Below are 72,089 nucleotides of genomic sequence, written 5' to 3'. Positions count from 1 at the left end.
TTGCCGCTTATAAGAAGAGAGGTTACGACATAAAACAGCCCGGTGAAGACCATGGCGAAGATGGAGACGACGACAATGTGAAGCACGGAGAAGGCGACAATGGAGAAGAAGGTGGTGATGAGAAAAACAGCGATGACAATGGAGAAAATGACGATGAAGGAGACGACAATGTTGCAACAACAGTATTTCCGTAAGTTTAAATATTTTTGATTTTGTATCTGAGAGGAAAACATGGTAGCTACTATAGTTTTTGTATCCAACAGTCGGGAATCGCTGTGATTCTTGGTTTGCTCTACATAAAAGTTTTGTTTAACTTTTTGATATGTTGTTTGTATTCACGTCCGCAGTGAAATTATGCGGCCACCTCCCTCACCTTTCACTTTCAGTTAAGCATCACAAATCCATTGGTTCTTCGATTTTCCTGAACACAATTGAATACAAAACAGAAGCGTACAAATAAAAGCATACGAAAATCAAATGTAGCATTAAACATATTAACATGACATGGAATAATCTGTTTGTTTGTTAAATAAGTGGAAATATGGAGTTTTCTAACCAATATATGAGATGGGCAATCTGTTTATAAGATAAAATGTAGTTAGAAAAGCATCTACCCAAAATTTGAGAGAAACATTTGCATGAAAGAGAAGTGTTAAACCTGTTTGGACAATATGTCTATGCTTACGCTCTGCTAAACCGTTATGTTCTGGTGTATGTGGACAGGAAATTTGTTGTTTGATGCCACACCTGGCAAGATGACTTGTGAAGATATTCGAAGTAAACTCATCACCTCCGTTGCTTTGGAAAATCTTGATTTTTCCGTCAAAAGTATTCTCTACAAATGCTTGAAACATTAAAAAGCAATCATAAAAATCTGATTTCTTCTTGAGAGGAAATAGCCATGTATATCTAGTAAAATCATCAATAAAATTACATAGTACTGGAATTTTTGAGAAGATAAAATTGGGGCAGGACCCCATAAAGCGCCGTGAATTTTTTCAATAGAAAATTTAGAGATAAAATTTGATTTATTGAAAGGAATTTTACTTCTCTTTCCAAGTTGGCAACTAACACATAACACGTCCTTAGATAACCAAGTTGAAATACTGATAACTTTATTTTTATCTAAAGTTTTTAAAAATTGGAGTTTTGGATGCCCCAATCGAGCATGCCAGATTTGTGAGGAAGATATTTGAGATTTAACAGTAGTAAGTGCTTCTAGTTGTCCTTCATCATGGGTGTAGAATTTTTCCTGTTTATGTCCTTTGGCCATGATCTATTGGTTGTGATCCTTAATAACAAAACCAAAAGAATCAAATTCAAAGATACATGATTTATCATCAATAAGTTGACCAACAGATAATAAATTTCTTTTGAGTTTGGGACTATGAGGACATTTTTTAAACCAAGTTTACCTTGTGAGATATTGAGCAACGCATTACCTATGTGTGTGATAGGTAAAGCTTGCCCATTACCTACATAAATAGAGCTAGATCAAAAATAAGGTTTTATATGTTGGAGGTTAACTCCTTGATTTGTCATATGAGTAGTGGCTCCAGAATCAACATAGAAGTTGAGATCATCATTATTGTTTAGACTCATAGCAGCCAAAGCATGCCGAGTGTTTTCACCATCTTCAGTGTAGTCATAACTATAGTAACATTTTGGAGCAATATGATTAGTTCGACCACAAATTTGAGAAGCTTCTTTGCTTGAATTTTTTTTTCTTGGTTTTCCTTTCCACTCAATATCTCTTGTTGACTTTAGTGGAATGGGACTACGAGAAGGTTGATTATTCGGAAGATTGTAGTTGGAGGAAGATGAGACTACGGGAAGATTTTCCTTTCCATTCAATATCTCTTGTTGACTTTTCTTGGTTTTCCTTTCCACTCAATAATTGTGACGGAGGGAGTAGTTGAGTTGATTTTTTATTTCTTTGTTTTTAAAGATTTTTTCATCAAACAGATGAGAGGTCTAAACTAAGAGAACTTCTTAAGCTAAGCATAAGGTTCTGATTTGCCCATCAAGAGTTCTTGAACTCACCACCCGAAGATGAACTCGCATTTTGGGTGAAAAAGTTCCCCGAGAAGAAGGAAGAACTGATTGCCGCTTATAAGAAAAGAGGTTACGACATAAAACAGTCTGGTGAAGACCATGGCGAAGATGGAGACGTCGACAATGGGAAGCACGGAGAAGGCGACAATGGAGAAGACGGTGGTGATGAGAAAGACGGCGACGACAATGGAGAAGATGACGATGAAGGAGACGGCAATGTTGCAGCAATAGTATTTTCGTAAGTTTAAATATTTTTGATTTTGTATCTGGGAGGAAAACATTGTAGCTATTACAGTTTTTGAATCCAATAGCCGGGAATCGCTGTGATTCTTGGTTTGCTCTACATAAAAGTTTTGTTTAAATTTTTGATATGTTGTTTGTATTCACGTCCGCGGTGAAATTCTGCGGCCACCTCCCTTACCTTTCACTTTCAGTTAAGCAACACAAATCCATTGGTTCTTTGATTTTCCTGAACACAATTGAATACAAAACAGAAGCGTACAAATAAAAGCATACGAAAATCAAATGTAGCATTAAACATATTAACGTGACATGGAATAATCTGGTTGTTTGTTAAATAAGTGAAAATATGGAGTTTTCTAACCAATAGATGAGATGACAATCTGTTTATAAGATAAACTGCAGTTAAATAAGCATCTACCCAAAATTTGAGAGAAACATTCGCATGAAAGAGAAGTGTTAAACCTGTTTCGACAATATGTCTATTCTTATGCTCTGCTAAACCGTTATGTTCTTGTGTATGTGGACATGAAATTTGTTGTTTGATGCCACACCTTGCGAGATGACTTGTGAAGATATTCGAAGTAAACTCACCACCTTCGTTGCTTTGGAAAATCTTGATTTTTCTGTCAAAAGTATTCTCCACAAATGATTGAAACTTTAAAAAGCAATCATAGAAATCTGATTTCTTCTTGAGAGGAAATAGCCATGTATATCTAGTAAAATCATGAATAAAAATTACATAGTACTAGAATTTTTGAGAAGATAAAATTGGGGCAGGACCCCATAAAGCGATGTGAATTTTTTCAATAGAAGATTTAGAGATAAAATCTGATTTATTGAAAGGAAGTTTACTTCGCTTTCCAATTTGGCAACTAACACATAACACGTCCTCAGATAACCAAGTTGAAATATTGATAACTTTATTCTTATCTAAAATTTTTAAAAATTGGAGGTTTGGATGCCCCAGTCGAGCATGCCAGAGTTTTGAGGAAGATCCTTGAGATTTAACAGCAGTGAGTGCTTCAAGTTGTCCTTCATCAAGGGTGTAGAGTTTTTTCTGTCTATGTCCTTTGGCCATGATCTGTTGGTTGTGATCCTTAATAACAAAACCAGAAGAATTAAATTCAAAGATGCATGATTTATCATCAATAATTTGACCAACAGATAATAAATTTTTTTTGAGTTTGGGTACTATGAGGACATTTTTTAAAGCAAGTTTACCTTGTGATGTATTGAGCAACGCATTACCTGTGTGTGTGATAGGTAAAGCTTGTACCTACATAAATAGAGCTAGATCCAAAATAAGGTTTTATATGTTGGAGGTTAACTCCTTGATTAGTCATATGAGTAGTGGCTCCAGAATCAACATAGAAGTTGAGATCATCATTATTGTTTAGACTCATTGCAGCCAAATCATGCCGAGTGTTTTCACCATCTTCAGTGTAGTCGTACCTATAGTAACATTTTGGAGCAATATGATTAGTTCGACCACAAATTTGACAAGCTTCATTGCTTGAATTTTGTTTGCTTGATTTTCCTTTCCACTCAATATCTCTTGTTGACTTTAGTGGAATGGGACTACGGGAAGGTTGATTATTCGGACGATTGTAGTTGGAGGAATATGGGACTACGGGAAGGTTTTTCTTTCCACTCAACATCTCTTGTTGACCTTGCTTGGTTTTCCTTTCCACTCAATAATTGGGACGGAGGGAGTAGTTGAGTTGATTTTTTATTTCTTTATTTTTTAAAGATTTTTTCATCAAATAGATGAGAGGTCTAAACTACGAGAACTTCTTAAGCTAAGCATAAGGTTCTGCTTTGCCCATCAAGAGTTCTTGAACTCACCAGCCGAAGATGAACTCACATTTTGGGTGAAAAAGTTCCCCGAGAAGAAGGAAGAACTGATTGCCGCTTATAGAAGAGAGGTTACGACATAAAATAGTCCGGTGAAGACCATGGCAAAGATGGAGACGACGACAATGTGAAGCATGGAGAAGGCGACAATGGAGAAGACGGTGGTGATGAGAAAGACAGCGACGAAAATGGAGAAAATGAAGATGAAGGAGACAGCAATGTTGCAACAACAGTATTTCCATAAGTTTAAATATTTTTGATTTTGTATCTGGGAGGAAAACATGGTAGCTACTATAGTTTTTGTATCCAACAGCCGGGAATCGCTGTGATTCTTGGTTTGCTCTACATAAAAGTTTTGTTTAACTTTTTGATATGTTGTTTGTATTCATGTCCGCGATGAAATTCTGCGGCCACCTCCCTCACCTTTCACTTTCGGTTAAGCATTACAATTCCATTGGTTCTTTGATTTTCCTGTAAACAATTGAATATTAAACAGATGTGTACAAATAAAAGCATACGCAAAATTTGTTGTTTGATGCCATACCTGGCGAGATGACTTGTGAAGATATTCGAAGTAAACTCACCACCTCCGTCGCTTTGGAAAAACTTGATTTTTCTGTCAAAAGTATTCTCCACAAATGCTTGGAACTTTAAAAAGCAATCGTAGAAATCTAATTTCTTCTTGAGAGGAAATAGCCATGTATATCTAGTAAAATCATCAATAAAAATTACATAGTACTAAAATTTTTGAGAAGATAAAATTGGGGCAGGACCCCATAAAGCGCTGTGAATTTTTTCAAGAGAAAATTTAGAGATAAAATCTGATTTATTGAAAGAAAGTTTACTTTGCTTTCAAAGTTGGCAACTAACACATAACACGTCCTTAGATAACCAAGTTGAAATATTGATAACTTTATTCTTATCTAAATTTTTTAAAAATTGGAGGTTTGGATGCCCCAATCGAGCATGCTAGATTTGTGAGGAAAATCCTTGAGATTTAATAGCAGCGATTTCTTCAAGTTGTCCTTCATCAAGAGTGTAGAGTTTTTCCTGCCTATGTCCTTTGGCCATGATCTGTTGGTTGTGCATGATCCTTAATAACAAAATCAGAAGAATTAAATTCAAAAATGCATGATTTATCATCAATAAGTTGACCAACAGATAATAAATTCTTTTTGAGTTTGGGTACTATGAGGACATTTTTTAAAGAAAGTTTACCTTGTGAGGTATTGAGCAACACATTACCTGTGTGTGTGATAGGTAAAGCTTGTCCATTACCTACATAAATAGAGCTAGATCCAAAATAAGGTTTTATATGTTGGAGGTTAACTCCTTGATTTGTCATATGAGTAGTGGCTCCAGAATCAACATAGAAGTTGGGATCATCATTATTATTTAGACTCATAGCAGCCAAAGCATGCTGAGTGTTTTCACCATCTTCAGTGTAGTCGTACCTATAGTAACATTTTGGAGCAATATGATTAGTTCGACCACAAATTTGACAAGATTTTTTCTTGAATTTTGTTTGCTTGGTTTTTCTTTCCACTCAATATCTCTTGTTGACTTTAGTGGAATGGGACTACGGGAAGGTTGATTATTCGGACGATTGTAGTTGGAGGAAGATGGGACTACGGGAAGGTTTTCCTTTCCACTCAATATCTCTTGTTGACTTTGCTTGGTTTTCCTTTCCACTCAATAATTGGGACGGAGGGAGTAGTTGAGTTGATTTTTTATTTCTTTGTTTTTTAAAGATTTTTTCATCAAACAGATAAGAGGTCTAAACTACGAGAACTTCTTAAGCTAAGCATAAGGTTCTGCTTTTCCATCAAGAGTTCTTGATTTCACCACGCTAAGGAAGAACTGATTGCCGCTTATAAGAAGAGAGGTTACAACATAAAACAGTCCGGTGAAGACCATGGCAAAGATGGAGACGACGACAATGGGAAGCATGGAGAAGGCGATAATGGAGAAGATGGTGGTGATGAGAAAGACGGCGAAGACAATGGAGAAGATGATGATGAAGGAGACGACAATGTTGCAGCAACAGTATTTCCGTAAGTTTAAATAATTTTGATTTTGTATCTGGGAGGAAACACGGTAGCTACTACAGTTTTTGAATCCAACAGCCGGGAATCGCTGTGATTCTTGGTTTGCTCTACATAAAAGTTTTGTTTAACTGTTTGATATGTTTTGTGTATTCATGTCCGCGGTGAAATTCTGCGGCCACCTCCCTCACCTCACTTTCGGTTAAGCATCACAAATCCATTGGTTCTTTGATTTTCCAGTACACAATTGAATACTAAACAGAAGCGTACAAATAAAAGCATACGGAAATCCAATGTAGCATTAAACATATTAACGTGACATGGAATAATCTGGTTGTTTGTTAAATAAATGGAAATATGGAGTTTTCTTACCCATAGATGAGATGGGCAATCTGTTTATAAGATAAGCTACAGTTAGAAAAGCATCTACCCAAAATTTGAGAAAAAAATTCGCATGAAAGAGAAGTGTTAAACCTGTTTCGACAATATGTCTATGCTTATGCTTTGCTAAACCGTTCTGTTCTTGTGTATATGGACAGGATTGTTTGATGTCACACCTGGTGAGATGACTTGTGAAGATATTCGAAGTAAACTCACCACCTCCGTCGCTTTGGAAAAACTTGATTTTTCTGTCAAAATTATTCTCCACAAATGCTTGAAAATTTAAAAAGCAATCATATAAATCTGATTTCTTCTTGAGAGGAAATAGCCATGTATATATAGTAAAATCATCAACAAAAATTACATAGTACTGGAATTTTTTAGAAGATAAAATTGGGGCAGGACCCCATAAATCGCTGTGAATTTTTTCAAGAGGAAATTTAGAGGTAAAATCTGATTTATTGAAAGGAAGTTTACATCGCTTTCCAAGTTGGCAACTAACACATAACACGTCCTTAGACAACCAATTTGAAATATTGATAACTTTATTCTTATCTAAAGTTTTTAAAAATTGGAGGTTGGATGCCCCAATCGAGCATGCCAGATTTGTGAGGAATATCCTTGATATTTAACAGCAGTGAGTGCTTCAAGTTGTCCTTCATCAAGGGTGTAGAGTTTTCCCTGTCTATGTCCTTTGGCCATGATATTTTGGTTGTGATCCTTAATAACAAAATCAGAAGAATTAAATTCAAATATGCATGAGTTTTCATCAATAAGTTGACCAACAAATAATAAATTCTTTTTGAGATTGGGTACTACGAGCACATTTTTTAAAGCAAGTTTACCTTGTGAGGTATTAAGCAACGCATTACCTGTGTGTATGATAGGTAAAGCTTGCCAATTACCTACATAAATAGAGCTAGATCCAAAATAAGGTTTTATATGTTGGAGGTCACCTCCTTGATTTGTCATATGAGCAGTGGCTCCAGAATAAACACAGAAGTTGGGATCATCATTATTGTTTAGACTCATAGCAGCCAAAGCATGTTGAGTGTTTTCACCATCTTCAGTGTAGTCGTGCCTATAATAACATTTTGGAGCAATATGATTAGTTTGACGACAAATTTGACAAGCTTCTTTGCTTGAATTTTGTTTGCTTGGTTGTTTTTTCCACTCAATATCTATTGTTGACTTTAGTGGAATCGGACTACGGGAAGTTTGATTATTCAGACGATTGTATTTGGGGGAAGTTATGTCTCGTCCCCTGAAGGTTGCTCTTCCTCGATGATGGTTTCTTTCTCTCCCTCTTTGGCTGAAGAAAGCCTGGTTGTGATCGATTTCTTGTTTTTCTTCGATGCAATATTCATGCTCAAAATTTTTCAGCAACATGGGTAATTGATTAAATGATGGATAAGGTGGTTTAGATAAGACAGCAAGTTTAATATCTTTGTAATTCTTTCCAAGTCCTTTTGAAACTTGAAAAAATTTGTTCACATCTGTGAGCGGCCTTCCAATTGCTGCAAGTTGGTCACATATTTCCTTGAAATTCCGAATGTACTCTTCGAGTGAGAGATTGCCTTTCGAAAATCCATACAAGTTGTTTTTCAATTGGGCTTCTCCATCTTCAGTGTCAGGCAACAACTGCTCATGGATAGATAGCCATATTGAGTGTGTCGTATCCCCGCCGTAAATTATGCTAAGCACTTCTTCCTTCATATTTCCTAGAAGCCAGGCTGTGAGAAGACCATCATTGAGAGTCCATTGCACTTTTTTTGGATTTGTGCTTTTCTTTCCAGCAGAATCGACAAGTTCATCTGCTGGTTTTTTTGAATCATCGATGTGATGCTCCAATTCAAAACTTCGAATCAAAGGGAGTATTTGGGCTTTCCAGAGAAGAAAATTTGTCATGGAAAGTTTTATGGAGATTAAACTGGAGCACTGGTGAAATGATTGAATTGAGAGGCTTGGCTCTTTGAAAGAAGATTTCGAACCGGTCTCTGATGTCATATTGAATTTAATAATGCAGACAATGAAGAATAAAGCGTACATATTTTATTATTTTCTTCCTTGACTTTTCCAAAAAATACAATAGTATATATAATAAATAATTCAACGTAAATAAAGCTAAATATAGACTATTAAGAGTGATTTCATCAATTCCTAATATTAAGCTGTGTCATAGAGACAATCATGTTAATTTGAAATCTTTCCGTATCCTGTTGCTGATTGTGCGGTATCATCCTTGTGTTGATTCTTATCAAATACCACCCCGCTCATAATTCTTTGATCTTGAACAATGAAACCGCACTTTATCAATATTCGCTCTGCAACGCTTGCATTCGGCACATAGCACCACCATATTACAGCTGCAGCCAATTATCCGCTTGTGATTTTCTTCTCCACAAATATTGCGCAGATTTGCCCCTCGTTGTCAATGATTATTTTAGAAGGTCACGGAACCTAGTTTTCCCAAGATGCAAACCCTCTTATTCAGGGTGGCTCTAAATGGTTGGAAGATATTAGATCCTGCTGCGACAAAATAAATGAAATGACTAAGTACCTCTAATAAAATTATTTAATTTTATAAATTTAAATAATAAAGAAAATACGGGATTTTTCAAAAAAATTTGTCATGTCTCGCTTTAAAATATTGTAAGCCCAACTGACACAGTCAGCAATTCAAATCAAAATAAAATAACCACAAGATAAATAAAAATCCAAATACGATAGTCATAAAATCTAGAAAGGAAAGTTAATCTCACACAGTTGCGGAATAATAAACTATTAAGTTTACATGTCAAATATTCTAAAGCAGGGAAAACACATCCTGCAAATGACTGACAGTGTATGAAATACTACAACTCATAATTAAAAACTTCAAAGTTTGCGGAACAACTAAAAGCACGACGATCAAGGGCCTGCACCACCGGTGACCTCACCCTGGGGATCCTGCCCCTCGATTTCAGTGAAATACTCCTCACCTAAAAGAAAAATAAGTAGATACTAAAAGTACTGGTGTTTTGTGCCTCTTTACTAGTGCTACATAAATACAAGCACACGTAGATAAAAAAAAATAGCTGATACTAAAAGTACTGTTGTTTTGTGCCTCTTTACTTTAAACAAGAAATAACCTTCAAAACAAATGAGAGAACATGGATGAAACATATGCATGACTAAGTCTAACATAATCACTGTATCTGCAACAACTGTACAAAGCATAAACATATGATGTTTTGGTGAACTTAGATCCTTGAGTTGTGACCCTGTGGTTTCGATCATGATCATGGCTGCAGTGCACTATGCCGCAAGGAAGTCAGGATATCTCCCAAACTCGTCTTGCCCTGTGATTGGTATGGGAGGCCAAGATTTCTCTTAACCCCACACATGCACGTTTATATTTGATAAGGTAGGGCAAAACGTCTCTCAACCTCACACATACACATTCTTTGGTAAGGTAGGTCAGAACGTCTCACAACCCCACTCATACACATCATTTCTATGGTCACAATCATTTCACTTCGTTTGTAAAAGTTATTTTCCTTTTATTCTAGATGTTGGGACTCAGCATGCATATGTAAATGTTGTGCACTTGAAAATATTTACTCAATGATCATGCGAGAGACTCAAATGTGAATGACCGGGATGGTAAATTAGGAGACATACTGTAAGGACCGGGATTATTTAATTTTAATCCGAGAATATTTAATTTGAGAATATTTAGAGTTTAGAATTAAATTCTAATATTCTTAAATGAATAAGGATTGAAATTGAATTATATCACTTTTCTGGGTACTGGATTGCAAATAGGCAAAAATTTAGGGACTAAACTGCAAATATGCTTATTTTTATATAATTCCCACTTGTTTATTAGAATTCCAACATGCAATCATCAGAAGAGAAGAGAAGGTTTCAGAAATCTATTGAAGACGTCATTTTCAGAATTTTCAACCTTCGATATCTTTTATTCCGGCCGTCAGAATTTCAAAAGAAGTATATATCTGCGATCACCGCTCCGAGAGCTACGTTTTGGCACAAGTTTTATTCATTTTTCTCATATTTGATTTTTATGTTGAAGATGGGTTGTTATTATTTTTGATTATATATGTGCTTGAGCTAGTACCGGTTACGTATTCACAGACGGTTCGAAAAAAGACTGTGATTCGGATTTCTTGTGCTTTATTGAAGCTATTTTGAAAATTCCCAAGTTCTGAATTATGTTTGGTCGTGTATATATATGCTGATATGTTGGGTAATTATGAGCTATACGATTGTTGGACTGAGTTGCTTATAGTTTGGATTGCCGGTTTTTAGCCGTTATGCCGTCGATTCAAGAATTGTCAAGATTTTGATATCGTTGTTTGTTTGAGCTGAGAATTCTTGAGTTATCAGCTGATATTCATTGTCTATAATTGAGTTTGAAGTTGTCGAGCTCGGGAAATCCGGAAATGAATCGGCAAAGAGTTCAAGAAGGTTTGAAGCATTTGCGTTTGAAGTTTGAGTTAATAAGTTGAGCAGCCTTTTGATATGAATTCTCATTGATGTATTTTCAGATTTGAAGTACTTTCAGACTCAATACTGAAAGGTATAAATGACAGCATATCTAGATGGGATAGAACACTCGAGATAGATATGATTCTCAAGTATTCTCTTGTCAATCGCATACTTGTTTGATTAGGTGCCTTATGTGATTAAATGATTTTGTTGTTTTGCTTGCTTATTTGATTAGATGCTCAAGATGTTTTACAGTCTTTAAGACATACAGATTATGTTGCATTCATCTTGAACTCCAGCCTGATAAACACAGAGGGCTGAAAGGCCTAGAGTGCGTATGATGTTTGGAGGACTATAGTTGAGCGGCATGAAATGTAGATTTACTTCCAGAGCTAGATGTCTCATTATATTTGCACCAAAGTCAGGAGAAATGAGATATTTGACATCACCTCGATTGGTGAGTTGGTGATTGGTTAAGATTTTATTCCTCGAGATCCCAAATACTTAAATTCTATTGTTATCAGACTTGATAGCCTACCTTTGACATATGCATTGCATTAATGTTTAATATCTCGCATGTTAAATCGTTTATACTGGGAATTATGTTTTTCACCGGAATTATCCGGCTATTGCTTTATTTTGTATGTGTGCATGGCAATAGGTGGGGAGAGATCGAGTCAACAACGACCAGGATAGATCGAGATAAAGCTTAGCATGAGTGAACTCGGGTTTTAAGAAAGTGAACATGTACTATATGATGTTATGAATCATGTTAGAAAGAAATAAGCATTTTTTATATATGTTGTACTCGTTGACTACCTGAGTATAAGCTTGATTTTCTTGTATTAGTATCACTAGATGAATGTGATATAGACTTACGAACATGTTTAGAATTTGGTATACATGTTGTGCATGTTTTAGATTGAAAAAGCATGTAAAGAAGAGGTTCCAAGATCAACCCTTTTGCTACTGAAAACAGAGACTGCCTGAAAAATCTCAACCCAAAGGTTGTGTAAGAGTGAGCGCTCGGTCGGCCAAAAAGTGTCGACTGAGCGCAACCCCCCTTAAAAAAATTGTTGATCTTTTGCGACGTATTTTTGCGTCGCCAAATGTAAGGGTTTGCGTCGCCAAATGTCCTGTGTCACAGATTGAATATGTTGAATTATTAATCACCCTATAAGATTATATTAGCACCCGAGGTCCCCACACTACCAAAAGATGGAAAACTAATCCATACTATAATGCTTAAGGAAACTCGAGCGGTTTCCCGAAAAATTTGTAACTTGTTCGATTCTTATTCAAAAAGGATCCCACTTGAAACCACGACTCCATAACACTTAGAACTAAGTAGAGAAGTCGTTCTCGGAATTTATTTCCTAAACATCCAATTTATAAAAATTTCATTTCCGGACAGCCCCCTCCTATATCTTCAAAATTCTGCACACCTTACTTATATGTCTAAAACTCGACCGAATCTTAACCGAATTAGTTCCCTCTTGAACCGACCTAACCCCGACATCTAAGTCAATTTCCAATCCCGATCCCACCATAAAATTTCACTTTTAACCCCGCCTTAAACACATGTTCCCGGTCAGCCCCCAATACTCACAAAAATCTGCCCAAGTTACCAAGTCCAAACTCAATCCAAGACTTAACTATAACTATCCCAATCTCCCGAGCCTCCAACCTAGGACCAAGACCAATGATCACCTCGTTTTCAGCCCTTACCACTCACCTTAAATCACCATAAATCCCAGCTCAAGGGAATCCCCTCAAACACTATCAAACCGAGCCCCAAATCCTCAAATTCTAATGCATCTCCAACCAAACCTTCAAACCAACTACAAGCCAACCTAGAAACTAACATGTGAACTACATTTCACCCATGGTAGCCCCTAATTCACCATCCAATCAACACAAATAAACACAGAATTTTCGAACCAACAAGTCAAGAAGAATCTGAAAATTTCGAATAACATAGCTTCATTGCATTCAATACTTCAAGTTCAAATACATTTCCAACTAGTTCAACCATTATAAATTCTCAAGCATGATTAAGGAAGAAAAAGAAAAATCTGGACTATGCAAAACCGAAACAGGGCACATATATATACATATGTATTTCAAAAATTTCGTGGAATGAACCACACAACATATATACTAATCTATGGGGTGAAGAAGGAAGCCACATTCTTGCCTAGAGTAGAGAAGAAACGAAATGGGCAAGAGCTCGAAATGAGCTGAATCTCGGCCAAGAGAGCTGCGGCGAGGCCAAGGGAGGAGCTGGATATGGCTAAAAATTGAGCTCAATAGGGATGAACAAGCTTGACCAGCTGCTATGGAGTGAACTCTGAAGAAGAAATGAAGAAATGGAAGCTTAAGAGGGGAGTGAGGCCGCGGATCGAAAGGTGAAGAAGAAGGGGATTTCTCCCCTGCTATCGAGTTGTGTGTGTGTGCGTGATTGAGTGTGTGTATGTGTTTTAGGATTAAATATTTGAACTCAAGTGTATAGGTAGGCAAACCCTAGAAAAAAAATTGAGAGTGTAGGAATTCCATGAAAAAAAAAATGAAACGCACTTTTAAAAAGTGCTAAACCCCACTAGCAATTAGGACTACAAATTAAATCGCACTAAATAATAAAAAAAATACAAGCTTAAAAATCCTAATTTAAAATATTAAATTTAATTTTAATAATCGAAAAATAAAAATACTAATTTTCGCAAAAGTAAAAAAATAATAAATTCTAATGCGCGAAAAAAATATAATATTTAGGAAATTAATGCCGGAAATTAAAATAACTAAAATTATAACTATTAAAAATAGATTTAGGCATGAAACTCTAATTAAGAAAATTTTAGGCGTCACAATAAATCCCTATCTTTATGACCTTTACATTTTTAGCCAATGTAGGTTCACTATACACATTCATTGTGCTCTTCTCCCTAAAACCGTCAATCACAAATTTGATAAACACCCCCTCACTCTAATCACCGAATCTGACATGGGGGATCATGATCATGATCATTTTTGCGAATTCTGCGAAGAAGACATAAATCCGTCCTACTGGTTCTACCGTTGTATCGAATGTGACAATTCCTTTCATGTGGAATGCATTCCCTCAACAGGGAAATATTCGAGAATCAAGTTCGGAGGCACCGTGGTATTGCCATCTTGTCACGTCGATCATCCTTTGTGTTTGGTAAGAATGCTGGATGTTGGTAGCCAGACTTGCGGTGTTGCCACGAAATGATCGAGGGCTTCGAAGATGGGATGGCTTTACACTGTGCAAAATGTGACTTTTGGATTCACTTCACATGTGGATGGGGATCTAGTGCAATAGCTTCTGAGCCCTATCAAAATGTATCTTTTTTGTTAAATCTATATGATGATATATAATGTTGAATTTTAAATCTTTTTCACCATGCACCAACTACGTATACTAAGGTTCATTATGTGATGGGAACAAAATATGAGAATCATGTTATTGCTATGCTTTTTCATTGTTGTTTCTTCCATTACAAGTTAGTTATCTTCTTCTTTTTTTAATTGATGCTTTAAAAAAATTCTTTCGTTTTTCTTATATACATACGCTGCTAAAAAAGAAAAATTTTGCATTTAATCATTGATGAACTTATAATTATTTTTCAATTCTTAAATAAAATTTATAATGGTTTTTTTTTCTCTTTTCATTTTTTAAATTTCAAAATTTTTGGAAATAAATGCCTGAAATTAAATAAAGATATGGTATTAAATTTTCGAAGTACGTACCTCTTTTGCACTTTTATTTTTTGGAAAATATTATTATTCTCGTGAATTCTTTCATCACACATTAGATCACATACAAAACAATCAGTTCTTGCATATTTATTCTTATTCATTATATTTTTATTTAATTGTAGAAGTGATGAGGAAACCAAACATAACTTGAATAAATTAATGACCGATTAATTGTTCAAATAATAAATTCCTAGATTTTTTCACATTCTCTTGTATTCTCGAACTCTCGAAGCCGAAAATCCGGTGCCATGAGATGTGGATTAATCTATTAGGCCTATTTTTTGAATAATTAGGGTGTGCTTACAAAATATTATATTTTTATAGAAGTGCTTAAATTTATATATTATAAAAAATTTAAGAAAAATCAAAAGTTTGTTGTGTTTTGAAACAAATGTGAAAATTTGTATGAATTTTTTTCGTACCAATATTTTAAATATGGTATATCGAAAACCCACCCCTAAGTGCGTCAAGCTGCTAACGTTGCGCTGTTTGATCTGGTTGGCTAGGTGAGCTGTAAAAAGAGGGACATTAGACCTTAACGAGTAATATTGTCTCTGCTAGAGATAAACCGACTAAATCGAAAAATCAAAATTATTTCAGTTTTTAACCGAATCGAACCGTTAAATTCGGTTTGAGTTTTCGGTGAAATTAAATTAAGTTCGGTTCGGTTCGGTTCGAATAAACACCACTAAAAAAACACTAAAATTTTGAAAAGTTGCGATTTTCTAATATAATCTCAAGTTAAATTTTTATTTAGTTGTAAGTTAGATTTAATTTTATTTTTATAACGGTTAATTTTTAAATTCAAAATTTTAAATAATAATTATTTCACGTATAAAATTTTAGGAAAATACTATGTGATTCTTAACGATTTTGATCTATGTTACCAGTGTTAGCTAACCTCTATCTTTTATTTTTGATAATTTTAATCATTTTGATTGCAAGTGTTGATGTGTCATCACGCATATCAAAGACATAATAGTGTCACATGGAAGAAATAAATAAAATTTTGAAAAACACAAAGACGACTAAAATCATAAAAAAGTCAAACAAACATGACCAAAAATATATTTTTTCCAAAATGTAAACAAAAACTCTAAAGCACTGGAAGATATCGAGATATTCTAGCTCGTGTTAAAAAGCAATTGTGACATTAAATGCTTTTAATCGATATATCTTCTAAAACAAATTAATAAATAATTATTTGAAAAGCCCACAAGCTACTCGAATAGTAAAATTTAAATAACTACTCAAAACTGACGAAACTCGATCAAATTGAACTCGAGTAAAATTTTGACCAAATGGCTCACGGATGTCTTGACTCACTTTTTTTTTTTGCGGCTAGTCATTAATCACTTTTCTGCGTTTATTTGCAATAATAATCCATGCATGTCATTTTTCAATGTCTCATTTTTCCGATTGCATTTTCTTGGCGTTGCGGTGTTGCCAATTTTAATATATTTTATTTTATTTTTATTAATTAAAATCGACTTATTTTTTAAAACAATAATTAAATAAAAGCAGTTTCAATATTTGCATGAATCTTGAAAAATAGTTTTTTTTTATATGTGATCTTATGAAACACAAGTAGTTATTAGTTTCTGTACTTTGGCGTTTTAAGATTTGTCTAAATATAAATTCAAAAAAAAAAAAAGATTTGTCTAAATATAGCTTCTTAATATTCTTATCTAAAGAATTTTTTTTAAATAAAAAAAAAATCTTTTCTCGTTTTTTTTATGACAGATTTTTTTAAAAAAAACAAAAATAAATCCAAATACATTAATTTGGATTAGTCATTGAGCTAGATGTTTTTTCCCTAGATCAAGCATACATAGGAAATATATATTATCTTAATTAAATTCCACTTTTTTTTTATTACACTTCCAAAGGTCAACCAAAATCAAGAACATCAACTAATCAAAATCAACACTTTTCAAGCTGGAATCGACCCGTTTCCATTTCACTGCTTCAATCTGCACATATATCTCCAAATAATTACTCACATATTCCATTATTCATTAAAGGGGTCATCAAACTTTCAAGAATCTTAGATGTTCTCTTATATATATAATTCACACACCTTAGGCTGATTCGTAGAAGGTGGCAAGAGCTTCCGGCCCATTTTACTTCTAGCAAGAATCCCTCTTGTAACTGGTGAGATCATCTGATCTGTAGGACTTGTGTACCTACATAACCAAAATCGATCGAATCCCGGTAAAATAACATATAGGCCTAAAATTTGACAAAATACAATTTTATAATCTTCCAAGATTCTTGTATATATACACCTACCTTTCCGGGTATTTGAATGCCTTGGGGACTTTCAGCCGCTCCGGCGTGCCGGTTTTGCGGCCACTACAGATGGGACTTGGAGATTTCGGACTTGTGGTTTGGTTCAAAGGGGGAGGAGTATTTTGATCAGAAGCGATCGTGTCTTTTGCGGGGGATTTAGGAGGGGTTTGGGGTACTTTTTCCATTGATTTTTTTTTGTCAGAGAAGCTCGATTTTAGCCAAGATTTTGAAGTGGGATTTAATAGAATTTGGATCGGGAGAGGGATATTTGATTTTATTATGCTATGTTGATTGAGTTGCCAAAGGTGACCGTTTGGGGATCATCGTGGATTTCCAACGGTCTAATTCTTAGGTGTCAAAAGTCAAACACAAAATGAAGGACATGCCAAACCCAACGGATTTATGTCTCTTTTAAATATTCGATCAATTGTATTATTTGTCATACCAAGATAAATTTAGGGGAACATCCATATTTGACTCTAATACGATCTTAATGTTCGAGTAATGTGTTCTGTTAGCTCTATATATGTTTTTAATAGTAAGTTAATGATGTTATTTGTATTTATTTTTGTTACGTATGCTCCAAAATTTTGTGAAGGAAAAGTTGAGAAGTGTTTCTTAGAAGCTTTCTCAAATACTACCTAAATGAATTAGATTTGATATATTACTAAGTTAAAACAATTAGAGTTTAAATAATGTTGACAATTTATTGTAAGAAGATAATTATATTGCTAAAGCATAGCCTTTAATTATTTGTTTGGTCTTTCGTCTAAATTCAAGACCTCATAATGCAATATAATTGACCGAGTTCATTTATCATGCTTTTGACCCAAGAGATGATACGGGGTTTGGGCTTGAACGAGGCCGCAAGAGCCTTGACCCATTTCGTCCTTTGAAATGAAAGCCCAATATCATCCAATATATTTTACTCGTTTTCCATAAAATTTAAAAATTCCAGTGTGATGTTCGGGGAAATTTGAGAGAATGATCTTGATCATATTTTATCAAGTGTATTCAATTAATAATAATAATTTAATCAATGTTATTTTGTTAACTATCCCGAAGAGGTTCACCACTACCTAAGATAGAAGAAAAGTGAGAGAAAATCTTCTATTACAAATTGGTGTAACATTGCCTGTTACACCAATTATTTCTTGACAAATGTGTGTTATTCCACTACATCAAAGTTTAATTTCTCTCTCTACCAAACACATGGCAAAAAGTGACTAAATTTAAAAGATAATATTTTAAATAAAAATATTTTAAGGACTGTAATATAATAAGATTTAAGGAGTCGACAATTTTCCCCAACTCATTCAAATTTATAATGTAAGGTTTGGACAGTATGAAATCACAGAAATACCAAAAAACTTTTCGAGTGTGTGTTATCTTTCAGTGTTGTCAACACTTAACGATAACACTATGCAACAGAATAATTAACTAACAGTAAAAGTAAAATAACACACAGATAATTATGCACAAGTACTAAGTACTTGTACGATGCCTCATGGCGAAATAATCACTAGAAAATCAAATCAGTTTACAAAAACCAACTAGTGATTGTTTTACGAAAAATCTACTTTTCTCAACAGATTGAGATAATAAACGACTTCCTAAAAACTAGTAAGAACTAGAATAATCAATCAATAGGAAGTTCTAAACCGAAAAATGAAAACCAAAGAAACACTTTCTGAACAACACTTCACTCGTGTGTTCTTCAGTGTTTCCAGCACTACTCGGCAACACAACGTAGCAGTAGTATCTCTTCAGAAATTCTTCAATGATAGATCTTCAACACTCTAAAATTTCTTCAGTAATTTTTCTATGTATTTTGCTCTCTACGTTTCACTCTCTTCTCTCTTGTTCTTGTTCTTGTACGATCTGATCGGTCCAAGCACTCCTATAAATAGATCTTCAATATGTTTTCATAAATAAGAACCTACAAAGCATGGAAACAATATATCATCAGAATCAAATATTTCGATTCAAGATATAACTGATATTACCAAATTTAAAACATGTTCTAAGAAAGGCAAAACTATAAATATGGAAATTGAATGCAATAAGGAAATAATTTAAAAGACATGTGCAAGACATGTTCTTTCAAACTCCTCCTTTTTGCCTTTCTGGACAAAACACACACACAAGTGCAAATGACTCCCCCTATCTTATGCAACTAAAGCTCCCCCTGAATTTAATCATCTCAGAACATAGTGTTGTGCGGTCGTGTTGGCCACACCAACTCTCAACACTTACTAGATCAGAGTAGCAAATAGTTTAATATCATATCAGAGAGTAATAAGGAGCACAACCTAATCAACTCAGAAAAATATTACTAACTGAGAGCAAAATAATAAATAACAAAAATAAAAGATAAGGATAAGAAAAAAAAATCCTAAAACCAATTACGATCAACCACTACTAATCATATTCCTCATCTTCAGTTTGATCAGCACTTGATCCTACTCCCCTTTTTTGTCCAGAGGGCCCTGGTATTCCAAGTTTAGTCCTGTACTCAGCCATTAAGGCTTCATAGTACTCGAGATCAGCTTTGGCTTGTGCAATTTTTAGTTAAGCATGAGCCATTTGAGCACGAATTGCAGTAGAATAACTCTTGCATCATTTCAGAGTCTGGTTCATCACCATCAGATGGAACTTGTGAAGGTGCAACTGGTTTAACCTTGGTTTTCCAAATATTCACCATGAAAGTGGCCAGTGAAATTTTCTCATCAGTAGACACTGGAGCCTTTGTGGTTGGCTTTGTGGTATCATCAGCAACAGCAGCACTAGATGGCTCTTTCTCAGTAGAAGCCACATCAGTAAAAATTTCATCGGAAGAATCATCACCACTAGATGAATCTCCTTTCTTTGATTTGGCCTTTTCAACAACAACGGTTTTTGTCCTAGCAACTACCTCAAAATTCTGATCGGCAGAATCATCTCCAGATGAGAAATCTAGATCATCCAAAATAGGACATGAAGTCTCTCCCTTACCACGAAATCTCTTATTGGTAGTAAAATCGGGGTTGAAGCCCGCTTGGCACTTTGACCTTCTCGCTATTGGTTGTGTTGGGAACACACGATTCAACACAGAAAAATCAGGAGGATTCTCAATGTTGATTTCATTCCCGGGTTCTCCTGGAGCAATTTCTGCCAACGGTGTAGGTTGAACGACAGCAGGTACAATCGTGAGAATAGGATCAGAAGATACCTCCGAAGGCTTGTCTTCCTCTTGATATCCCATCTCCGATCGTATATCATGCGAATCGAAAGCTTTACCTGCCATTATAAACAATTTAGAAATTAAGGGTTTCAAAGAATTTTTTTGCAGAGAGATTTACAAAAGGTTGAAGACGATAAGATCAATTTCTACAGTGCTTAGAAATATATAGGGATATAGGGTTCAAACGGAAAAAAAAAAAAAAAAAATCAAAAGCCCCTATCTCTCATATCAGACTAAGAATCTCCCCCTAACGGTAACAATTCTCCAACGGGTAAAAAATCTCTCTAATTAAAGAAATTAAATTTGATTAATTAAGGATACCCTGAAACTCTCACTTAACAATATATCAATATTCTCCAAAAATAAATAACTCCACATCGAGTTTTAACGCCACTGAAACATATTCAATCTCAATCAATTCAATTTTTAGCAAGTTGGGCAATTTTTCCAATTTTTGTTCGTCTTTGAACTTTTAACCCTGAGCACGATATGATCATAATAAATGCAAAATGCATGACCTAATTTATGTTTAAAACAGAATGTAATGAGATTAGATCAAAAATGATGCATGCAAAGTGTGTGCAGCACGTGTTAAGCACCAGTATTGGCAACACTTCCCAACAACATTGTAGTCTTCAAAATACTTTTGAATTTGTCACACTTCCAGAGTCGTGTGTTTCTTCTTTTTTATTTTGATTCAGAAGTGGTAGCTTGCACACTAAAAGAACGGTCTTCATTGGACTGTCTTAGGTAGCTTTTTCCAATTTTCTTCCGATTTTAGTTTGATTTTCAAGACATTGGTCACTGAAATTTTATCAAACCATGCTTTTTATTTTTTAAAACCACTTTTCACATGGGACAAGATCATGGAATACACGAACATCCCTCAACTACTTCGTGGTTTAAAGCATATTTTTATGGCAAGTGTGTTCTGAAAATAACTTTGACAGAAGAACTACAAAGTGTCGGTCAATATTATCAAACAGTGCAAAACATAGAACAATATGAATATGCAGTATGCCTAAAGTCCTAAAAATGCACATGCATGATTGGTGTTGTCCGTCAGTGTTGGCAACACTTAAGGACAGCCACCGTGAGTGCTTATAAAGAACACATGTTGAGAGATTTTCTAAGACTGAAGAATCTCTCGAAGTTTAATGCTTTTGTAAAAATATCGGCCAGTTGGTTATTGGTCCCAACAAACTCCATATGGATCATGTCCTTCTCAACTAAATCTCAAATGAAGGGATATCTTATGTCAATGTGTTTAGTTCGAGATTGTTGTACTGGGTTTTTTGATATATCTATAGCACTTGAGTTATCACAGTACACAATTGGTGTTTCACTTTTAAGACCATAGTCTTGTAGCATTTGATTCATCCAAATTAATTGAGAACAATAACTTCCCGCTGCCACATATTCGGATTCAGCAGTGGAAAGTGACACACAGTTCTGCTTCCTACTATACCATGAAACCAAGTTGTTACCCAAATAAAAACAACCACCCGTGGTGCTTTTCCTCTCATCAACATCTCCTGCCCAATCAGCATCACTATAGCCTACCAAATTAGTATTGGTTTCTTTTGTGTACCATAACCCTAAGTCTAAAGTGCCTGCAACATACTTCAAAATTCGTTTTACAGCTTTCATATGTGTGACTTTAGGATCAGATTGATATCGGGCACACAAACACATACTGAACATAATATCAGGTCGACTTGCACTCAAATATAGCAAAGTTCCAATTATGCTTCTGTAGAAAGTGTTGTCAACACTGTCAGCAACACTGTCTTTGCACAGTTTTTCATTAGTTCCCATTGGTATTTTCATATATCTAACATGATCAGTACAAAACCTCTTCACCAAATTCTTAGCATATTTGCTTTGACACAAAAAGATTCCATCACTCATTTGTTTCACTTGTAATCCTAGAAAGTAATTCAACTCACCTACCATGCTCATTTCAAAGGTAGCAGTCATGCTTTCAACAAAATCATTCACAAGTTTTTGAGATGAAGCACAGAAAATTATGTCATCAACATAGATTTGACAGAAAAGAATGTTACCTTGTACTTTTTGAACAAAAAGTGTTTTATCTACCTCACCTCTTTTGAATCCAATGTCAAGAAAATATTCTGTGAGCCTTCCATACCAAGCACGAGGTGCTTGTTTCAATCCATATAAGGCTTTCTTCAACTTATAAGCATGATCAAGATGATGTAGATCTTTGAATCTCTAAGGCTGTCTTACATAAACTTCTTCATTCAAAATTCCATTCAAAAATGCGCTTTTTACATCCATTTGAAAAAATTTCATTTTCATGTGAAATGCAATAGCCAACAATAATCTAACAGATTCTATTCGTGCTACAGGAGCGAAAGTTTCATCAAAGTCCACCCCCTCAACTTGTGTATACCATTGAGCTACCAACTTAGCCTTATTCCTCACAATATTTCCTGATTCATCAGTTTTTTCTTAAAAATCCACTTTGTTCCAATGATATTGCTATGATCAGGTGGAGGAACTAAGATCCACACATCATTCCTAACAAATTGTTCAAGTTCATCATGCATAGCATTGACTCAAAACTCGTCTTTTAAAGCCTCACCAATATTTTTTGGTTCAATACTAGACACAAAGCAAGAATTTCTTACATGAGAGTATGCGGAAGTCATGCACACTAACCCACTCATCTTTCGATAATCAACTTTTTCCTTTCTTCGAGTTTGCATCCTTCCTTGTGCATCTCCTATGATTTGTGAAGTAAGATGGTTTTTCTGAATTTTGTTAGGTACATTATGTCCAACATCTTGTATTTCATCTTCAAAATCATCCTGATCTTCTGTACTCTATTCATTCATATTCAGTGTTGGACTCAGTGTTATGCTGGGTGATTTTTCAAGAGGAACATCACTATTGACAACACTGGAATCAGTCTGTGAAGAGACAGTATCTAGCAGATCATCAATATTGTCTTCAATTGTTTTTCCCTTCAGATCTGCATAATCATCAAATACCACATTAATAGATTCAATGATAGTTCTAGTTCTCAAGTTAAACACACGATAAGCTCGACTATTCAAAGCATATCCAAGAAATAAACACTTATCGCTTTTTGAATCAAACTTAGCCAACTGCATCCTGTCATTCAAAACATAACATATGCATCCAAAAATATGAAAATATTTAAGGTTAGGCCTCTTTCCCATGAGAATTTCATAGGATGTCATAGTAGAACCTTTTCTTAAATATACCCTATTGGATATGTGACATGCAGTATTTAAAGTCTCAGCCCAAAATCTTTTTGCAATATTTTTGGAGCTTAACATAACCCTTGCCATCTCTTGGAGGGTTCTGTTTTTCCTTTCGGCAATGCCATTCTGCTGAGGTGTCTTAGGTGCTGAATATTCATGTGATATACCTTCCTTTTCACAGAATTGATCAAACAATGAGTTTTCAAATTCCTTACCATGGTCAGTTCGAATCCTAATAACCTTCAAAGAAAAAAAGTAGTGATCTGCTTTATCAATTTTTTGAAAGCATCGAAAGTTTCAGACTTTTCTCTTAAAAAACTTACCCATGAGTACCTTGAAAAGTCATCAACACACACAAATAAATACCTCTTACCTCCACACCTTTCAACCTCCATAGGTCACATTAAGTCCATGTGTAGGAGTTCAAGACATCGTGTTGTAACACTGGATGTGACACACGAGTTTGCTTACCTTTTTTACAGTCTCCACACACATATGGAACTCCAGAAGTTAAATTTGGCATCCCATGTACAGCATCATACTGGCTCAGTTTTTTCAATGCTTTGAAGTTGGCATGTCCCAACTTTTGATGTCATAAATTCAAATCATCAACCTTGGTAAATTTGCAAGCAAGTTCCTCTCAAAGTTGATAACAGTTGTCCGATGATCTAGACCCTGTCAAAACACACGAATTACTCTTATCAAATACTTGACATAAATTCTTATCAAATTTAACATAAAGATCATCATCACAAAGTTGACTAATGCTAATAAGATTTGCATTTAATCCTTCAACATGTAAAACATTGTGAAGCTTAGGCAGTCCTTCTACATTCAAAGTTCCTTTTTCAACAATCTTTTCATTGGCTCCTCATCCATAAGTCACTTTTCCTTTATCCTGTTCAATATAGTCAGAAAGATACTTCTTCAATCCTGTCATGTGGCGTGAAATTCCACTGTCGAAGTACCAATGACCTGCAACATTAGTTTTTAAGGAAGTATAAACAACATTACAACTGGATTTAGCTTTTGGTATCCAAACCTTTTTCTCAGTATTTTTCCTCCTGGAAGTGTTCTGATTCAGTGTTGGCAACACTGATGACAGTTCTTGCCTGGAATTCCAGTACATATAGTCATACCTGAGTTTGAAACAGTAAGGCTTGATGTGACCTTGCTTGTGACAGTAATGACAAACAAACCTACGCTTCCTTTGCTTTTTTCTTCTGAACATGAGCTTGTGTCTTCAATAGAATTGGTTTTTCCTTTGGAATTGCAATAGGAACTCTAGCAGATTTACTGTTCTCTTTGACAAAAATAGTTTTTGATGACTCCCCTACTTCAAACTTGTTGTTTTGAAAGCCTAGACCAGCTCTATCATTTTTTCCCATCATCAAAATTGAATCCAGCTTGGTCTTGCTCGAATTAAACTTTGCGAGAGTTGCATTGGCTCTTCCAAGCTCTTCTTTGACCTTGCCTAGTTCTAAATCCTTCTTGCTCAGAACAACTTCAAGTCTAGCCACTGAAGCTTTCAGTTCACTGTTCTCCTTTGTTAAAGCAGAATTTGACTTGTTCCTTAATATCCAGTCATTATACAATTCTTCATACATTTTCTGAGCATTATCCCAAGAAAGTTCTACTTCACCAGCTTCCTGATTTGAGTCTCCAGAAACAGATGCATTCAGACAAAGTACCTTTTGGTCAGTGTTGTGACCAAGTGTTGTGACACCTGTGATAACACTGTGTTTCTTCTACAGCACCAAAAATGAAAGGGCATTGTGAGTCTCTTCTTCTCCTTGTTCTGTTCCTTCCTCATCTTCATCATCACTTAGGGAAGCACACATTTGTTTGCGAAGTCTGGTTGGGCACTCATTAGCATAGTGACCAAATCCTGTGCACTCATGACACTTCACAGACTCAAACTTCTTTGAGATAGTCAGTGTTTTTCCTTCTTTCTGAAAGTGATTTTGAATCTTTGAAGGGATGGTATTCTGTTCTGGTCCGCAAATCCTTAATGGTTTTCCAATGGCAGAAGCATTCAAAACTTTAGGTTTCTGATCAGGTTTCTTATAATCTCTCATTCTCTTCAAGTAGTTACCAAATTGTTTGGTAAGAAAGGCGATCGAATCATCTCCTAAGTCAGACTCGTTGACTCCCTATGTCAGATCAACAAAATCATTGTATGAGTCATTAGAAACTTGAAGTGCAATAGACTTACCTTTGTCCTTTTTTCCAAAATTCATCTCTAACTCATATGTTCGAAGTGAACTCATCAATTCATCCAATCCCAGAATTGATGTGTCTTTTGATTCATCAATGACACAAATCTTCATTTGAAATCTTTCCGGCAGTGATCTCAACACTTTGCTCACCAAGCGTTCATTTGAAATAGCATCACCAAGATCAATTGCCTCATTCTCGATCTTCCTCAAGCGGCGTTCATAATCATCAATTGTATCACTCTCTTCCATTCTCAGATTTTCAAACTGAGTAGTGAGAATCCTTATTTTGGTTCGACGCACACTATCGGATCCTTCACAGTGCATTTGAAGTTTTTCCCAAGCCTGTTTAGCACATACACAGTTAGTGACCAGTGAAAACATATTAGAATCAAGAGAAGTAAATATAGCATTAAGAGCTTTGTTGTTCATATTCGAAGCAGCAGTTTCATCGGCATTCCATTCAGTTTCTGGTTTAAGGAGAAAATCTCCTTCTCCATCAGTTCTCCTTGGTGGATTCAATCCTTGTAGCACACGCTGCCACGCCTTTTCATCAATCGATTTGATGTAGACACGCATCCTTACTTTCCAGATAGCATAGTTGGATTCATCCAAGATTGGAGGATGTTGAGCAGTTCATGAATAAGGTATCTCCATTTTGATGTCATGTCAAACACAAAAACAGAATCACACTTAGTATCGTCAAGTGAATGTCTCTGACGCCAATTGTAAGGTTTGGACTGTATGAAATCACAGAAATACCAGAAAATTTTTCGAGTGTGTGTTATCTTTCAGTGTTGTCAACACTTAACGATAACACTATGCAGCAGAATAATTAAATAACAGTAAAAATAAATAACACACAGATAATTATGCACAAGTACTAAGTACTTGTACGATGCCTCATGGCGAAATAATCACTAGAAAATCAAATCAGTTTACAAAAACCAACTAGTGATTGTTTTACAAAAAATCTACTTTTCTCAACAGATTGAGATAATAAACGACTTTCTAAAAACTAGTAAGAACTAGAATAATCAATCAATAGGAAGTTCTAAATCAAAAAACGAAAACCAAAGAAACACTTTCTGAACAACACTTCACTCGTGTGTTCTTCAGTGTTTCCAACACTACTCGGCAACACAACGTAGCAGTAGTATCTCTTCAGAAATTCTTCAATGATAGATCTTCAACACTCTAGAATTTTTTCAGTAATTTCTCTATGTATTTTGTTCTCTACGTTTCACTATCTTCTCTCTTGTTCTTGTTCTTGTACGATCTGATCGGTCCAAGCACCCCTATAAATAGATCTTCAATATGTTTCCATAAATAAGAACCTACAAAGTATGAAAATAATATATCATCAGAATCAAATATTTCGATTCAAGATATAACTGATATTACCAAATTTAAAACATGTTCTAAAAAAGACAAAACTATAAATATGGAAATTGAATGCAATAAGGAAATAATTTAAAAGACATGTGCAAGACATGTTCTTTCATATAACATCGACTATGATCCCGAATATGGTAGCATGTGTTTTTAGTTGAATGAAAATAAGCTCTACATAAACTTCTCATAAAAGTTCTCTGAATTTCTTGGGACCAAAGCAGTTTGACCTGTTATAGTCATTATCTTTTGATCTTGAAGTTATCTTTTAGCATTGAATGTTGTTGAAGACTTGCGGAGATGGGTCAGATTTGGTACACGAATTTAAACATGTTCATGAGTCGATTTTGAACTTGAAATTAAATACTCGATCGGATTTGAATCGAGCTCGAACTCGAGCTTATAAATTTTAATCGAGTCAAACTCAAAAAGTATTATATATATTCAAGTTTGTCTCGACTAAACTCACCGTGTGCCCTTATTTGATCATGTGTTGCAGTTATCATTATTATTATTATTTTGTGAAGTTATCTTTATTTTAGCATTGAAAGTTGTTGAAGCATGGGCCCGATTTGGTACATGAATTTAATTCAATTTAGGTATAATAAGAAAAATAAAAAAACTGGTAATTAATTAAAAACTTAAAATACGTATTATATGGTCAACAAAGTCGATTGTAGACTGGAGAATGATTGGAGATCTACAATTTGTCAGTATTAAATCTAAATCTCATCCGTATGTTTTTAATTTCTTCGATCCGTTTAGCATTCTCATGAACCCCACTGAAAATTAATCTGGATTTGCAGATTACCAAAAGGCTTTCATTTTTTAAAGATTTGATTGATTGTTAAGAAGATAGAACTTCAAGTTTCAAACTTATGTCCACAATTTTTTAGGTCTGATCTGTTATAGTATTTGAATTATTTCATTTTATTCTAATTTTATAAGTATAGATTGCAATTCATTAAAAACACTAAAAAAAAGGTATATATTGTCTTGGCTAGTAATCTTATTTATTTAAATTAAAACTCTTTTTTTTCAGTAGTTTAAACTCATTCATTGTACGTATATACTTGAATGTCCCATTGCTAATTATGAATTCCTAATATATATTCTCTTTTTTTTTCGAAATTTATATTTCTTGTCACGAATTTTTGTATTTTACGATTGTAGTTGTTTATGTTGTCAAATTTCAGTCGTAATCATCTATCTTTGTTTTATTTTTGACAATTTTATCATTTTCCGATGTGATATTCATATGAAATTAATCTGATATATATTGCTGACGTGTATAATATCTCATACATTAACATCTTTGAAAATAGACTAATTTTTTTTAAAAAAAACGAAAGATACAAAACTAAAGTTCAGTTGACATGATCGCTAGCATAAAAACATTAGCTTGACAAATGCTCGCCCCGGCCTCTCGATTACATGTAATTAAGGGTGGGTTTTGGTATACCGTACCGAAAATACCATGATATGAAAAAAATTCATACCGGTATCGATACCGAAATCACGAAATTTTTGTATGAAAAAAATCCATTCTCATGATACCGTACAGATACCAAAAAAATTCGGTATACCGAAAAAGTGTTTGTATATCGAAAAATTTTTGGTACGATATCTCGATAATTTAGTATTTTGATACAGTATCTCAGTCCTACATGTAATCACAAACATTCATATACTTGTAATTCCACTCCAACTTCCGGTTACGACTCCACTCCGTATACATACAAATACCATGAGGAGATATAGATATAGGTTTGAATCTTCCATTCTAAACTTAGAAAAGTGAGTATATTTATGTAAAAATATTATGGCATGGTATCAAACAGAAATTTCTAATCTCAGGAAAATAATAAAAAATGACGTTATTTTGCTCGTGACATTCCAACCAATTTTATTTTATTTGTAAAAAATGTAAGTCTAAAAATAGATATGGTGAGGGCTTTACTCATCTTAGGAAACGTATCGCTGTTTTAAGAAAATAAATGGCTCCATTCATTCATTCTTTTCGTACACGACGAGGGTCGTATATCAAACGAATTCCTTTCCCCAAACTTTTTATATTATAGATTGATTATTTTTGTGTGTGAATATTATAGGAAACCCCTAAAAGTTTGACTTAGTGTGTGGGAAATTGTTGCATGTGTGGGGATGCATTCACTTTCAATTTCTTTTAATCGCCTACATTTTCTTTTAAAAAAATTATTATATTTTATTATTTCCGAAAATTCAGAAGTACTATAATTTTTAAAGAGAATTGTAATTTTTTTTTCCGCCGAGTTTTCTTGATCTTTAGTCAAATTTCAGTCTAAGACTGTTATCTCTTTTTTGAGCAATTTAAGTTTTTTTTTTGTATTAGCGTTGACTTGTATAATTCTAAATCAGTACTCCGGATGAAAATAAGTAAAATGGACAAAAATACAGAATTGAGGTTAAACATTAATATTATAGAGGACTACAAGCGCAAACTAGCTAGCATACATACAAATCACAAATGCATCTCCCCCCTTTTTCAAGTCCATACTATTCTAATCACTTGTGGTACTAACCAAATCGAATGTTATATAAAATATTCTATAGTATGGTCAGGTAAATGGATAAAATCTATACATTCATGCTGACATACTTTTGTACATGATATATAATAATATGGTTCATGTTTTCTCAGATTATAAATTATTATATAAAAAATTCAATTGGACAAACAATTATAAAAGTCAGCGTACATACATACCCATTAAACAAATAATCATGCAACATTGCAAGGGTGCGGCGAGATTTTATTTTAGATACAACAATTTCCAAGTAAAATGGCCTTTTATTGAGCTAGATGATAATGATAATTATATATATTATGAATATCGAAAACATCATAAATGAGTTATCTCACAAGTCACATGCATGCTTATAAATATTTTGTTGTATATTGTGAGTATCGAAACACCATTAAACGAATTATCTCGTCTGGTTAGTAATTATTTATTTACTTATACCCTTATATTTATTTAAAATATATAATATATTCCAAATTTACTCTAGTCCCATATAACTAAGATTGATTTATATATTTATTAATTAATAAATGCAGTTTATCTTGCGTAAAAAAAAATTAAACACACACGCACATATTTATTTTTTTCTTCAAAATATATCAAAATACTTTAATTTCCAAATTATCCTTCTTCATAGTAGGATTATTCTTCTGAAAAATAAAAGATAATAAAAACAAAAACATTGAAATAATATCCGATGAGAAGGAAAGAATCTACCATAATTGCATTCATACAAAAATTTAAAATACCTAAAAATTATATTCGTAAGATATTAATGACGTGACACCAAATAATATTTAATATAATTAAATTTTCGAGATGGGGCCAAAGTTCTAATTATGACATCCCATACGTCAAGAGATTAGTGGAGTAAGGCCGTAAATTGACCTTTAAAATGACAAAAAACAAAAAAAAAAATTATAAAACTTAAAATATAATTTCCACATTAATATAGTAAAAGAATCAAAATTGAAAGATTAGTAAACCTCATATTCACCATGATCACAATCACATTGAATATAATTTTTGGTACACATACAAATTTGACTCATTGTTAAAATTAAATTAGCCACTCTCAAAACCTACCTATCAAATAGAAACAAATAAATTATTTTTTTTAAGTAAAAAAAAAAAAAAAAGGAACAAAAATGGTACTGCCTCCCTATTTATTTCAAACTGATCACCACTAGGAAACACATACAGAGATTTAATGAATGAAACCACATTTCATTTATTTTTATTTTTTTTAGTTACAACTGCTCCACCTCCATCTTCTTCTTCCTCCTCTGCATTTTAAATAATTATACATTTCATGGCGACAAAATCAGAAACAAATTCTGCTCTAATTTCCATTATAGCTTCAGTATTCATTTTTCTCGCACTAGTAAGTGTAACAAATGCTTCCGCCAGTCACGAAGAAGAAGCTGACCGGATTTTAGCTCTGCCCGGCCAGCCTGAGGTCTCATTTCACCAGTTCTCCGGCTATGTTACGGTCAGCGAAGCGGCGGGCAGAGCCCTCTTCTATTGGCTTACGGAGGCTGTTCATCAACCCTCGTCAAAACCTCTTGTTATTTGGCTCAATGGAGGTAATTTTATTTTCTTTTTTTTAATAAAAAAAAATGTTTAGTTAATTATTTAATCTTTTTTTTAATAAAATAAAAAATTCTGCACATAGAACCTAGCTTCATGCATGATTTACCTGTCCCTAAAAGTGTGCCGGATATATATATCTCAGCTCGATTGTGAATTTGTATGAATTAATTTAGGTTGCGTTTGCATAGAAGAATTTGAATATATTCAAATTTTTATTTGTTGTGTAAATTTGAAATCCACTATTTGCATATTTTTATTGTATATATATCATGTTAATTAGAATGAATTTTAAGTAGATATGACAGTGGAGCCCTTTGAAATTCATTATATTTTATGTAACTAACACGTAAATAAATAAGATATAAATTTAAGATTTAATCATTTGTTTCATTGTTAACAATAAAATTATAATCAAAATTTATGGATTTCAAAATCATCTTCCGAAATGCAACCTTAGAATCTATTGTACGTAGTACGAATTAACAGTGAACTCGTCTTTCAATTATTCTGAGTTCTTCGGCCACCATTCAAATATATAAAATCTTCGCTTTTCTTTGATTTAGTTAATAATCTTGGTACAATTACAAATATATTCAATTTATTTAAGTCGAGGACCAACCAACTACGCCAAATGTTTAGTTATTTAAAATTTTAAATAGTAAGCTTTAGTTAAATATTGTATAAAAAAATAATATATATTTTAGCACGTCATAAATGAATGCCGGGGAACTAACTTTGAACAATTCTCATTTATTGGTTTCATCATCTGCTACAGTTCTGGATCGAATTAAATTTGTCAGCATGCGTGCTGCAACAAATCAGATGCCTCCCTCATTCAATTCATGATTTATATGCAATAATTACCAGCTTCAGTACCAATAACTTGTACAAGATTTTAATTTATAATAATTAAATTACTCATTTTAATAATGCATAGTCCCATATAAATTTGAAGGATTATTTCAAAATATTGAGATTTATATAATTTCTTGACTTGATCTATTTGTCCAAAAAAAAAAAAAAGGTCCGGGTTGCTCTTCTGTGGCATATGGTGCGTCGGAAGAAATAGGGCCATTCAGGATTAACAAAGAGGCCTCAGGCTTATATCTCAACAAATATTCATGGAACAAGTTTGCCAACTTACTTTTCCTCGAAACTCCGGCGGGGGTCGGCTTTTCTTACAGCAATATGTCGTCGGACCTCTTCGACACCGGAGATCGTCGTACCGGTAAGGCCAAAAAAAAAAAAAAAAAAGTGCACTTGCCCAAATATGGAACTTGCATTGTTTTTAAATGGAACTCGAACCTAAAATGTTATTATATAAAACTTCAGCTGAGGACTCGTTGCAATTTCTCATCCGATGGATGGATCGTTTCCCAAGATACAAAAACCGGCCGATTTACCTGACGGGAGAGAGTTACGCGGGGCATTACGTACCCCAATTGGCCAGAGAGATCGTCCATTATAATACCAAAACCAAGCACAAGATAAATCTCAAGGGCTTTATGGTAATTCGCTAGTCAATTCCCTAAGTACTTTTTTTTTAATGTTGTTATATAATATATATGCTTTTTCAATTACATAATTTCAAGGACCAATAGTTTTATTGGCATTACATGTACAATGAATTCAGGTGGGGAATGCGGTGACAGATAACTACTATGACAACTTGGGGACGGTGAATTACTGGTGGAGCCACGCCATGATCTCCGACAAGACCTACCACCAACTGATGAACACTTGCGATTTCCGGCGACAGAAGGAATCGAACCAGTGCGAATCCGTCTACTACTACGCCATGGATCAAGAATTCGGCAGCATTGATCAATACAACATTTACGCGCCGCCTTGCAACAAATCCGACGCCACCGCCACCGCCACCGCCACCGGACCAACTCGACGCGACATGCATTTGCCCCATCGACCTCACTCGGTGCGGTATTACAAAGCATTTTGCTTTAAAAACTTTTTTTTAAGTTGACTTTTAAAAGTATTTTTTAAAGTAAAAACTATAATAATTTTGTGTTTGGATAAATAGATTGAAAACATTTTTTTTTATTTTAGTGATAAAAAAACATTTGAAAAGCTATAAAAATGAGCTTTTAAAAAAGAACTTATATATTTTGGCTTAAATAAAAATACTTTTAAAAGCACTACAAATCTATCCAAACACATATGAAACAACAAATGCCTTAGTTGAAAAATTGTGACACAAATCGACTATCTCACTTCAATAAAATTTTGTTAATTTTTAGGAGTAACAGTACTATATAATTATATGATATGAAAAAATAATTAAAGTATTATTGGTTTGATCAAAAGTAAAATTAGATGAAATTTATTTTATATTTACAGATATTTAGAAAGCTTAGGGGATATGATCCTTGTACGGAACAATATGCTGAGATCTACTACAATAGACCGGACGTGCAAAAGGCTCTCCATGCTAACACAACCGGTCGGATCCCATACAAATGGACCGCTTGCAGGTGATTAATTATATTCATCAGTTTTTTTTACTAGAATTCATTTTACGCTAATTTCTTTTTAAACAAAACCTTGATTATATATAATACAATTTGTGGCGATTTCGCAGTGAGACGTTGAATCGCAATTGGAACGAGTCGGACAACTCAATTCTTCCCATATACCGCGAATTAATCGCAGCCGGATTGAGAATATGGGTATTTAGGTAAGTGAAATTAATCTAAAATCTAGTTAGGTCCAAGTCCGTTTTTTAACAAATTAAATTTAGTGACGCTTTGATAATATATATGCAGCGGGGATGTGGACGCAGTAGTGCCCGTGACAGCCACAAGATATTCTCTAGCACAACTCAAATTAGACACCACAGTCCCTTGGTACCCTTGGTATGTCGACAAACAGGTGAGCCAATTATATATTAAGTACCAAATAACATCCAAATCTCTAGTCTAGCTACATTATTTTCATTCCCAAAATCCCGATAATGACGATGCGTACTGGCTCGCTTCAGAGCGTGTACGTGGAAGCATTGAGTTTTGTATCTGATGCAGAAATTACCACCGTCGTCTTAATATTGAAACTTTATCCGACGTAGGTTGGAGGATGGAGCGAGGTGTACAAAGGGTTGACATTTGCAACAGTGAGAGGGGCTGGGCACGAAGTACCTCTGTTCAAGCCCAAAGCTGCACTTGAGCTGCTCAGATCGTTTCTACGTGGGGAGCCCCTACCCAAGTCATGAATCTATATACCTATCTTCAAATTCCTAGCATGTCTTACGCATTAATTAAGGAATATGAGATCATAAATTGAATTTTAAATTTAAATCAATCGCGGGATAATTCTTATCGACGATGTCACAGATGCAAAAAAAGAAAATTAGAGTTCCCTTGTTCGTCTCGTGTTTCTAGATCCGTATTCTTGGTGGTTGAATTATCTGTGTCACACATTTTAGTCTCTAAAAAAAAGTTGATTTTTTTTTAGGTTTTATTCCGCACTTAATTTGACTGGTCTATTGAGAATTTCTTGACTTTGTTAATTAATTTAGAATTGAAGGGAACCCTCTACGGGGAACGTGGGGATTTTTTTTTTAAAGTAAATTTTTCATATGTTAATTTTTATTTTAATATTAGGAAGGGAGACTCAGACAACCCATTAATTATTATGTTTTGATGATTTTACCAAACTAATTATTAACCTCGTTGGTAAATGGATTTTGAGGCAGTTATTGACAATTGACATGAGACTTGACTTATAATATATTAATATCTTTCAATTTTCAAGTGAATAGAGGGTTAAGTTGGCAAATTAGATTAAGTAAAATTGACAAAGTAAAACGACACCCAATATACTGAAGAAAAAATTGATTGAAATTGTCAAATTTTGAAATATAAAATGCTAAAACAGACATTTGATAGTATATAGAAGACCGAAAATACAAAGAAGTAAAAATATGAGAGTTGATTGATATTTATGTTGTCGAATATATTCTTTTAACAATTTTATTGAGTGTAAATATCAATTATCATATATAAAATCCCTAATTTTTTTTATGTGATTCCTGGCATAAGTATATTCTTTTAGCGCTTCAAAAAATAATATTATTATTTTTACGTATTAATACGAAACATTTTTGGTTATTTTCTGGTCAAATTAGAATTATTGTTCGTATTTTTGCTTTATGTCCTACACCTAAAAATTACGCTTCTTGTTCCTTTAAAAAAAATAATAAAATAGGTTTCTTGTAAGGAATTTAATACGATGGGGTGCCATAAATGTTTCATTAGCTGTCGAAAAGATGTTGATGGGTCACTGGTTAATGATCATTTAGTGTCTGAATTTTTTAATGAGTAATTGTTTCCATTAAATTCAGTTTTGCATAGGAGAGGCAATGACACAATTTCCACCTTGCTAGGCAACACGCATTTAATGGCTTAAAATGAATGCCACAAATTTTATGGAAATTAAACTTAATATTTTTGTGATGCAAAGTTTATTTATTTAATTTTAAAAACAATACCTTCGAACAATCGGTTAACCCTGAGTTTATATATATTTCACTTAGAGTAACGCTCCCCTATATTTTAATAAAATATATCCAATTGATCATATGTAAAAATAAGACATTCCACAGATGAGTTAACCCTGCTCTAATGCTCATATGCAACATTGAATTTAACTGCTGATTGTATATTATAGCTAGAGTTATACTCCTCGTATATTTTAATATAAAATATGTTCAATTAATCATATGATAAACATCATTAATTTTTATTTTTTTTGCATATAATTAATTGATTATATTGTATTAAAACAATACCAATTCATATGTATGACCTGAATTAGTGAAAGCTTAAATGAAAACAACGAAGTGTAAGGATAATGGAGTTAGTATCATATTACGGCTGTTTAGCGATTAATTACTTCACGATTGTTGCAATTTTAATTATCTAGATTTATACAATACAGTTGGGTGGTGTAAAAATTGTTCGGGTAGGAAGCGACCAAACTTTAACGCTTGAGTTGTTATAAGGTTTAAAAGATTTGAGTATCATCAGTTATATTTTTTTTTATTGATAAACACGCTGTCTTAAAATTGATATGAGAGTCAAAGTCACATGTTCGATTCTCATGATAAAACAGCAAACCTTCGATCATAAAAATATATACTTTAACATATATTTATAGTATTATTATTATATTAAACAAGAGTCACACACACATATTAACAAAATTTGGTGTGGTTTTGTGACATCAATTGATTTTTACGAAATACTCTCATCAACAAATACAAATATTCATACATTATCTCCTATCCATAAATTAATATCAATTTTTTAACTTAAAATATTCGCACATCATCTCCTACGAATTACACATTTAATACATCATTGTCATCTAACTAATGACCAATAAAATATAACAAATTACAAATACTATATTTTTTTTAAAAAAAAATCTTGAAGCTTGAACCATGTGAAAGTTTTATTATTTTTCTTCTAAAGTGCGTGTCAAAGTTTTATTTTTTATTATATTATTTTTAGGCTAAGCATGTGAAAGTATTTTTGATTCAACAACAAAAGTCATTGATCCATAAACACATGCAGCATACCTGTCCACACATAAGTCAGGGTAAATTATAGAAGTTTCCCAAGTCAGTCGCAGATTTTCATCTTTCTGTAACTTTGCATTTGTGTTTGTGCCATTGAAGTGGGATGATGCTCGCCTCGTTGCCATTTTTTTCGTGATGTTAGCGTGAACATGTTACTGAAAAAAAACATATGAAATTATCAGTATTTTTATCTTTTAATGAGATATTTATGCGAATATTAAAAAACACACACAAACAAAATATCAAGGAGTATGAATATACGGTAGAATTGACTGTTTTCTCAAGTATTTTCCACGAAGACTTCAGACTGGTCAAAAGTCAAAAGGCCAACAGCCAGCAGCCACGAAGCACTTCCAAGAAATTGCCAATTCGGGACGCAAAAAAATTCATCCTTTTTGCTTCAGAATTCAAATCCACGAGATTCATTTCTCAAAATCAAAGAACCTTTTTCCAATCGCTGTTCCATAATGGGTCAGTCGTAATTCTCTCTCCCTCTGTTGTTGTCCTTCCCATATCCACTCAAGGTAAACACTTTTCGTGCGTGTTTTGTGTGTGTTTCTATCCGGTTTTGAAGATATTTGTGAACCCAGAAAACTTTGTGTTGTTTCTGTGCTTTCACCAGGATTGCTTGCTACTTTTAATAGATTGTTTCAGCAGCGAATCTTGCGCAAGCGTTCTCAGTTTTTAGTGTCAGCCCTCCACTTTTTTGGAGGGGGGTTGATCTAAAGTGGTAGATCTTCATGGTTCTTGCCTTGTCGGATGGTTTTTGTTATTTGGTCGCCGAATTGAGCTGGTTTCGCCATCTCCGTGTTCTGTAGAAATTTACTGGAGAATTTTAGATTTTGGGCATTTCGAAATTCTTTGTTATTTGTAGAAATCATAATTACTGGTGGTATCTTTTGGGAGTTCTTATTAAGCTTGGGGTTATGGGGGATAGTGAAGTAGGTACGATACCCGTGATGGAAACAGAAGAAGACTTTATTGCTGCAGTACAGCAAATCTTGAAAGCAGTAGAATTAAGGAAGGATTGGACCGACGAAGCTAGGAGAATCTTGGCAAATTTAGGCTCCCAGTTGTGTAATATAAGTAGAATCCATGAAATCGAAGATGAAGAATTGAAGGAGGATGAGGCCGGTCTTAATGACCTTGAGCAGCAGCTCGATGGGATTCAAGATAGAATTATGAATTGGGAGAAGGAGCAATCTATGATATGGGATTGTGGACCTGAAGAAGCTTATGAGTATTTGAAAGCTGTTGATGAAGTTCGAAAGTTGATTGAGATGTCGGAGGATAAGAGTTTAAATAACAGCAGCGACGACTTGGCTTTTCTGCGTAGGGCTCATGATATTCTTCAGACAGCAATGGCTAGGCTAGAAGAAGAGTTCAAGATCTTACTGGTTCAAAATAGGCAGCCTTTCGAGCCGGAGTATATGTCTTTTCGTTCTAATGAGGAGGATATTATCGATGCAGTCTCCGTTATTTCGTCTGGGGATGATTCAGTTGATGATTTAGTCCAAAGAGAGAGCATGGGTCGCCCCTCGGAAGATTACATCATTGAACTGGTGCATCCGGATGTGATTCAGGACCTAAAAAGTATAGCTCATGTGATGTATGACTCGGACTATGGAAGGGAATGCTCACAAGCGTTTATTAATGTTCAAAAAGATGCTCTGGACGAATGCCTTTCAATCCTTGAAGTGGAGAAATTCAGCATCGAAGATGTGCTGAAAATGGAGTGGAATGGATTGAACTCGAAAATCAGGAGATGGATCCGAGCCATGAAGATCTTTGTGCGGGTTTATCTCGCCAGTGAAAAGTTACTGACTGATCAGATTTTTGGAGAGCTCGAATCTGTTAGTTCCGTTTGCTTTGCCGAGTCAGCTAAAACTGCCATCCTGCAGCTTCTGAATTTTGGTGAAGCCATAGCCATCGGGCCCCATCAACCTGAAAAGTTGATGCGGGTTCTTGATATGTACGAGGTTCTTGCGGATCTCATTCCAGAGATTGCATCCTTGTACTCTGATGAAGCTGGATCATGTGTCAGAACCGAATGCGAATATGTCCTGCAGAGATTGGGGGGTTGTGCAAAGGCAACCTTTATCGAATTTGAGAAAGCCGTCGCCACAAATCCATCAACTAACGCCTTTCCTGGCGGTGTAGTTCACCCTCTTACCAGATATGTGTTGAATTACATCAAGACTCTTACAGATTACAGCAAGACACTCGATGTCATATTGCAGGACGGAGAAAAAGAGGATCCTGTCTCATTTTCGCCTGACTCGAGCCCAGTTAGCGAGGAGGAGAAGAATGTCAATGAAACCTCCTACCCTTCTCCAATGGTCGCATATTTCAGGTCCCTCATCTCGAATCTTGAATCCAACCTCGACGAAAAATCCAAGTTATACAGAGACGAGGCACTGCGACACCTTTTCTTGACGAATAACATACACTATATCACCAAGAAGGTCAAGGAATCCGAACTCAGGACAGTCCTAGGCGACGACTGGATTCGAAGGCATAACTGGAGATTCCAACAGCACGCGATGAACTACGAGAGAGCTACTTGGAGCTCGATCCTCACCTTGTTAAGAGATGACGGGATCCAACATCCTGGTTCGCACTCTGTTTCGAGGACCATTCTTAAGGAGAAGCTGCAGAGCTTTTATCTCGCCTTTGAGGAGGTTTACAAGAACCAAACAGGGTGGTCTGTCCGGGATATCCAGCTGAGAGACGATCTGCAAATCTCGTCCCTCAAAGTAATCCAGGCTTATCGGACATTCGTAGGAAGACATATCAATCATATCAGCGAAAAGCACATCAAATACACAGCTGATGATTTGCAGGATTGCCTCTTGGATCTTTTCGAGGGATCCCAAAAATCTTTACATGGTGGCCACAAGAAGTTGTCTTAAGAGAGGGGTGTTAGAATATATCGGAAATAAAATTGCTATTTAATTATTCTTGCGGCTCCATGCATGTCTTTTTGAACCATTATATTGTAATTGACATTACGATTTTCATTTCCCATGATCACATCACTAGTTGTAGTTTAATTACTGGCTAGCGATATAATTTTTTGCCCATCTGGAGCAAAAGGAAAGAGCTAATTAATTTCTTGATATTTGTTTGGGAAGCAAGACTCTGAATTATTTAATGATTAAAATGATAAGATATGTATTGATTGTAAATGCAACAAAATTGACATAGAAATTTGATAGAATGCACGCAAAAAGTTGTAATTAATAAAGTATGCAGAGAAGAACTAATCTGGAGGCTAAAAAGTTATTAAAATTAATAAAAAGACTTAATATTCAAAATTAATAAGAGAAAGTGCTTGGTTTTATAGCTAGGAGAGGAGTTTATATAAGGGGAATAAATTATTCTACTCATTTCAAAGTTGTATTTTAAAAATGGCCTTCTTAAATAAACATTTTGCATTGACTTATATAATTCAAAAATCCTATAATACCATACATAAAATTGCATCTTTATATGTAAGCATTATTTTAGTTCAAAAACACATAAATGCTATAATATCTAATACATAAAAATAAAAAATTCACACATATATAGTTACACAACTCCAATTAATCGCACATAAAAAAATATTCAAAACTATGGAAGGAATCATGACAATAATCAAGTCAAATATAATTTTTTTTTTAAAAAAAAAAATCGAAACCAAAGCTATTAATCAGAGAGTGTTCATGACAGGAACAAAAATGGTTTGCCTTATATCAATGCATTTACAATAATATAGACATAAAGTAATTATTATTTGTGTAAAAAACTAAGTTTGAAAAAAAAAAAAATCATACTTGTTTGAAGAAAAATAGATGTGCCGTTTCCGTATGAAATTTATTGAGATAATGAAATTGAGAGTTTGAAACGGAGAAATGGATGGTAAACCGAGGGAAAAAAAAAAGGTTTAAAGAATATCTTTGTAATTTAAGATGATAAAAAGATTATTTTGGTAAATTAATTGGAGGCTAAAATTGTTTATTGGAATTAGAGACTATTTTTAAAGATCCCCCTTTATATAATTGGTGTTTAGAATTATATATTAAGATAAATTCATATCTTATCAAAGAGAACATAAGACCTGTTTTTAGATTTTGCTATAAGAATAGTAGATGATGTCGTTTTATTTATCATTCCCATGAATCTTCATGGATGCTTCCAAGAAGATACAAATGCAAATTCCTTTTTCTCTACCTCCTGCCGAAAAAAATAAATTAAATTAAATTTTAAAAAAAATCTCTTTCCTTGCTTCCAGAAGACTTGCAGCAGCTAATTTCCACTGTGTTGTTCATATTCGAGCTGCTTTTTTTTTTACCCCCTATTTTGCACGGATAGGATGAACTCAATCTTTGGTACAAAACATCCTGCACCATTCATAAGTTATTTAACGTTTCCACAAAAATAACATAAATTTTCCGGGACAAAGAAAAAAAATTTTTTGACGGTGGCCTAACAGAATATCCATCCATGTTTCTACGATAATGCATACATGAACACTTTACGAAGACGAAGACGAAGACTTTATCTTATCTGCATGAGTTAACCATAGAGACTGGAATAAAATCTCGTGTGGCTGCTCAAATCCTCTCAAAACACGCATTCTTGAATCTTGATCAGCTACGAATCATGTATTTTAAATTGCCAGATACTATGATAATTTTCTGCCTTGTGATCATGCCCTTCTTCATTAGTAACATTCATGCTCATTATCATCTCCTGCATGCTAATATTGCCATTTCTTGCGGTAATTCCGGTGATGCGACGGCTCGGGATGGACGTGCCTGGACGGGGGATTCTGGGTTCAAATCATCTATGGCGCCGCTGCTAATCAATGGCGAATCCACAAACTCGCGAGCCATCCACCGGTTTGGTTTGTTGGATCCAGTACCGTACAAGACGGCTCGAATCTCTCGTAACGAGTTTCAGTATGTTATCGGGGTCAACCCGGGCCAAAAGTTCATCCGTCTCCACTTTTACCAAGATTCTTGGTTCAGGAGTTCTAAAGCATCGTTCGCTGTGAAAGCCGACCACTATACACTTCTCAGCAACTTCAGCGCTGATGCTTTGGGAGTAAAGCATGTGATCAAAGAGTATTGTGTAAACATCAAAGGTGATCGAGGATTGACTTTAACATTCACTCCCGCCACGAAAATGAGGAAAGGGGATGACTTCTATGCCTTCATCAATGGCATTGAGGTTGTCTCCATGCCCACTGGCCTTTATTTCACCCCAGACGAGGAGTCAGGTGCTCAAGTTGTCGGCCAAAAATACAGATTCTACATAGATAACGCGACAGCTCTTGAGTTGGTTCAGCGGCTTAATGCTGCTGGAGGTCCCATTTCATCGACTGAAGATTCCTCCATGTATTGCAGTTGGGATGACGACACCAAATTCTTGTTGGACTCTGCTGCTGTTCGTACATGGAGAATCCCAGTGGACATGGGATTTAGGTACTTGATAAGGCTCCATTTTTCAAAATCCCAATCAAGGATAGGAGAGAGTGGTGGCGTAGAGTTCTCTATCATCATAAATGATCAGATTGCTGGGGATGCCACCCATATTTTTCAACTGGGCGTAGACGCTGAAGTTTCAGTGCATAAGGACTATATAGTGATGATGGAGGGAAATAAAATGGTGAGTGACCGAAATATTAGTGTCACTCTCCAGAAAAAGTCTGAATCAATGGATCACGGACAACACCACAGCATCTTGAGTGGGATAGAAGTATTCAAGTTGAGTAATCCAGACAACAATCTCGCTGGCATGGAATCGTTTGTGGAGTTACAGAGTTCAATATCGATACCGCAGCAAAAGAAACTGGTGTCACTTTACAGCATCAATTCTATTGTCACGATGCTTACTGTTACACTCGTCTTGTTAAACATTGCTGTTTTCCATCTCAAAAGAGTTTCAGACTCAGATTATGGGACAAGTAACACAAGATCATCATATTTGGAGCATCGGTGCCGTCAGTTCTCAATAGACGAAATCAGATCATCAACTAACAATTTCGATCTTGAATTCTATATTGGCAAAGGAGGATATGGCATAGTGTATAAAGGTGGCATTGATGGAGGAACTGAAACAGTTGCGATCAAGAGACGAAAATTAGACTCTACGCAAGGGGATAATGAGTTTTGGACAGAGATTAGATTGTTATCCAAGATCAGGCATCAACATCTGGTTTCTCTGATTGGTTACTGCAAGGATGATGAAGAGAGGATATTGGTTTACCAGTACATGACCCAAGGAACACTAGCTGATCATCTTTATAAGAGAAAGAGACATGGGAAGTCAAATCCAATCCCTTGGGAAACACGGCTCAATATTGCAATCGGTGCTGCTAGTGGATTATACTACCTTCACTCCCGACACAGGATAATACACAGAGATGTGAAGAGCTCTAACATTTTACTGGATGATAATTGGGTTGCCAAGATTTCAGATTTTGGATTATCCAAAAAAGGTCCAGCAACTGATTCATTCTCCCACATTAGTACAGAAGTCAAGGGCACATTTGGGTACTTAGATCCAGAGTATTTCTCAACACATAAATTGACCAAAAAATCTGATGTGTATGCTTTTGGAGTTGTGTTGTTCGAGGTGCTATCCGGTAGACCTGCTGTAAATATGAAACTTGAGGAGGAGCAGCGTGGCCTTGCGGAATGGGTTAGATATTGCATCAGAGAGGGAAAAGTGGATCAACTTGTAGACCAAAACCTGAAGGAGAGGATTACACCCGCTTGTTTAAAGTTCTTTGTAAGGATTGCTGGTAGATGCCTACATAAGCAATCACAGGGAAGGCCAACAATGGCTGATGTGGTGAAGGGACTTGAGCTAGCACTGACATTACAACAGAACCAAGATCCAGTGGAGCTGCTTGAGGAGGACGAGAATTTTGGAAGAATATTTAGTGATCAAAGCGAGAGGAGTACTTCTATGGATGAGATAAGAGTAGCTCCTCCAAGTGGAGAATTGGATATAACTGTTACAAGCGAAGATACTTCAGGCTCAGGTTCAACGCACAGAGACACGGATCAGAAGAATGCAAAACGAAAGGCAAAGGACAACAGTTCAAACAGTAATTTGCCAACAAGACCATGGTGGGATGCATTCGGGTTTTTATCAAGAATATTAAAGCGAGAAGCTTTACCACTTCCTTCGAAGGTAATGATCTCCGAGTTCTCTTTTCAAGATATTCAGAAGGAGACAGAAAATTTTAGTGATAATCGTTTAATCGGATTTGGAGGATCCGACAATGTATATAAACTATACATGGGAAGTGTTGAAAAAGTTGTAGCAATCAGACGTTCAGAAAATTCAGATTCTAGACTCTGCATGGAGCATGAATTGCAATCAAGGAAAGAGATTCAAAAGAAATCTTCACCCAATCACGATAATGTGGTCTCTCTGATAGGGTATTGTCAGACTGAATCAGATATGATTCTTGTATACGATTACTCAGTAAATGGAACACTCCACGATCATCTCCATGAACCTTACAGGAATCCACTTCCATGGAAACGAAGACTAGAAATATGCATTGGCATTTCTAGAGGGCTAAGCTACCTTCATTCCAACGTCAAGCAGACAATGCTTCATCGTTACTTGAAATCAACCAATATCTGGTTAGACAAAAACTGGATCCCCAAGGTCTCTGAATGGGGATTATCCAAAAAGAGAGGGAACAAATATGGACCAAATATTGTTAGGAGCAACTTGAGGTATTTGGATTCAGACTTCATACGTGGAGCACAATCAACAGAAAAGTCTTATGTCTACTCGTTCGGACTACTGTTGTATGAAGTGTTGTGTGCGGATGAAGAATCAGATCGGTGGTTGGAAGAGGATCAAGTTAGTCTAGCCCAGTGGATCAAGTCACGAATGGCAGACAACCTTTCTAGTTGTATTGACCCATATTTGGTTGCCAAAGCATCACCGGATAGTCTACAAATATTCATAGAGACAGCCAAAAGGTGTTTACTTGATAATGGAAACGCCCGGCCATCAATAAATGAAATAGTGACGAGACTTAAGACTGCACTGAAGCAGCAAGAAGCCATAGATGGTCACAGGGGTGGTGCGTTGAGGCCTCGATCGAGTGTGAAGAATTACAACTTCAAAATGTGATTGTGAGTCCTACGTACTTGAGGTTTCTTTTCTTTTGTGTCATTTTATTGATCTGCATTACCACGCACAAACTTAGGTGAGATACCCAAGCTCAATTCAAATCACGGCCTCTAATGCAAGAGTAGATACTATAACCCCATGCACCAAAATCTCCTGCATTATTCATTCTACTGTTGCATGAATTAAAACCTAAATTTGGTGCTTGCTGTGAATCAGAATCTAGGTGAATGGTTCTAAAAGTTTCTTCTTACTATTGGAATTAGAGACAAAGAAAACCTTACAGAGCAGCAGATTATTCGACACATTAACGGTAAACACTACCTAGTAATAATTTGAAAGTTCTGATTCTAAAATAGTGAAAGATATCTCATAATGTGCGAAAATGACAGAGAGAGAATAAAAGAATAAGGTAGTATTTGCAACCTCCACAACTAAGTGATCATGAATTTTTTTTCTTAACAAATGTGTTATGAAACAATCCATGATCACTTATTTTATAGAGGTTGCAAACGCTAACTAAATTAATTAGCTAAACTCCCAATTCCATAAGAGCTTACAATTTTCTGATCGACCTCGACACTTTTTTCAATTTACCTTTACTGGCTATTCCATGGGAGATTAAACTAATAAAATATAGCCTTTTCCTTTGAATTGAAAGACAAACCTAACTGCTAGTCAAACGAAGATTTGCAGGGTGGTCTGCAGGGAATTCAAGAACTTCCACAACTTTCCCATCATTTTACATCAGAACATGTAAATCTATACACGATCATATAAAATTCAAATAATTTGGCCAACCTTTGCGGTGCCCTGATGAAGTGATAAGCACCACAACTGCCGCAAAACAACATGCTCTCTAAACAAGAATTTGGTTCTTGGGTGTGATCTTTGATACTCTCCGAAGAATACCATACCCCAAAATGTGCTCACAAGTGGAAGAGCCTGCATTTAAGTTTTCGTATTAATTTTAAATTATTGTAAGAAAAGAATATCATGATAATGATAAAATCTATTTAAAAAAAATTAATGATAAAATCGCAAAACATGTGATCCGTTATGGAAAAAATTATTTAAAAATAAATATAAGGTTTCATTCACCTGAACACAATCAGCTGCTGTATAACCTGCAGCATGGCCTCCAATGAAGCGATGAACTGCAGCCCATTGCCAAGTCCACACAAGAAACCCGCAAAGAACGCTAGGTTTCTTCCGTTCCTATCTTTAAGGTACAATTTTTAAGGAAGATTATGGCAAGTTGAGAATAGGGTGGTACAAAGACATTGCGCTTAGGACTATAGCAATAACAAAAAATAACAGCGAGAAGTAGAAAAATGCCATGTAAAGTGTAAACAACTTGGCACTGGTGGTTTCATCATGTGTAATTGATCATTGGTTGCCAAGTTAAATGCCGGTGAGAAGAGCGAGTAACACACACTAGCAAAAAAAGTAATGATTGATCCAAACCAAATACTCTTTCCAAATACCTGTTCTAACCAAAAATTAATGCATCAGATCATATCTTTGTGTTGTGTAATAATAGCAAGTGTTCTTAGAAAAATAAGAAACGTGCATTGACCTTAATTGCTCTATGATTCTCCAACCCGATGAGAAAAACTGCTGATCCAGCCCTTGCTTTGTCGTCTTTGGTACATCTATTTTCCAAGTTCTTTATGCTATCTGGGCGGACACATGAAATGGGACAATTGATTGTCCACAGACTAGCTTAGAAAATTGTAGAAATAAGGGACTCTAATGAAACCTGAACGCGTGTCTCTATAATGATCAGATTCCACGTTCGGCCCAATAAATATAATTGTTATGAGAATGCTGCATTCTTGGACATACACACCGACTGCAGGTTTGTAGTAACTAATTTCGCTGGTAAGCCATGTTAAAGAAAATGTGTGCTGCATCAACTTTGCAAAAATTTGGCAAGGTTCCAAGTATTGTCAGCTGTATTCGAAGAGTGAACAGCATCTCCTAGGCAAACCGCAATAAGGAAACATCCAACTCCTGGGAGGAGGATTTCGGCTCTGTTGATCCAATCATCGAGAAAATAGTTCAACCTTGTCCCTGTTGCGTTTATACATTACTTAACAGTGTTCCAAGTTTGCACAAGTAGAAAAGTTCATTGGCTATATTTCAGAGCAAATAAGAGACCTAAAACAACAGCAATGCTAGATGTGATCACCTCAGTCACTGAAAGACCAACAAATGGCCAAGCATATTGTGTTAACAGAATTCCCAGGCTAAGAAAGATCCCTCCCAGCCATGGCAACCAAGATGCAAGGCCAATTATTCTGCCACTATGCCACATCAATGAAGAAGTTTGTATAAAATACAGGATAAAATGCATTTTATCCTGGAAGTTTGCGAGACACATCCTACTCCTATAACAGTATTTTCACCCTAAAAACTAGAACAAATCACGTAGCCAGATACATATTCAGAAAGTGCAGCAATAACCAAAATTCCTTCTCTCTTTTTTTATTCATGTTATTTAGAAAGGAAATTTGGCATGTCAGGCTTGGCCGCACCGATCTGACCAAGTGTTAAAGCTATAAGAAGTATAACAGCAGTCAAGAAATTTGTGAGAGAATAATCAAGGTAAGTGTACTGAGAATCGCAGGCCATGTCTCTAGAAGCACAAGCGCAACCAACATACAGGCTAAGGCGCCTCCCTTGCTGTCCACAAGATACATTTCCAGCACTACCCCATTTCACCAATTGAATCCAAAATTTTACTTAAAAGGAAAGAAACCAAAATTGTCAGCATGTTCACACACACACACCCCAAATTTAACATTTGCTTGTTTCCAGTTTTTGTCAATGATCAAAGAAACCATTCACGCAAAGCACGGGACCGAGCAAGAAAAATGCAACTTTTGCTTTCAAGTGACCCGACTAAATTTCTGCGTCGTTCTGTTTGGAAAAATTAAAAGGGTACTTCTATTTTACATGAATGACTAGAACCGAGTGGATTTACCTGCTCCAAAAATCTTGGAGGTGTATTTAACGACTAAATATACAATCAGCCACAGGAGGATACAGAGGAATGAAAGACAAAGAATCTAACGTTATATAGCAAAGAACTGGAATCTAAGTTGGTGGCTGTAGTATGGAGGAGAGAGATCAAAAAGAATTTTGAAGTGTCTGCTTCCAATCTTCAACGGCAGGTAGCAAATGCCGAGCAAGAAGACAAAATAAAAATAAAATAGATAAAGGGAATGAAATAAAAATAAAATAGATAAAGGGGCATTCCGAGAATTGAACTCGGGACCTCTCGCACCCTAAGCGAGAATCATACCACTAGACCAAATGCCCATCGATGTCGAGTTTGTGTACTTTTTAAATATAGACAAATATTTTAATTTATTGCAATTTGCAACATAGGGGTTTATCCACTTATCCTCCTCCTGAAGTTTGAAACTTGCCTCAAATTCTTTCTCAGGTACACTTCTGGCTGCCTCCGTACATTTCTTTTTCCTGGTTTTACTTAACATTTGCGTGTCTCAATTTGTTGTCTTTCTTTTGCTACACTGGATTGTTGTTCTGAAATTGCAGTAGGGTGTTAACTTTCTTCTCAAAGATTGTGTTTTGAAACCGAATTTGTTGTCAAATGGAGTGTTAAGCCTGGAATCATTATCGTGACGAGAAGCAAGCGTGTGTGACGGTATTTTTAGATGACATAGTTTGAATTCTATCCTGTAGGGCTTTTGAAACTGGAGAGCAATCAATTGAGCTCCGCTTGAGCAATGACATCTCCGATGGGCGCTTCTGTGCCGTCCAGGTGAGCATGCTTCTTCTTTTTAAAAAAAAATAATGCAAAATTTTTGTTTTTTAGTCTGCATCCAAGAATGTTTTTTTTTTCTGCTAAATGCATTGTATCCTTTGAATTCTAATCAGTTCCCTAAGGTGCCCTTTTCTTGGGGAGGCGAATAGAATCCGTGTTTCTGGGATTTCTGTATCTCGAGTTGTGGTTGTTAGAAAGACCGTGGAATGCAAGGAGTCGAGAATTGGAAAGCAGCCGATTGCAGTGCCTTCTAATGTGAACCTCACGATGGAAGGGCAAGATTTGAAAGTGAAGGGCCCTTTGGGGGAACTTGCTTTAACTTATCCCCGAGAAGTAAGGCTTGACAAGGAAGAGTCTGGATTTCTGAGGGTGAGAAAGACTGTGGAGACAAGAAGAGCCAATCAGATGCACGGTTTATTCAGGTGCTTACCACTTATTTTCAAATTTGTTTGTCTTGTCCTTTCTCTAGTATTTTCGTCTATCATGCTATCCGGTGGTTGTTATGTCCTTGATTTCTAAGTTTGTGTGCTGTATTCAATGTAATTCGGATACCTTGCGTCCATATTGTCACATAGACACCTTCCTTTCATTTCTGTAAGAACTGTACTGTACCAAGAGAAACACTGATAACAAGAGTATGATGTCTTTATATACAGGAGGCAGTAACAAAGGCAAAAATATTGCACTATGAGCTCTTGCATTCTAACGAGAGTATGAAGGTTACTTTAATGCTTGTAGCCATCTAAGTTTTCTTTTTCTTTCTCTTTTGCTGTCTTCTTTCCCACGTCTAATAGAAGATTCTACATGTTCACCACTGTGCTCAAAGCTTGTAGGATTCGTACATGATCACGTAGACTAGATCGCAGTTTTTAAATTCTCTTCTGATACCATGTGATTAAGAATCAGATGGGGCAACAGCCCCTGTTGGCCCCCTTTTCGTTCTGCCATTGTGAAGTGGAGTTTGAATGAATCTATCTGTTAGGAATTCTTAAGAATTGCCAGGGATATGTCCTTCTTGCCTCCTTGTTTTATGTTGAATTTTCTTTCGTACTACGGCTTAGATGAATTCAAACATTATTATTTCTTGTTTGTTACTCAAAATCTCAATGACTATCAATGATAGATACCAAATGACTGTCTCAAAACATCCTCTTGAAGTTGTTATCTTCATTTGAGAATTTGGTGTGCTTTCATCGATGTGGCAGTTTGTTGGCAACCTTCTTTTGTCATTGTTTTCAGTTCTCAAAACATAACCTTGGTAAAATTCCTTAACAATAATTCCTACATAAGACTATATCTGTTATCCTAATGGTCTATAACAATGCAAAGAAAAAGGGTATCGACTTTCATTTACTGCTGCACTGCTGCGATCCAATGAATGCGTGGTTGAGAGTTTGGTTTGATTTAAACCGCTCCCCTTAGGCTTTCATGTGAACATAGATTTGTTAGATGCTGAATACTTTACATACAGATCATAAATTCCCAACAATTAGATCTGATATAATTGTAGAGTTTTGAATATCTTTCAGGACCCTAACTGATAACATGGTGGTCGGTGTTTCTAAAGGATTCGAGAAAAGACTTCAATTGGTAGGCACCGGATATCGAGCTACAGTTGAAGGGAAAGACATTGTTCTCAATCTTGGTTTTTCTCATCCAGTAAGAATGGAAATCCCTGATGGCATCCAGGTGAAGGTGGAAGAAAACACTAGAATAGCCGTTAGCGGATATGACAAGTCGGCCATTGGCCAATTCTCCGCTTCAATTAGGAAATGGAGACCTCCAGAGCCATACAAGGGTAAAGGTGTGAAATATGCTGATGAAATAGTAAGAAGAAAAGAGGGCAAAGCAGGCAAAAAGAAGTAGAGATACACTGTGAATTTCCTTATTCAAGCATTCATTTCTTGTATGTCTCTGTAATTTTGAAGATACACTTCTGGGGGAGAAAAACAGCGATTGTTTGTTTCAGACCAACAGAAACTTAATATTGTGTGAAATAGTTCGATATTACTTGATGACATTGAGTTTTCAGTTGCTTAGTTATTTCTGCCAACCTGTTGTTACCTTTTTATCATTTAATGACCCGACCCGCCCCGCCATCTATCTCGGACCAGTTAATGTACGGTAGAACCGCCATCCATATGCACAACTTTGCGGGATAAGGGGATTTAATATCAGGCTTTAATATGATATTAAAGTCTTGAGGCTAAAAGTTATGAACTTCAACTGCCTAGATCATCATATCCTTTAATTTATTATGTTGGTCTTAGAATTAAGTGTCTAGTTGCCCAACGACCAACGTACGTATAGATGTTAACTGGAATGTTAATCTCGAGTATCTATTGTTTTTGACAATCATAGCAAGTTTGATATGTAAATTCAAATTATATTTCAAAATATTTTGCTAATTTTAAACAAATTTCTGAGGCACTTTTGTGTTTGGTGTGATGAGGTTCAATATGATTTTCTTTACTAGAAAAATGTTATGTGATAACTAGTGAGGTGGTTGGTCGAATATTTTAGGACAATAGGGGGGAAAATATAATTAAATATATTTTTATTAATATCTAATACATAATATAGAAGAGATATTTGATTGATAAATATTAATTAAGATTTAATATGATTAATTAATGGTGGGGTAATAAAGTAGAAAATGAATGGTCCAAAAATAAATTCACATTTCAAAGTGATATATATGATATGATATGATATGATATGATATGATATGCTAGAATTAAGGGAATGTTTTAGCTTTTCATATGGTTGATCAATATCTGTATAGCTGACATCTATTTAATTTTATTGTAAAAGTATCAATGAAAGGTAAAGTTTTTGTATCACAAATGTACATATTTATGTTTTTATTTCATTTATGAGAGTTAAATTGGTCAAATTACAAAAAAGAGAGGACAAAAATGAAAAAAATACATGAAATATCAACTCTCTTAGTTACACTTTAATTGAGTCAATTCGCTTCTATTAACTTTAATTATTTCAAATATGTAATGTATAGTCTTTTCTTTTTGCCAAATGATATTCCATATGTGAATTAGTTCGCTAGATTGTTATCGGACTTAAAAATCAATCAAACAACTCAGACAATTAATTATAAACTAAGGGTTTTAGATTTAAAAAAAAAAAAAAAGAAAAGATATCCCAATATAATTAAAACTACATTATTGATAAAGAGTGTACTTAAGTATGAAATTGATGAAATATAATAAAATAAATAAATAAAAAGCTAACACATGTTCGATAATAAAAATATATGCATCAGTAATAAAATGAAAAGAGAATATATGTTTTATTGATGAATTTTCTTCATACAATGAAAATAATGAATTAAAAGACCATATTTAGTTAATCAGTAATTTTTATTTCTAAGTTTAATTGGAACACAAAACCTAGTGGTCGTGCATATGTGTTACATGTGTATTACAATAAATGAAGATTATATGTTATTTGTGATATTTATAAAATTATTAAGGCATAAAAATCGTTTGTAAAAAATAGTTCATAGAATGTATAAAAATGATAAGTTATAAATTTTAGGAATAAATATATGTTAAATTTTCTTTTCCTTTCATTAAATTGAATTATATTTTTGGAAATTCACATTTATGTGGTGTTCTTCCTTTATATGGTATGTAAAATAGTAATACATAATACAGTAATCAGTATCATCTTTGTCGATTTTTATTTTTTTTTGAAATAATCTTGTCGAATTTTATTATAACATAAAATGTAGAAGAAATGATATTGAATGGCATGTATAAATATAAGTTTTTTATTTTAATATTTGTTCGTCGTTATATATTATAATTTTACATGAATTTTTTGTATTTTTAAGTATGATGAATTATTATCGAATTTGATTAATAAATAGAATATCGTTAAAGAAATATAATAAACACATAGATAAAGATGATTTAAATTGTATTGTGAATCATTGAGCTATTAAAATTTAAGTAGTAAATATTTATGTAAGAACAATTATTTAAGTTGTATTTTCAATCTTGCACTTATTAAATTACTCAATATATATAAATAATTAATTGGTAGATATTGTAAGAGATTATATATAATACATTATTAAAATCATAATTGAAATATATATATATAAATATATATATATGTATGATGAAAAAATAAGTTTTCTATCTAAATAAAAATTATTCAACATTTTTATTGATGTAGTGGAAAATATAACCACTGAAAAATAGGTATCTAGCGTAGGGGTGAGTTTTCGGTATACCGTATCAAAAATATTGGTATGAAAAAAATTCATACCGATACCGATATCGAAATTTCGAAATTTTGGTATGGAAAAAATACATACTAATACCGTATAGATACCGAAAAAATATTGATGGCCCAAGTGATCGATTTTAAAATAATACAAGTAAATATATATTATTTGTATGTAAATAAATACATATCGCAATTAAATTTTAATTTTGTAATTATAAAACTCAAAAAATGTCAAGTAAATATTTCTATATATCTATTGAATTAATGAAATTCGTGCTTGTGCGCAATGCGTTTCAGGTGTAAAAAAAAATTATTAGGTAGTACGTACTTTAACATTTCATGATATTTTATTTTTTTTTTCTAATTTGTAAGTCGATTTTATTGACTAAAAGCAGTCTGCTTTCATGTGCGTAACACGTTTTTTTCCTAATAATATAATATTTTAGTATCGCTTACTATCTTATTAACGTTGAGTAGGTGATAGAAATTACTTGATATTTTGGTATGACATAATTTTAAATTTTAAATTTAAATTTTAAAAAAAATCCCCTTATTCTTTTTTTCTCTATCACGTTTACACACTGTTGGGATCGGTTCAGAGGGTAGAGGGGGGGTGAATACACTCTGAAACTTTTCTTCTTTTTCTTCAAAATGATCAAGCGAGGTTTAGTTCACTTAATCGGTTTTCTCAACTTCTAAAACGTTTTGAACAACTTAAATAGTGCGGAAATAGTTCAGAGGTTTTAGTGATGCAAAGTTTATAATGCAATGTATGAGCAGGATGTAAGATAAATGGCAGTAAAGGCTAAAGCACGATTTTATGGAAGTTCGAAGGCTTAATCCTTCTACGTCTCCCCTTCTTCCACTTAGGAAGGAATTCACTAGAAGACTTTGGTTATTACAACGTCTTGTAATACACCCACTTCAGACTTAGGACTTATCCAATGCCTAATCCGAAACTCCTAGATTTACACAGATAAGATTCTCAGTTCTTATCAGACTGGTGGAAGCTTTCAGAGCAGCTTCAAGTCTCTTCAATACTGAGTATAGTTGAGTTGAGCTTCTCAGACTGCAGAGCGGTCGAGAGGCTTGGAAACCCTAGGATGATCTTTGATGATCAGATACGTGAACTGTAAGCGAGGGTTTATTTGAGCAGCAGATGAACGATCTTGTAAGTGTGCTCAAGTATATCAGATGAGGACTTTTGATATTACTCAAGTGATTGAAATTTTTCTGAGTTGCTTGTCTCTCTTCGTTGTCTCGTATCACTTGTTGTTGTTCTCTTTTTTTTTGTTGTTTTTTTTTTACTTCTTGAGCAATCCTCTCTTTAAATAGGTCAATCATCAACGTCTTTATTTTCAACGTTCTGATGCTGCATTGAATGCACATTTAATGCTCATAAATGCATTGATGATTCTGCATGAGGATCGTACACTGCAGACAACTTCCAGGGTCCAAAACTGGAATAAAACGGTCGAATGCTTTATCTGCAGTCATTCTGTGTTTTTGCCATTTTGGTACAACCTGTTGTCTTGATTTGCAGGAGTCAACAAATCTTCTGATACGCCGGTTCTGCTTTTAATAAAGGATCCTGCAAAGAACATCTTGTCACAGGTACTTGTCTCGAGATATCTAGATAGGCAGTTGGCATTCTACCGGTAGAGATATTTGTCCTCTGCTGGTTTGAATAACCAGTCGATAGGCTTGAGACTTCAACCGGTCGAAAGACATAGGCGGTTGACAAGCTTCCGGTAGATAGATTTATCCTTGTGTCTTCAGCCGGTCGAGAGCAGGGGCGGTTGACAAGCTTCCGGTAGAAGTTGTAGTAGATTCCTGAAATACAATGGTTGGCAGCACATTCCTATACAATGAGTTGTTGTTTGTTATCACCAAAATATCAGATTCAACAATTTCCCCCTTTTTGGTGATGACAAAACTTAAGTGCCCCAAGAGCAATATGAAAGCAGTAAAATGAACTTCATTGAGAGAATGAATTTCATTAAGTACAATAAACATTTTCTTACACCTACAGAAGAAAGACAAAATGAGATGCAGCTGAGATAAGTGAAGAAGAGACAAGTTGTTCATCTTTTGAACCAACTGGCTCCTCCCGACCTATCGCCTGACCTGTCGCCTTCTCTTCTTCTTCTGTCGGCTTCTTCCTTTCTTCTGGACTCTTCTTCTCGTCTTCTTGCCTCTGCTGCTCTACGTTGCTCTTCTTCCCCCTTTTTGGCATCACCTTGGTTGAGTCGAACGATGATCTCAGTGAGTTGAGTGCCAAGGCAGGATTGCATATTGTCAATCTTTGCATCGAGTTGAGCAAGTAGAGTAGCTTGCATAGTGTCCATCCGATCATTCAACTGCTTGTGAAGGCGATTTTCGGATCGGACAACTTGTTCAGAGACGGTAGAGAGCGTGTTGATTTGAGTGCGATGATGATTAGTGATCTCTGTGGTCATACGAGCAAGGTCTCGAGACACGGTCTCGAAATGCCGAATCATCGTCTGGCGTGAATTATCAACGGAGAAGGAGGAGTTAGTGATGTCTTGAGAGAAGGACCTAACCGTTTGCGTGAGCTCATGTAGCCTATTAATCAAGGTATGATCTAGAGCTGCGGCCATGGCGTCAATCAAAGACTCATCAGTCTGAAGCATTTGCCCTTGTTGGTCATTTCTTGGTGAAACCGGGCTAGACTCACGATGATGTGGTGATGGTGATCTGGCTGGAGAGCTAGCTGATGGACCCTCCAATAATGGTACAGTTGGAGATGTAATAGTCTCGACTTCAGCCAATATGGTTGGTGGAGTATCAGGATCAGCACTTGGTTCATCCATAATGAGATCTTCCATAAACTTTTCAGTGGATGGAGACGGTTGATGTGCTTGATCAGCATCAGTCACTTGCTGTACTGGAGATGCAGGTGATACAATAGTGCTTGGTATCTCCATTGGGGGCACTATTGCTGCACTACTGCAAGGAGCCTCTGTCACAGAGGTGACACGTATCTCTTGTGCAGCCACTTCTGAAACATCTTGTGGATGACTTGGAGAGGTGAGAGCGGTCGTCACTGGAAAGGAGTGAGCAATCACAACTGTTTCCGGTTGAGTGACTGCTTGGACTGCGGTGGAGGAGGGGTCGACCGATGAAGAGGCTGCCACACTCGATTTTAGAGCAGATGATTGAAAGAGGTCGGTAGTGATGAGATCGGTCAGAATCCCATCTGAAGAAGAAAAAGCATAGACGTCTTCCTCACCCTGATCTTGAGTGAGAAAGGTCTTCATCATCACTTGTCCTTCCAGCACATAAGCTTGTAAACAGGCTGCTGAAGCTGGTGTGTTGTCAATGTTGAGAGCTTGATAGTGCTGAAGCAGTTGAGTGATTTGACGTAGACTATCCTATAGTCCAGTCAAAATCACAAAGTCATCGGCAGCGGTAGAACTCTTAGATTTGAAATTCTTGACACGCTCATTAATTAACAGAGATAGCAGGCTTCCTCGAAGCTTCAAGTCTATGAGCTGTCTTCTTCCCAAAGCCTCCACGATGTCTTCAGTATCAGCAAATAGAAGCATATTCTGCTCAATAAGGTTTAGAGATTTCCATTTAGGAAATATTTGAGCCAGAGTCAAGTGAGTGCGGGAGTGATGCCATCTGTCAAAGCGTTGTAGGTGACGCTTGACAGTGCGGAGGACGTGTGAGATGATCAGATTGAGCTCTATCGTAGCTGCTGGTTGAGCCTTGGGTGTGTAGATCATCACACCTTTCCCTTTGTCTTTGGGATCAGCTAGAGTGACCTTAGGAGCTGATAGGGCACCTTCCCGGATTGTCACACCCTGTGTAGGATGAGGAGCAGAAGAAGCAGCAGCGGTAGTGGTCTCGACCGTTGGCAGGGTAGGAGCAAGTCCAGACAGAGACTTTAGTTTCTTGTGATGCCTCTTCTTCTCGCCTGCAGGCGTGGATGACGCAGCTGCTTTGGAGATAGAAGGAGATGACTTGCTGAAAGCTTGAATCAGTGGAACATTCTCACGTGATTCGTCTTCAGAGTCAGATTCGATGATTAGTTGGCGCTTGGCAGACTTCTTGATTTGGACTGGTTTGGCCACGACCGGAACCGTTGAAATCGGTTGAGGGATAGCAATAACCTTTGCGGTTGAGGGCAAAGTGTCGACCGCAGTCTCCTTTTTGTTCAGGAATTTGAGAATCGTGGACTTGTTGAGCCATTTGGTGGGATGCAGAGGCTCAGTCTTGGAGAAGTCCACTCCAAGGACGCTCAAAATGTGGCAAATTTGCAGAGCAAATCCCTCGGATTGCCCTTTGCCCCTGATCATTTCACATAGAATATTGAACAGAATGTCTGACCAGTTTATGTTGATCTTGGAGGCAATACACGCCATGTATTGAAATTTCTCCAGTGTCACTTTGTCGTAAGAACCAGCCTTGGCCAGAAGATTCTTGGCCACGATGTTGGTCAAGAGCCTGAATGGAGCTTTGAGAGATGTCTTCTGGGCCGACAGTTTGATTGGAGCATCAGTGGTTGAGAACTCCTTCAACCAGTAAGAGCAGTTACCGTCTGGAAGATCCGTGCATTTTGTCAAACCCCTGGAGGGCAGATCAAAAGTGCTAGCGAAGAACTTCTGATTGAAAGAGTAGGCCTCTGTCTTGATCACGCATTTGATAGTCCCATGCTCGATTTGAGCGGTGGCGAAGAACTCCTTCAAAACAGGCAAATCGCAGATGGCACTGCATTTCAGAAATTTCTTCAGTCCAGAGACTTCAAGCATGGTGAAGACCTCTGTAATTCCTGCATTGTTTGCCTTAACCACGGAGTCAAAGTTGATTGCCAGGCAGGTCTTCTGGATCGACATGATAGCTGTAGATAGGAACTAGAGCAGAAAGTAAGCAAAATCTAGAGAATAATTCGATGGAGCGTTTAGTGCAATATGAAGGCTTTAGCAAATGTGAAAGGTTGATATACGAGTGTAAAGAGGTATATATAGGAACCTATGGGCCATAGGGTGACGTCATGAAAAAGTGTTTTTGAAATTAAAAAAAAAAATTTGAAGAGAATAATCACCGCGCCCAATTAATGTCAACTGGTTAAAAGCACAAGGCTGCTAGTACTAAGCCTGTCAGACACTAGTTTAAGGCGGATGATATGTCAATATTTATGGCAATGTAAAAGCTAAGCTATTAATGTCATAATGGCAATTATTCCCCCTAAACACATGCATACTAACTCAGATCTACTAAGCCAAGAATATTTCGAAAATAAGAAAACTTAGCGTCCGGTAGAGGCTTGGTGAATATGTCTGCTGCTTGCTGATCGGTAGAGATGTATTCCAGCTTGATTTCCTTTTTTAAGACATGATCTCGGATAAAGTGATGCCTGACATCAATGTGCTTTGTCCTAGAGTGCATCACTGGATTGTGAGTGATGGCTATGGCACTTGTATTGTCACAGTAGATTGGAGCTTCACTCGACCGGATTCCATAATCCTTAAGCTGCTGTTGAATCCAGAGTATTTGAGCACAACAGCTGCCAGCAGCAAGGTATTCTGCTTCGGCGGTCGAGGTAGCAATTGATGTCTGCTTCTTACTTGACCACGAAATCAGTCTATCTCCAAGGAATTGACATGTGCCGCTTGTACTTTTGCGATCAATTCTACACCCTGCATAATCTGCATCTGAATAGCCAATAAGATTAAGATTTGAATCTTTGGGATACCAAAGACCCACATTAGTAGTTCCTTTAATATATTTAATGATTCGTTTGGCAGCAATGAAATGAGATTGCTTAGGTGCTGCTTGAAATCTAGCACATAGACAGACTGAATACATAATATCCGGTCGACTGGCAGTCAAATAAAGCAATGAGCCAATAAGGCCTCGATACATGGTTACCTCGACCGGAATTCCCCCTTCATCTTTATCAAGCTTGATTGATGTACTCATGGGGGTAGATGCAGTTGAGCATTGTTCCATTCCAAACTTCTTTACCAATTCCTTGGCATACTTGGACTGATTGATAAATATTCCAGTTTCAAGTTGCTTCACTTGAAGTCCAAGAAAGAAGTTTAGCTCGCCCATCATGCTCATTTCAAACTTCTCCTGCATTAGCTTAGAGAACTTTGAGCACAACTTGGGGTTAGTTGACCCAAATATAATGTCATCAACATAAATTTGTACTAGTAACACATGATCACCTTTTACAAATTTAAACAGGGTCTTATCGACCGTTCCAATTTGGAAATCATGTTCCAGTAAAAATTTTAGTAATGTGTCATACCAAGCACGTGGTGCTTGTTTTAATCCATAAAGAGCTTTGTCAAGTTTATAGATATATTGAGGATGAGTAGGATTGACAAAACCTGGTGGTTGTTCAACGTACACCTCTTCTTGAAGTAGACCATTGAGGAATGCAGACTTGACATCCATTTGATAAACTTTAAAATCCTTAAAAGCTGCATAGGCAAGAAAGATGCGGATTGCTTCTAGTCTTGCAACTGGCGCGAAAGATTCCTCAAAGTCTATGCCTTCTTCTTGTCTGAATCCTTGAGCAACAAGTCGAGCTTTGTTACGCACAACAGTGCCATGTTCATCGAGCTTGTTACGAAACACCCATCTAGTTCCAATCACATTTTGATTTTCCGGTCGAGGAACTAGATGCCAAACATTGTTGCGGGTGAATTGATTCAGTTCTTCTTGCATTGCCTCGATCCAGCTGGCATCTGATAGGGCTTCATCTATCTTCTTGGGCTCTACCTGAGATATGAAAGCTGCATGCAAGAATTCATTAATCATTTGACCACGTGTTTTTCGAGGAGCAGAAGGGTCACCTATGACCAACCCAGGTGGATGATTTTTGTTCCACCTAAAATAATTCCCTAAAGGGTTGTCATCAATTGGTTGATGAACGTCCTCGTTTACTGGATCATCATTGGCAGGAGGATCGTTATCAACTGGTGGATCCACTTCTGGCCTTGTTTGATCACAAACGGTAGAGGGAGCTGGATCATCCTTCATTGGAGGATATAGATCACTGTCACTCTCTTCCTGTAGATTTGTGTTTTCCAATCTGTGACTCAGATCATTTATGCTCCCTTGAGTTTGTTCTGTACAAAGAGTAGATTCATCAAAAATAACATGAATGGTTTCCTCGACCGTTAGTGATCTTTGATTGAACACTCGATAAGCTCTGCTAACGGCTGAGTAACCAATAAAAGTTCCTTCGTCTGCTTTGGCATCGAAGGCTGTCAAATGGTTTTTGCCATTGTTGTGGATAAAGCATTTGCACCCAAAAATTTTGAAGTATGAAATATCAGGTTTTGTGTCATTCCAGATCTCATATGGAGTTTTGTTAAATCGTTTATTAATCATAGATCTGTTTTGAGTATAGCAAGCTGTGTTAACTGCTTCTGCCCAAAGCCTTTGAGAAACATTTGAATCAGCAATCATAGTTCTGGCTGCTTCTTTTAAAGTACGGTTCCTTCTTTCAGCCACCCCATTTTGCTGTGGGGATCTAGCAGCTGACAACTCATGCTTGATTCCCTGATCATCTAGATAAGTCATAAGAGTGGTGTTTAAAAATTCAGTCCCTCTATCACTCCTGATCCTATCTATCACAGTAGATTGTTCATTTTGCAAGCGTTTAAAAAGCTTAATCAGGTGAGGTGCAGTTTGATCTTTTGAAGAGAGAAAGATGACCCAAGTAAATCGAGAAAAGTCATCTATAACAACAAGAGCATATCTCATTCCCCCTAAGCTTCTTACTGGTATAGGACCAAATAGGTCCATGTGAAGTAAGTCTAAACATTTGGAAGAAGACATACACCCTTTATTTTTAAAAGTTGCTCTCACCTGCTTTCCTAGTTGACAAGCAGGACAAACTTTGTCTTTTATAAAATCTCCTTCGGGCAGTCCAGAAACCAAATCATGCTTCCTCAAGTTAGAAATGGACTTAAAATTTAGATGATTTAATCGCTTATGCCACAACCAATGTTTATCATGATGAGCAGTAAGACAAGTAGGTGAGGAAATATGTGAGCAAGACCAGTTTACCTTGTAGGTGTTTAGGTCTCGTACACCGGTCATAAGAGTCTCACCTTTGTCATTTTTTATGAGGCAAGTGTGTTTGTGAAACTCGACCGAATGATCATTGTCACAAAGTTGACTAATACTTATCAAATTATAGCATAGTTTGTCAACAAGTAACACATCTTTAATAATGATGTTACCATGGATAATCTTACCCTTACCCACGGTTTTACCTTTGGAGTTGTCTCCAAAGCTGATCTTTGGTCCTTTGCACAACACCACTTCTGTTAGAAGTTCTGGATTCCCTGTCATGTGTCGTGAACAGCCGCTATCTAAATACCAGGTAGTGTCCTTGATAGAGGTGGTTTTCTCGCCAGTTTGGACTTTTAGTACCTGCAAAGGGTGGAGAACTTTTGGTACCCATATCTAGTAGGGTCCAGGTTGGATTAGCCCTTTCGGGACCCACACCTGGAACACCCTTACAGGTTTGCCCGTGTGTGTGTCCAGAAATCTGTGCGGTCGATAGGCAGTAAATGTGTGTGCTTGTGAGGTTACTGTGTGCTGCTTGCCTTTTTTATTTTTATCAGTTAGCCTGTACCTCTTTTGAACTGGCCTGCAATTAAAGTACTGGTAAGGCTTCTCCTTTGACCATCTTTTCTTAGAGTAGTTAGGCTCATTCCATGGCCTTTTGAAATTAGATTGGTTTCCCTTTCTTCTTTCATTAGGTTTAGGTTTGATCCAAGTTCCTCTTTGATTAGAGATCTGGGGATCCACATATCCCAGCCCTCTATGCTTAGAACTTCGTTCGTTAGATACTTTCTGATTTTTGTCAAAGCTGCACTTATCGTGTTCATATATCGTGCTGGACCTGACAAATCTTATTTTGTTAAGATTGCCTTTGTCCAGGCTTGACTGAATACAGGACTCCATAGACTGTTCATTTGTTCCAAATCCTAGACCGGTCTTATCATGTACCGGTCTTTGGATTTCTTGAATCTTGTCAATGGTTACAGAAGATTTATTCCAAGCCTTAATGGTTTCAAGTAGTTTTTTATTCTCAATCAAGGTAGCTTGGAATACTCTTTTCAAGGTGTCGTTCTCAGTAGCCAGCAGACTTAGCTTGACCTTAAGACCATCAAGCTCTTTTTGCTGCATGCAGCTTGATTCGCTTGACTTATCTTTTAGGTCAGCTCTTTCTGCCTTTACTTCCTCGAACTCCTTGGATAATGCTTTGTATTCATTAGCCATTTCGTGTAAAGCAGTAACCAAATCACTGTGAGTAAATTCAGGTGAGCCAAAGTCAAATACCTCCTCAGCTTCTTCTTCGATGTCAGCCATAAGGCATTCCACCTTTTCATCATCGCTGTCATCTGAAGAGCTTCCGGTATTGGAGTTGTCGGAGTCAGACTCAGCCCACTTGCTTTTGCTTTCGTCTGCTACTAGAACCCTTTGGTCTCTTCCTTTTCTAAGGGTCCTCTTGTCCTCCTTGCCCCTTCTTCTTTCAGAAAATTGCTTCTGATCATTGCTCTTAGGCTTGGTGCACTCTGCAATGAAGTGGCCTGGCTTGCCACAGTTAAAACAAGTAGGACCATCGTTTGTATGGTCCGATTTATGATAATTTTTAAATTTAGAATTGTTTTTACGCATAAATTTACCAAATTTCTTGACAAAGAGTGTCATGGCTTCATTGCTGATTTGCTCAGCTGATCTCCTTGGAGCTTCCTCGACCGGTGGACGTATCACGGTTGAGGTTAAGGCCTTGGTTGGTTGAGAGGTAGATGGTTCATCTTCTGTTCTCATGTTGAGCTCGAACTCGTAGGCTTTGAGATCTGCAAAGAGATCATGCAATTCAACCTTGCTCAAGTCTTTTGACTCTCTCATGGCCACTGTCTTGATCTCCCATTCTTTGGGCAGAGCTCTCATAACCTTCACAGCAATTTCACGGTTAGTATAAATTTTACCTAAAGCAATAAGATCACAAATGATACTACTGAACCGTTCATCAAATTCAGCCATGGTTTCCCCTGGCTTCATTTTGGCGTTGTCATATTTTTGAATGGCCAAGGTGAGCTTGTTTTCCTTTGTCTGGTCATTCCCTTCACACAGCTGAGTGAGCTTCTCCCAAATCTCCTTTGCTGTGGGACATGACTTGATTTTGCTGAACATATTCTTGTCCAGTGTTTTGTATAGGATGTCCCGGGCCACATTGTCAAGATTGGCCTTCTTTTTGTCCTCAGTGGTCCACTCAGCTCTTGGTTTCTCAATCATTTGTCCTGCACCATCGGCTAGAGCTGGGTTGACCTTCATAATTTTGATAGGACCGTCTGTTATGACATATAGCATGTCATCATCCTGTGCTGCAAGATGTGCCTGCATGCGAATTTTCCAATCATCATACTCTTCTTTAGAAAACATAGGAATTCTGTTGAAAGAAGTCATGATTTTAAAACTTTAGATCAGCAGTTGAGAAAGGAACCCGCTCTGATACCACTTGTTGGGATCGGTTCAGAGGGTAGAGGGGGGGTGAATACACTCTGAAACTTTTCTTTTTTTTCTTCAAAATGATCAAGCGAGGTTTAGTTCACTTAATCGGTTTTCTCAACTTCTAAAACGTTTTGAACAACTTAAATAGTGCGGAAATAGTTCAGAGGTTTTAGTGATGCAAAGTTTATAATGCAATGTATGAGCAGGATGTAAGATAAATGGCAGTAAAGGCTAAAGCACGATTTTATGGAAGTTCGAAGGCTTAATCCTTCTACGTCTCCCCTTCTTCCACTTAGGAAGGAATTCACTAGAAGACTTTGGTTATTACAACGTCTTGTAATACACCCACTTCAGACTTAGGACTTATCCAATGCCTAATCCGAAACTCCTAGATTTACACAGATAAGATTCTCAGTTCTTATCAGACTGGTGGAAGCTTTCAGAGCAGCTTCAAGTCTCTTCAATACTGAGTATAGTTGAGTTGAGCTTCTCAGACTGCAGAGCGGTCGAGAGGCTTGGAAACCCTAGGATGATCTTTGATGATCAGATACGTGAACTGTAAGCGAGGGTTTATTTGAGCAGCAGATGAACGATCTTGTAAGTATGCTCAAGTATATCAGATGAGGACTTTTGATATTACTCAAGTGATTGAAATTTTTCTGAGTTGCTTGTCTCTCTTCGTTGTCTCGTATCACTTGTTGTTGTTCTCTTTTTTTTTTGTTGTTTTTTTTTTACTTCTTGAGCAATCCTCTCTTTAAATAGGTCAATCATCAACGTCTTTATTTTCAACGTTCTGATGCTGCATTGAATGCACATTTAATGCTCATAAATGCATTGATGATTCTGCATGAGGATCGTACACTGCAGACAACTTCCAGGGTCCAAAACTGGAATAAAACGGTCGAATGCTTTATCTGCAGTCATTCTGTGTTTTTGCCATTTTGGTACAACCTGTTGTCTTGATTTGCAGGAGTCAACAAATCTTCTGATACGCCGGTTCTGCTTTTAATAAAGGATCCTGCAAAGAACATCTTGTCACAGGTACTTGTCTCGAGATATCTAGATAGGCAGTTGGCATTCTACCGGTAGAGATATTTGTCCTCTGCTGGTTTGAATAACCAGTCGATAGGCTTGAGACTTCAACCGGTCGAGAGACATAGGCGGTTGACAAGCTTTCGGTAGATAGATTTATCCTTGTGTCTTCAGCCGGTCGAGAGCAGGGGCGGTTGACAAGCTTCCGGTAGAAGTTGTAGTAGATTCCTGAAATACAATGGTTGGCAGCACATTCCTATACAATGAGTTGTTGTTTGTTATCACCAAAATATCGGATTCAACACACACTTAACTTTTCTACCGCTTATCTTTTCACGTTTCTTCCTCAACTTCCTTTACAAATTTTAAAATCAAAGTTCTTATCTATCAAAACCGTTCTCTACCGACTACCTTCATCCCACTGCATAAAATAATACATATCCACGTGAAGATGGATCTATCTTGGAATGGTGTTTGCGGGAACACGTGCAGGGTTTGTTCTTTTTATCCTTATGTCTATTTCCAGATCAAAACTGGTGTGAAATTCTATGCTTTCTTTATTGTTTTTCGACGTGCTTTTGAAATTATGGATGATGTAGTCTTTAGGTGATTATTTTCTCGATGCTTGATGTTGTCTGATCGAATTTGTTGTACTAATTTTTGACAATGGATCTTTGAAGTTTATTTCACTTCTCTATTACGTACGTTCTCATATTTTATTCCAGGAAAAAAATTTCAAACAAAAAAGAGAAGTGAGAGGGTTAGATGCTTTCAACCTTATTGTCACTTTAACTTTCCATCTATCTTCGAGTGCTCAGAACATTTTAAAAATTTTACTAGTTCATCATTTCAATAAGGTTTGGCCCTTCACATGTACCCTTTATTTCTCTTATGGTTGATTCCTCACCTCTTCTTAAACTTCACCATCATGACTCTAATTATCCTAATTGTTGATATCCAGCACTCATAAATAAAAATGAAGACGAGGGTACTGGAACAAACATGAGTCGTGAGGGATAAAACCGAGGAAAGTAATGTCGACCGAAATGGTTCGAAAAAGCGATCGATTTCTGAAAGGTATTTCATCAAGTCTTTATGATGGGTATAGTTTTTAAACTCAATTCTCCTTCTGGTGTCGTCTGTCTAACACATATTAACTAGTATATTTTGATTTTTTTTTCAGTTACTTATTTAAAATTGAATTCAGAAACATCTATGAAGAATCATATATCGAGTCCACTGATCATGTTTAGTTTTTATTAGTAAATGAGGTAAGAAATCAAACTTATTCTTCAACGAATTGCTACTTGTTATTACTTTGCATTGTGATGTTTAAACTTCGGTGTAACCTTGCAGGATTTAAGAGTAAGATTGTTAATGTCATCATTGTTATGGTTTTCTATTGAAAGACACCAAAAAAAAAAAAAAATTGTACCTCATTATGTAGTTTTGTAGTAGTTTTTTTTCCCCAATGGTACATTAATTATGTTGTTTCTTTAAGTACAAAGTAACTGAGCTGCTCTTCTTTTTTTGGTGATTGCGAATGTTTTTTTAACACATGATATAATTAATAGGTATTTGTTAAAAAAAATCGTCCATACCTCTAATCATTCGTGTTCACGAGTATTTATTTTTTTTAATGTTTTTTGTGTAACAAAAAAGTTTCTATCGACAATATATATGTGCTTGCTATGGAAAAATTATTGACTTTGAATTAAACAGATTATATGACTTGATGAAATGGATTAGCAAGGTCATGTGTTCTTCTGTTTTTACATTTTATGCAGTGTTAATCACAATTTTAGAGTTTGAAGTTAGAAAATTAATATTTTAATTTATGTATTCATTTACATTGAATTTCTCATTATATGAATTTGTATATATCTTTTTTTATTCTATTACGCATAAGACTCTTTTAGAATATGGTACGTTCGTATGTCAAAATCAAAATTTAAAAATTTAAAATCATACAAACTGCTTTGAGTCTTTGACACGCGAGTGCACTTAACGTTTTATCGTGATATGTTTTATATTTGTGTTCGTGAATATTTGGTAAATTTCATACTCTAACTTCTCCCACTTTTTCCTAACTTCTCCCACGTATTATTCAACTGATTTCAATGGTGTTTATTATTTTCTTTCAGTTTTATTTATTTACTAAACTCTGTTTGAATAAAAATATTTTTTCTGTTCACAAGTGTAGCTGGGAAAAAAACTGAAGTATAAAACAAGCACTCATGGATGGGGAGAAAAAGAAAAAAGAGTATGTGGAGAAAATTTATAAAAAGTTTAATATTTTTTTTTACTCTCTCGGTGTTTGTAAATTTTGAAGTACATATTTTTCTGTTTTGTAGTAATTTCCACCTGTGAGGGTTGGAAGTTGAGTGATTTTTCTTATTTTTAGAAAGAAATTGAGTCGATCTATTTGCAGATTTCCAAGTGTGTAATTGGTTTCATTTTGATTTTCTTTTTTCTTTTATTTTTTGTGTGTTTGTAGATGTTAATACCAAAAGAGTATAGGAGATGGAACTGCATAAAACAATGAGGTCGAGAGATTGAGAACGGGATCAGAGGTCCGGTCTTCTCCCATGCTCCGAGACTCCGTGGATGAAAGTGTTCCCGTTCCTTATATAGGCCAAGCACATTAAACATATTTTTTTCTTTGTTTTTGCTTATTTTTTTTGTCACATTTTTTTGTTACACACGCGTTACGTGTCACGATTGCTAGTAATATTATAATAAAAGTTGTTAAAATATACTAGTCTCGTCGGACCACCTATCCATCACGTAGGAATGAATAAACATATATGGAATAATTTAGTCGACAATTTCTTTACCTCTCGTGTCTATTATAACAGTTAAAGTTGTCAAAATCAGTCGACTTCATCGCATAAAAAAGTTTAAGTTAATAATTTCTTGGCCAGCCAAATGAGCAGTTTGGGTTCTGACAGTACTAAATATAATTGACTATGAAGTTATTACGTACGTTAAAAAAAATATTTATTTTTGAGTTTCTTCTAAGGTGATGCATCACTTTCACTATCACAAAGAAATAAGGATGTATCGCAATCAAAACTTATAGGCTTCCTCTCAAAAAAAAAAAAAATCCTATATATATTCTTCATTATTATTTGTAGTGGCCAAATAAAAGACGCTATAGGAGATGTCATGCTCTCTGGAATTTAGGATAAATTTGTCTTTGTACTTGAATTAGTTGATTGATTTGACTACGTACCTGTAAAAAGATACCGTAAATATTTTGAAAAAATGTCCGCTGCAGATGAACATTTTTAGTAAATGGCATGCTTTAAAAAAAAAATTTAAAAAGTAGAAAGTTGATTAAAAATTTATGACTAATCTTCTATGTTATGATAGTTGAGATTATTATAATAATTACTCTTTTGTTATGATGAACCAAACAATTTTTTTTCTCAACTTCTCGTTATAAAATTTTGAAATTTTGAGAAATTTTATAATGAAAAAACTGAGAAGTACTTCCTAAAAGATCTCTCAAACACTATCTTATATATGAAATATCGTAATTAAGCCAAATATTTAAGATATTCATTTTTCTAAATCAACTGAATCGATTATTTGAAAAATAAAAATATGTCACTCCCCAGGCAATAAAATAATCTTTAACTTTCTCGTTTATGTCATCGTTAAGACAAAAATTACTTTACAATTTGAATTTCACATTTCATTTCCCATTTGTGTCGATTCACAATTATTATTTTTATTTAACATGTGTCGATTCGTGATTTTCGGTTGCGAACCAGAGATGTATCGGATAAATAAAACTGAAAAAATAAATATAAGTGTTTGTTTTTTTTTTTCCATACTGTTTTTATTAAATTTCGGTTTTAATTTTGTAATTTTTATTTTTTCCCAATTTTAGTCATCGGCAATATATATATTGATGTCACTTTGAAAAAATGATTAATCTTTTAAAAAAAGAATGGCGGACTAAGAATGAAAATTGACAATTCAAATTCAATTTTTTTAACAAATATATATATGAACAAATTATATATAAGTTTCCCTTCATTTATTGACGAATTTTCAAAATCTTGTTCCAATATTCAAAATCCAATTATCATCAAGATATTGGATTTTAAAATTTCGGATTACATTAGTGGAGGTTTTTATGCGGGTAATGGTATGGAGATTGAAATCAGTTAACTTTTAGATCAAAAGCAGAGACACTCCCGATTGTTTTTATACAATTATAGTATTTATATTATTATCCATTAGGTAAAAAAAAATACCCCTAAAATAATTTGGAAAATTTGAGAAAATGAATCTGATCAACCATTTTTTTAAAGAAATGTTGATAGTGCTAGTTAGAAAAAAATTTACTTTTAGTTTAAAAACAATGAAAAAAAAAGAAGATAAAGAATCTAATAATAGGTTTTCATGGCCAAACTTTGCTCCAATTGGGTTTAGTCACCATATACTCTCGTAATATAACTTATCTTATTAATTTATATATGTATAATTTATCTTATTCAATCTATCGTACTTCTCGTCATACTATTTATTCATCTATTAATTATTAATTTTACATAAGTCAAATCATTAATAATTTATTTTACATCAATCAAATCATTGAATTTATTTACTATATTATCTCTTATAAATAATATTATTTATATTTTATTTATTGTTAAAAAGACAAAATAGTAATTTATTATTTAATATCAATCAAATCAAATAAACTATAATCTATCAATTAAATTCAATACTATATTAATTATAATTTCTTATTTATTTTTATTACATTATATTACTTATTTATGTATTATTTATTTCATCACTCAAACCAAACAATTTTATTGTTTCATCTCTTATTTTCCTCCCACTATTCTGCAAGAATTTAATCTAAACATTAAAATTTATTGCAAACCTCCATTGCCATGTGTAAGCATATCGTCAAAAAATTCCTAATTATTATGCAACTAAATCATGTTAATTACTCGATTGGCAAATTATGAAATTAAATAATTTTACAAAAGGCACATTTTTTCAGTTTCTTCATTTGCTCATTGTGATTGTTGCATCGTTATTAGATTATATTACACTAATTTATATTTCTCTCTTATAAATAAGGTTTTTTTTTTCGTTTTTTGAGTTCATTATTTACTAAAATTTTATATTTTTTAATGAATTTAGTTAAATAGTTTCATTCTTGCCCAATTATTCATCATACAATGATTGTTTTGCTTAATAAAAATGCGAGAAGACTGAATTTTAAATAATATTGGTTGTTGAATAAGTTATTTTGAGAAATTATGTAAAAAGATTCTTTATTATGTGTAGATTTTTTTAAATTACATATTATGATTTACTTTGATTATGATATTCTATTATTTTATATATATATTTGACGGTTGTATTTAATGAAAGAAGCCAACATCTCTAACTTCGTCCTAGATCACATTTTTCTCAAGATCACCCATAACTTTAATACGATACTAAAGTTCTCAGCTAATTATAAGTGTTGAACTTCAACTGTGTGGGTCATCGACTCATCGTATATTCTTATCCTTGATTATTTTGGTCTTAGAAGTGTCTAGTTACCTAACGCTCAATAAACAAATATATTTTAAATGGGTATATAAAATCCCGAGTATATTTAGTTCTTGAGAATCATAGCAAGTTTGATATGTAAATTCAAATAAAAACATTATTTTGCAAATTTTTGTTTTAGTACGATGAGATTACATAGAGTCCTTATTTATTGCAGGATTGATAAATAATATGATTGTGTTTACTATAAAATGTTATATGATAACTGTTAAGATAGTAGACTTGGATCTAATTTCAATCCAAAAAACTAGCTCAAAGAAGAAGAATTGTCCAAGTCCATATATACAACTCACATAATGTCACCTGGAGCATGAAGTTTCCAAGACAATGGGTGTTGGGTGGTGTGAGTTGTTCAATGCATAATGTTGGATTTTGTGCTCTGATACCATGTTAAAAATGATGGACTAGGATTTAATTCACCTCAAAAGCTAGCTCAAAAGAGAAAAATTGTTTAAATCCATATATGGAACTTCCAAGAACTTTATCCAACTGAGTTGTATGTGTGAACTTGGACAATCATGTCCTTGAGCTAGTTGGATAAAATAAAAATTAATTTTAATTATATTTCTAGCATATTTACTCAAGCGTGTAGTTGGTGGATCAAAAATTGAAAGTGCTGAGTTTGTTGGAATATAATTCCAACGGAACTTAGTTTATATTGCAACTATTTATTTCAAGCACATTTCTTTGTTATTCAAATGAAACGATTCAGTTTGAGTTGTAAAGCTAAGAAAATGATCTACAAATCATCTTGACGAGTCAAAACCTAAGTCGAAGCCTAAGAAACTAATAACTCGCGATAAATTTTCTGGTTCTACATAGGTTGCAGAAAAAGTTCAAGCTTGTACGCAATCTAGTATTTCGACCATATTTCTCTTATATAAACTCAAAATATAGTGGTTCTTAATTCCATGGAATCCAAGACAAATGACAACTTTCATGTTTATCACTTTGCCAAAAAACAATGAATCGGACCACATTCATTCAGATGGATTGTTATACTGTTTTTTGATCATGTTTAGTATTTCGAGCATATATTTCTCAACAATACAAGATATGAATTTTGAAAGATAAATCTTCGACACAAAATGAATTTTCTGAACAATCTTTCTTGTTCAAGAATAGAATAAAACATCATTTGAAGAGAGTTCACTTGCACAAATGAGAAATGTGTTTAAAATAGTTGAGTGAGAGTCTTTGCACAAAAGACGCTGAAGAATGTGTTATATTTGTATTGGTTGTGAGACTTGTTGTCTCAATTATAGTTGAGAGTTGTTAGGAGTTTTGATTAGGTGATGAGTAAGTCTAGGTCGAGGTGGGTTGTTACAAAGAGTTGTAAAATCAAATTTTTCTAGTGGAATACTTTTGGTCATGAAAAATGTGGAGATGTAGAAGGATTTTATCTTCGAATTTCCATAAATAAATTTGTGCCTTAATTATTCTTACTTTTTTTATGGATTGTTGAAACATTTTATGTATTCTCTTGAATGAAAAATTATTGCATATAAAGTGTTTGATAAAATGCTTCGACCAAACCGTTTTATTAGTTCAACTCCCATTTTTTCAAATATTTTCAAAATATTTAATCGATTTTTAGATTTTTATGTTGAGTGTCTTCCGCTTGATTTTATAACCAAACTCGATATGATATATCGATGCTCAGTTAATTTTTTAATATTTCAAGAATCAACTATTGGAGCTCAAAATATTTTAAAAGTATTCATTTACCTTCTCTAAATACGTCATCAATCATAACACAATAATTTCAACATTTTTCACCAT

General features: G+C 35.1%; 5 protein-coding genes, 1 long non-coding RNA gene, 1 other non-coding gene and 1 pseudogene across 8 annotated transcripts; 5 read left to right on the top strand and 3 right to left on the bottom strand.

The window, feature by feature from the left end:
• Window positions 1-16,579: 16,579 nt before the first annotated feature.
• LOC140867748 (uncharacterized) lies at window positions 16,580-17,440 on the bottom strand. Its single transcript, XM_073272795.1, has 3 exons — window positions 17,139-17,440; window positions 16,927-17,032; window positions 16,580-16,819 (listed from the first exon to the last, which is right to left on the bottom strand). Exons 1-3 carry the CDS (start codon window positions 17,321-17,323, stop codon window positions 16,760-16,762), a joined length of 351 nt encoding a protein of 116 aa, XP_073128896.1. The 5' UTR covers window positions 17,324-17,440; the 3' UTR covers window positions 16,580-16,759.
• Window positions 17,441-31,009: 13,569 nt separating this feature from the next.
• LOC140861290 (serine carboxypeptidase-like 25) lies at window positions 31,010-34,815 on the top strand. The gene is made up of 8 exons (XM_073264299.1): window positions 31,010-31,373; window positions 32,405-32,608; window positions 32,713-32,888; window positions 33,014-33,313; window positions 33,736-33,869; window positions 33,977-34,072; window positions 34,161-34,266; window positions 34,460-34,815. Exons 1-8 carry the CDS (start codon window positions 31,100-31,102, stop codon window positions 34,601-34,603), a joined length of 1,434 nt encoding a protein of 477 aa, XP_073120400.1. The 5' UTR covers window positions 31,010-31,099; the 3' UTR covers window positions 34,604-34,815.
• Window positions 34,816-37,363: 2,548 nt separating this feature from the next.
• Window positions 37,364-39,996, top strand: LOC140863210 (exocyst complex component EXO70E2). Its single transcript, XM_073266487.1, has 2 exons — window positions 37,364-37,497; window positions 37,596-39,996. The coding sequence occupies exon 2, from the start codon at window positions 37,900-37,902 to the stop codon at window positions 39,883-39,885; it is 1,986 nt and encodes a 661-aa protein (XP_073122588.1). The 5' UTR covers window positions 37,364-37,497; window positions 37,596-37,899; the 3' UTR covers window positions 39,886-39,996.
• Window positions 39,997-41,096: 1,100 nt separating this feature from the next.
• LOC140894800 (ureide permease 1-like) lies at window positions 41,097-48,302 on the bottom strand (annotated as a pseudogene).
• Window positions 41,354-45,404, top strand: LOC140894799 (receptor-like protein kinase FERONIA). Its single transcript, XM_073303429.1, has one exon. It carries the CDS (start codon window positions 41,621-41,623, stop codon window positions 45,122-45,124), a length of 3,504 nt encoding a protein of 1,167 aa, XP_073159530.1. The 5' UTR covers window positions 41,354-41,620; the 3' UTR covers window positions 45,125-45,404.
• Window positions 48,303-48,376: 74 nt separating the features above from the next.
• On the bottom strand, window positions 48,377-48,448 carry TRNAP-AGG (transfer RNA proline (anticodon AGG)). Its single transcript has one exon. It is a non-coding gene; the product is annotated as a tRNA-Pro (tRNA).
• A 108-nt stretch (window positions 48,449-48,556) lies between these two features.
• LOC140865727 (large ribosomal subunit protein uL6c) lies at window positions 48,557-50,932 on the top strand. 2 transcript variants are annotated; one of them, XM_073270463.1, is made up of 4 exons: window positions 48,557-48,575; window positions 48,836-48,914; window positions 49,031-49,339; window positions 50,447-50,932. In XM_073270463.1, exons 2-4 carry the CDS (start codon window positions 48,880-48,882, stop codon window positions 50,781-50,783), a joined length of 681 nt encoding a protein of 226 aa, XP_073126564.1. In that variant the 5' UTR covers window positions 48,557-48,575; window positions 48,836-48,879; the 3' UTR covers window positions 50,784-50,932. The 2 variants fall into 2 exon arrangements, with proteins under 2 accessions (XP_073126564.1, XP_073126563.1); XM_073270462.1 differs by lacking the exon at window positions 48,557-48,575 and having other exon boundaries at window positions 48,613-48,914.
• A 14,750-nt stretch (window positions 50,933-65,682) lies between these two features.
• LOC140867796 (uncharacterized) lies at window positions 65,683-67,393 on the top strand. The gene is made up of 4 exons (XR_012145270.1): window positions 65,683-65,795; window positions 65,902-65,989; window positions 66,922-66,981; window positions 67,216-67,393. It is a non-coding gene; the product is annotated as an uncharacterized lncRNA (long non-coding RNA).
• The last annotated feature ends 4,696 nt before the right edge of the window (window positions 67,394-72,089 follow it).

This window comes from Henckelia pumila, chromosome 4 (genome assembly GCF_033568475.1).
Source record: "Henckelia pumila isolate YLH828 chromosome 4, ASM3356847v2, whole genome shotgun sequence".
In the NCBI taxonomy this organism is placed as follows: Eukaryota; Viridiplantae; Streptophyta; class Magnoliopsida; order Lamiales; family Gesneriaceae; genus Henckelia; species Henckelia pumila.
Note: the sequence above shows the minus strand (reverse complement) of the source record. Positions and strands in the feature narration are given on the sequence as shown.

Bases quoted from the DNA above. Each gene is read 5' to 3' on its own strand.
- LOC140894799 (XM_073303429.1), top strand. From the start codon at position 41,621: ATGTATTTTAAATTGCCAGATACTATGATAATTTTCTGCCTTGTGATC.
- LOC140865727 (XM_073270463.1), top strand. From the start codon at position 48,880: ATGACATCTCCGATGGGCGCTTCTGTGCCGTCCAG. The intron at 48,915-49,030 runs GTGAGCATGCTT...AATTCTAATCAG, and splicing joins GGCGCTTCTGTGCCGTCCAG to TTCCCTAAGGTGCCCTTTTC. The intron at 49,340-50,446 runs GTGCTTACCACT...AATATCTTTCAG, and splicing joins CAGATGCACGGTTTATTCAG to GACCCTAACTGATAACATGG.
- LOC140861290 (XM_073264299.1), top strand. From the start codon at position 31,100: ATGGCGACAAAATCAGAAACAAATTCTGCTCTAATTTCCATTATAGCT. The intron at 32,609-32,712 runs GTAAGGCCAAAA...ATAAAACTTCAG, and splicing joins CACCGGAGATCGTCGTACCG to CTGAGGACTCGTTGCAATTT. The intron at 33,870-33,976 runs GTGATTAATTAT...GCGATTTCGCAG, and splicing joins TACAAATGGACCGCTTGCAG to TGAGACGTTGAATCGCAATT.
- LOC140863210 (XM_073266487.1), top strand. From the start codon at position 37,900: ATGGGGGATAGTGAAGTAGGTACGATACCCGTGATGGAAACAGAAGAA.
- LOC140867748 (XM_073272795.1), bottom strand. From the start codon at position 17,323: ATGGAAAAAGTACCCCAAACCCCTCCTAAATCCCCCGCAAAAGACACG. The intron at 17,033-17,138 runs GTAGGTGTATAT...TTGGTTATGTAG, and splicing joins GCATTCAAATACCCGGAAAG to GTACACAAGTCCTACAGATC. The intron at 16,820-16,926 runs GTGTGTGAATTA...ATATATGTGCAG, and splicing joins CTTCTACGAATCAGCCTAAG to ATTGAAGCAGTGAAATGGAA.